The sequence below is a fragment of the Pyrus communis genome, chromosome 15 (assembly GCF_963583255.1).
Source record: "Pyrus communis chromosome 15, drPyrComm1.1, whole genome shotgun sequence".
Taxonomy (NCBI): domain Eukaryota; kingdom Viridiplantae; phylum Streptophyta; class Magnoliopsida; order Rosales; family Rosaceae; genus Pyrus; species Pyrus communis.
The window spans coordinates 8,898,772-8,967,464 of record NC_084817.1 but is presented as its reverse complement, the minus strand read 5'-3'; the positions used below and the strand labels follow the sequence as shown (position 1 = coordinate 8,967,464).

Sequence of the window (68,693 nt, the reverse complement as noted above, 5' to 3'; positions counted from 1 at the left end):
GTCCTGCCATGTGATTCAACAACGCACATAGTTCCATAATCACACAATCGCAGAGGTAGTACGGCGAAGATCTGCTACTCCATCGAATTTTCCGCTCATTTGCCTACCTTTGAAACTGCCATATCTAACAGGCTTTGGCTGAAATAGAGACATGAGCATTTTCTCCAAGGTCTGCACAGAATACTTTGCATACTTGCTTGAACTTGCATCTTGCTCGACCAAGGGCCCATAATTCTGCATATAACTTCTGTAAACAGGCACAACAGCCTGCACAATGAGGTGGCACGTCTTCTCCCGTAGATCTTTATCTGCCACTACCCAACTCGATTGCTTCTTATACATGTCATCAAACGCTTCATTGAAGGTTTTTAGCCTCTTCTTGACAAGATCACGGGCAGTGGCACGACCACCTGAGAACAGAATCAGACCTTCTCGACTTAGATGACCCGGAAGTTTCCCCCAGCTCTCTCTCAAGAAAACTGTGGAATAATAATCCTTGTACTGTTCATGTTCTCGTAGCCAAGCATCCCCCAGCAGAAACCCCAGCTTAGTTCCCTTCAGGTGCTTGTACAAATGCCAATGGTTGTTCATTGCAAAAAGGTTGGCCAAGCTGGTATCCTCATAAGCCTTTATCCACGCCTCCAAATTTAGCTCAATGGCTTTGACAATTTCCAAAACCTCATTAATAAGGAGCCCTTCTTGAAACTTCTCATGCTTCCAACTTCGATAAATGATGAGAACCTGAGTTAAGATTGGCTTATAATCATCCCCGAGCAGTTTATTACAATAATCCGTAATAAAACTGACTAATTTCGGAACACTCCCATCTTGAGGAGGCGGGTTCTGCTTTTGCAATTGCACCTGAAGAAGAAGCTCCCAGAAAATTTCAGCTGCTCCATCAATAACACTCTTAATGAGATCCCTTGTCAAGTTTTGGATTTCAATACAGGCTGGTCCACCAAAAAGCCGGTTGAAGTCCAGTCTCAATTTGTTTAAAGAAGCAAATATATCCAACAACTTCAAAAGCTTTATCGGATCTTTTTTGCTCTCTGTAACAGTCTTCCCAAATTGTAGGAATGCAAGAATACCAGCCTGAGCAGCTATCTTTGCAAAGCAACCCATCCACACATCCAATCCAATCCTCTCAAAAACATCATTACACAACTTATACTCTGCCTCAAACAAGTGTTTCACTGCAAACTCCAAATGCTTTCCCCACTTCGATATGTATCCCTCTATGCTCTGCACATCATTAAACTCTGCAATTGATATCTCAAGGTAATCCAAATTGAGAGCTTGTAAACTTGCCCTTACATTCGAACTTCGAACTTCAACATAAATAGATTTACATCTCTCTAGTCTATTATTAGCAATCAGTCTTACAATTATAGCTTGCAGCTTCTGAATTACCAGAACAGGTAATGGTGATGGCGCAATGCAAGCTTGTTCTCCTAGAGAAGATGGTGACGACATTGGAAGTGGGACGCTATTTTCTGTGAGGAGCCTCCTGAACTCATTTTCTAATTTTTCCAACGCAGCCTCCAAAAGCCCTCCATCAAGGTTGGCCTTTTCCTTCTCACTCTGCAATTCTCGGAGACTTTTCAATGATTTCTTCAGGTTTGAAAGGTACCGCTCATCAGCAACTGCATTATCCTCCAAGTACTCTACTATATCCTCCAACCACTGAATTGCCAATCCACAATTGTCACCCAGAAATCTCAGAGCCTCTTGCAGACGTTTCAATACTGATAAGTAACCGGGCAGATCACTACGCGGATCTGACAGTAGACTCTTCTCGAGTCCATGAACAGCATCAAAAACTTTAAGCACAGCTGCAGCAGGGCCAACAGCGCGGTTAATATGACCACCAACGGCAGCAAGGGCTTCCTTGTCTGCACGAATGGGTCGAACTGCAGCCTCAAGAGAGGGTAATCTGTGGTTAATCTCTTCAAATCGGTTTCCAGCTTTCTCCAGAGCCGACCCTAGGCCCTGTGATTTCTGTAAGCTTAGCCTCAATGCCTTGCTTGCAGATATCAAACTCTCAATGCTATTATCATTCACGGAATGCGCCATTCAAATCCTAATATCAAACAACAAAAAAAACCCCAAAAATCAAAAGCTGCAAAACTACACGTCTCACACAAACTGGGAGCCAAAGGAATATAACAACTTTAAGCAGCTAAATGCAAAAATTCAAAATTCAAAAAAAAAAAAAAAGCAAAAATTGGGCTTTTCTTATATTCCTTTGATAAAGTGAAATTTTCTCTAGAAATTATCGAAAAATCTCATCTGGGTCCTCACCAATCGGAACCCAGAAGCTAAGAAAGAACAGAGAAATCTCACTGAACCCACAAAAGCAAAAGCAAAGCAAACCCAGATTTTCTTGAGGGTTAAGAAATACAAGGAACGAATAAGAAGGTTTACTCACTTGAAGTCGGCGAGAGATCCAGTTCACACGGACGAGTCGAATCGGATTCTGAACCCGGGTCTCAGAGAAACCCTAATCAGGAATGTAGTGACAGAGAGGGAGAGACCACTTTTTGCAGAGTTCTGTAAATCGCAATGTCCGACGAGAGTGGTGACAAAGTGCATGACAGTAAGGCGAAACGGGAAACCCTTCTCTCTCTCCTCTGCAAAAACTCCAATTTTTGTTTTTTGTTTTTGTTTAGTTTTTTGGTTTGCCTAAAGTCCTTAACTTTCAGGCTCCTCCTATTTTCTTCCACTCCACTCTATGAACGTTGAAAACTCACCTTGCGCTCGCAAATTGAATCCAACTGCGTCAACTCTTCCAAAAGCTAAAAATCAATATGATCTAAGAAATCATTCAATTTTGATTTATTAGGAAGTTGGCGGGTTGGGTAGGGCATGAAGAAATTATGAAATATGATGCCATGGAAAATACTCGATTAAGATAAATTGCAGTATAACACGTGTTTGAAAAAAAAAAATTTGTAATCTTAATAAGTTAGTTGTAGATAATACCGTTTGTTCAAAAAAATATTAATAAGTTCGTCTTTTATTTTGTATTTTTGAATTTTTACTTTGGTTTATGTGTGAGACAATTTTTTTTTTTTTTTTTTTTTTGTCAAAGAGTAGATTTTATTAGATTATAATTGAAATGTCTATACATCCGCAGCTAGAATATTAAACATAAATTTTGAACCAATACAATATCATTCCAAACAACCACCATGTTCCCGAAAAAAAAAGATGCAACGGCATCAGCAACACGATTTCCATCTCTAAGCACAAACAAGAATTTCATTGATTCGAGGCATTGAGCAAAACACCATACGTCATGTATAATTCCTTCCACCACAGCGTGTGAGACTAAAATTTAATGTAAAGGAAAATAATTTCTTACATGTATGTGACCAAGCAGTGTCTGATAGTATTTTTATAAAATTAAAAAAAAATAAATGTAATAATAAAAATGAATAAATTAGTTTGATATGGGTGGGTAAGAGAAGTTGAAAATTGGGAAATTTGTCCAAACTTTCCCTAAATATGACTAGTATTCTTTTGTATTGTTTTCTTCTTTTATTTTTCTTTTTCTTTTGGTGCAAGTTATGTGTTGTTTTTTCATGGAGTCACAATCTTTGAAACTTTTTTTTTGGGAAAGCCACTCTTTGAAACTTTCAAATGACCATTTTTTAATAAGTTTTAACGTTGGATGGTTACTTTTAACCCAACCTCCACACCACATAAATGGTAAATATAAATTAATAAATGAGAGAACCTAAGAAAAGTGCACCACGGTGAAAAGACATGAAGAATATTCTACTTTTTATCAACTTTTTTTAATTTCTTAGTACATGAAAATTTGTTCACTACGTTTGTTAGAATATGTCTACTTAATCACAAATTCATGCAAGATTTATTTGTGTAATGATTCTCGTTTGATTGTTTTTTCTTAACAAGACGTGATTAATTAATATAATGCATGTGAATTGCATTGCTCACCTATAAATATTGCTATCTTCTCATCTGAAAACGTATAGTAACTTTAACACTCTTTTAGTAAGTGCAAAAAATAACAGAATATAAAGAAATTGTACCCTCCATTTTATGCTTGCCAAGTTGCTAATGAAATTTCAGATGTGTTAGCTGGCCAACTCACTAAACCATATAATTGCACCGTCTCATTTTTATGCTTTTTCTTGCTTGTGCAACAAAAGTCAAAACCAGCTAAGACTATATTATTTCTCAGTTAATAAGATTTGCTGCAATTTAAAGTATTAAAATTACTAAGCTCAAGCTCATATGAAAATACACCCTACATATGCACAACCAGGTAGACCCCATATGAATAGCTAGCTGGCAACAGAGTTCTGACCCCACTTTCTTCCACATTCTGTAGTCACGTTAAAATGAGAAACGCTTTCTTATACTCTGAATGACACCGTGACGTTTCAAATTAATAATATAATATTAAAACACATGATTTTGCATCATGAATTAAAACGATACAGTAACATTTCAAAATACAAGTAGAGTGATTTCCAATGGATATTAAGTATTAACTTCGACACCTAATTGATCTAAACACCCTTAAGAGAGAGAAATTCTTCTATCCGAAACCCGGACTACGAAAAAAAGAGAGGAGGGTAGAATCACATAGTGGGTTTCTTTTTTGGGGGGAGGGTGAAAATCAGAGATGGAGCATGTGTGATTTTTTGTGTCTAGGCTATATGGTTGAAGCGGTCCAGACAGCGGACATAAGAATTTCTCCTGATTGAAATGTACGTTATGAATTCTTCTATTGACACCCAACTACAAACCTTTACAAAGATACCAAAATGTAACTCCTGCTATATCAGAAACGGTTGTGATCTTTGTGGGATTGTGGATCTCCTGCAAAAGTCGACAACTCAACGAGGCATCGAGTTCTAATGCTTGATTTTGATGCATATTTGTTAGAAATTTTTATCAGATTGCAATTTGCTGCAAATCATGGTTTGATGCAGCACATCTGTTCAAAAACCAACAGACCAACATCACATTGGTGATTACTTTTTACTTACAAATTTCCTCACTTTGTATAGTAGCAACAAGAACATGCAGAACGTATATAGAAAGCTTTTTATGCAGGAAGGTTGTCCCTAATGGAGTGCAATTCAGATGCAACACCACTGATATCCTTTCGGTCAGTGGGAGATTCCGCAGAACAAGCAATCCCAATTCCGAATATCAAACTCGAACACTCGTAGAGTTTCTGATCTCTTGCGCTACATTGATCGTTGGAAGTGTCGTTGGCACCTCCTTGAAGAAGTCACTACCAAGAAAGTGGCAATTTAGTCACATCGTGAAAGTTTATTGTAACTAAATGTATATTAGTCACAACTCGTTACTGAATGTTTGTTAGTTTCAACAATGTGTTTGTGACTATAACTTAAACAATTTTCTTGTATAATTTCTCCTTTGTAGTATTTTGCTGCCGGGATCACAGCGAGGAATTGGAAATTGGGCCAACTAAAATATGGCGGTTGAATCCAAGATATTGACAACTAATTGCGGTCCTTGTTTGCTGCAAAAATCTGAGAAAGCTCAGCATCTTAAAGCCTTTCGTTGGTTGTTATATAATGTTTTTTCGGAAATAGTGCAAATTCGAGGGGAGAGGCTGCAGGCCTGGCAGTGAGAAGAAGCCCAAAGAAAAATTGGACTTGGGCTCAGTGAGCTTGGTAAGACCAAAAACTGGAGCTCCAGATCAGACACCAAACGGTGTCTTAAGGCAGGAGCCATAACTGCAGGCTCGGCTCGGCTCAATGAGCGGCTTCATGCCGTAGCTGAGCCACGTTTTTTACTTTTATTTTGATTTTTTTCGGTTAGGGTTTTCAAAAAGGAAAACGAATAAAAAGGGCTTGAAAACTTTGAGTTTTAATGATAAGGACAAAATAAAGGGTAAAATGAATAGTACCACGATTGATTTTTTAGTGTAAAAATATGGTTTTTCGTTAAAGTGAACAGTACCGTGGGCTTTTCGTTAGAACTCTCTTTTCAAAACCCTAGTTGTTGCTTCTATTTTCTTGTTTTTCTTTGACTCACACAATTCAACATAGCAATGTAGCAAAATATAACACAATTTGCATATTCAAAATATGAACATATTAATTGCTTGTGCATGGACAAGCTATATATTTTGAATAGGGTTTTTATCACAAATTGTCATTGAAATTAACCATCACCATTAAAATGGTCCCTGGAATTAAAAATTAATCAAAGTCCCTGAAAATAGATGTAGCAAATTAATGTCGTCATTCTGTCACAATTCTATTAAAAATTTTGTTAAGTGCTAATGTGGCATATAAATGGGCCCCACAAGATTTATGGGTTTTTATCACAAATGATCCCTGCAATTGATCCACATCATCAAAATGGTCTCTGAAATTGACCCACACCATCAATATGGTACCTGAAATTAAAAATCAATCAATGTACTCTTTGAAAATAAGTGTCGCAAATTAATATAATCATTCCACCACAATTTTGTAAAAGAATTTGTTATGTACTAATGTGGGTTAAATAATTAATTAAAAAAATTGTCTAAATACGTTTTTGCACAGTGAAATTTTTTTTTCTTATAGTAGGGCCTACTCCGAAGAGAGATCTCTTCCATAAATTCTCAAAGGCACAAGGCTTAACCAAGGCCTAAGAAGGGGTGTTGAAATAGTTTTCAACCAACAATGCTCACACCTCGGTTATAACCTCTCGAGGCAGACTTCATCATTCTTTGCATCACCAAACCACCAGGGAAACGCCGAACAAGCTCTCCAAGATTAAGGTTGTGAGGATGTTAATCGCCTAAATGGTAACGATGATGTCTCAAAAGTCATTGCCAATGGGCCAAGTCATCACCAAAGGTGTTCTTAATCCAGGTTCAATTCAGTGAAGTGTGTCAAAATGTGTAAAGATGGGTGTATTGAGATTTTGTTTCGAGAATAAATAGTCAATAAGGCATAGAAATGTGGACTGAGATCGGAGGTGATTGCAGGACTGGGTTTTTGGGCTGACAATTTTTTTTATTAACAATTAGTATTAAATTAATTTAAGCCTAATTGTAATTTTTTGTTATAATTTAATTAGACTTGTGAGACCAATTTATGTGTCATATCAACACATAATAGAATTTTTGACAGAATTGTGACGGAATGACTACATTGATTTGAGACACTTACTTGCGAGACTACATTGATCAATTTTCAATTTCAAGGACCATTTTGATGCTGTGATTCAATTTCAAGGACCATTTTGATGTCATAGGTCAATTTCAAGGACCATTTGTGAGAAAAAATGACTTATGGGACCCATTTATGTGCCACATCAGCACTTAACAGATTTTTTAACAGAATTGTGATGGAATGACCTCATTGATTTGCGACACCTATTTCAAGGACTACATTGATTGATTTTCAATTTCAGGGATCATCTAGACGGTGAGGGTCAATTCAGGGACCATTTGTGATAAAATATAAATAATTTGGAGGTTCATGCATCATAGTGAATGTTTTCATACTATCAGGGGCTTATAAAATATCAATTCCATGTTTTAGAAAAACTTGATTTGATGGAAACAAAAGAAAGCCTTTGAGTGCTAGTTGTAAACGAACCTCCTCCACAAACCTTCAGTTCGTTAGCGACAGTAAGAGCGTGTTGATAACATGTTCTAGGCCTATTTAACTGAAGAATTATAAAAGGAGAGAGAGGGTAGGGTGGCAAGACAAAGAAGAGAGAATTTATGAATTTTGGGGTGTATGTTATCTCACTCCATTGTGCCTTTAGTTATAGTAGTAAAGAAAGAAGAATTCTTGCTCTTCAAGTAATACATTACAAATAAGACACAATTTAAAAGACAGTGTAGAATCTCATAGGGATTCATACAACCACATTCCTAACTAAATTAGGACGATTGCACCAATAATGAGTTTTTTTTTAAGAGAATAAGGACATGTAGTCCTTTTAACTCTCATCGTAAAATACCGGACTTCAATCCATTGAATCCTTATTTCTAAACTCAATGATGGGTGGGTGGCATGCAGTTGATAGAGCTTGTAACTAATTGCATCTATAACTTAAATAGGAATATGAATATGTTGGACATGGTGGATCAACCTACCTTGAGGTTTTTTTTTCCCGACAATGATAAAAACTATGTTGTCTCGTGATTAGGAGTGAAATTGCACATTTGAAATGAAAAATAATAAAATCAGAACCAAAAGTTTCTTATTGAATCAGAACATGGAGTTCTTTTATTCTGAATATTTGGGGGCCTGAAGTCTCTCGATTTCTGCATAAAAACCAAACTAATTTTTGGCGGCTTAATTTATTTATATGCATGGCATTGAGTATACGGTTATTACAAAATCGTCTGGACATATTTTGAGGCCTTAACATAGTGCATGTACATGTCCTTGCAAGGATTACTCACACGAAAAATTAGTCCTCATACCATCTAAGTCAAAATTGACCTTGGATCCCCGTACTTCTCTTGAGAATTTAACAACATATTAGTGAGTTTTATCAACATCTAGTCGTGGATTGTTTGACCAATGACTAGATGTATTACAAGATGGTCGTTATATTATTCACTTGTTATTACAAGCAAAATTCCCATATTTTGAGATTATTTCATGTCACTTGAGATTAGTTTTGAGCACACACTCTCATGGCTTACCAAAATTTTTAGTAATTTTATTCATTGCTGATTTCTGCTTGAGACCTGTATCTTGATCACATGCATCATCATGATCATTTTGGTTGAGGTTAATTTTACAACCAACAAGAAATTATGTTACAAAGATGGTTCATCCCTCACAATTGGGATTCAAATCGGTTTGTTTTTAGTTGGGTTCATATCTGCCGCAATGTTGCAGACTATCACTTTGATGAGACAATTTTACCATTAGAAGAGAAATGACAGTTTTCTATAACTTTGTGAATTAGTGTTGATACATCCTCTCTTGTTTCATAATTGATGTAAATAATTTGTTGCATGCCAGAAGCATGATAGACATATAGATAGGTTCTAAATTTTGAACTTCCCCGAAGTGGAGATTTATATAGTTCAAGCGCAATTTAAGTAACTCTCCATAAAAGGTTATGATACAATTCTCTAAGTAATTAATCTCGAGATGTTTGTCCTATAAGTGACAATGGAAGCTCAAAGAGGCACTGATATCCAAGCAATCAAGATACTTATAAATTAAGCATGCACATACAAACAAGAAATGTTGGATCATGAATTGATGATGGATTTAATTTTATAGTAGCTATTCATATCATCAAGGACTATTAGGCCATGTTTTCCAATTAAGTCGACAAATTATAAAAGCACCAAATTGGAAAAAGGCAAATTCCGTTTTTGAGAGGCAATGAAAAATATGAAATAAGTAAACCTATAGTTTAAACCCCAAAAGTATCCTTGGGTGTATTTAATGAAGTGAATTAAAATCACTGAATGGCACTGTATGGCATAAGGTTTTTTTTTTTTTTTTTTTTTTTCGGTTGTAGAAACATAGTCTCCTATTGTAGTGGCAATTGCATTTCTGTAAGTATAGTGTTATGTTAAACATGAGACTTGTGGCATGTGAAGACTGCATACTACTTGAGATTTTAAGTTTGTATATCTCTCAAAGTAATTTCTTAATGAATTAAGAATGCCATGAAACTCTTCTTCAAAGATTTTCATTTAAGAGCATAAAGCTCAAAGTAGGTACTCGATACCAATACATTGTATTCTAGATAAATTTAGTATAAATTGCCTCAATGAGTACTCTTGTTACCTTCGAACCAAAGTTATATTGTTAACATACTTCTGAAAAAGTTTACAGAACCATAGTACTGTTGGAAGCCCCTATGCAGCTATTTTGTATACATGGTTATATTCGCATGAAATATAGTAAAGTACTCTTTTTCAGCTTGTACATTTAAATACAAAAAGCTATTGTCAACTCTCAGTAAACTTCCGCACTTTCTAGGATCAAGTTTTACTCAAGTTAAATTTCTTGAAGATTGAAGTCACATTACTTCGTAACTTAACAATGATGACTAGTCAAATCAAGACTTACTATAATTAGGGTGAGTCACTAATCTAGCATAGTTATGCATAAGAGGGAGTTTTTGACAATGTGCTACAAGCCTACAACGGACAAAAGCACAATGTGCTCTTTTTCCTTTGACTAGGTTTTTATCCCACTAAGTTTTTCCTAGCAACATCATATCAATGTTTCATTATTGTGGTGCCAGATTTTTTTTTTTTCCTCCTTTGGTTAGGTTTTGTCCCACTGGGTTTTCCACGCAAAGCTTTATCGAGACAAGTATCATTGATTGGTGACATCCAAGGGAAAGTGTTGTAAATAGTATTTATTATCTAGATGCTCACTTCAGGGATATATATAATGAGAAGAATAAATAGTTAAATACTCTGATTTCTTTTCCACTTTATCTCATCTCTCTCTGTTTCATATTTTATTTTTCAACATTTCGCACTAATTTTTAAGTTTTTTTTTATTTTCACTACAAGTGTTATTATTATTATTATCTAATCTATACCACATAGAGGGAGGTAATGTTTAAATATGAGACATAGTGGGTCGACCAGTCGAAGATGAATGCCTATTTGTCATGGGCAACCCACCACTTGCAATTTTCAAAGTTATTCGCACCTTTTAACCTTCCTTACAAACTTTCCTTATGCACTATTGTGAGAAGATACATTTGATGTTAATTTAGATTAAGTCCATACGCCCAAGATATTTCTTAATCTTCATCCATTTGGTATAGCACTGTGGTCCAGCTCATTTTCCAGCATGAGTATAGCCCAGCTTCATTAACAAGTTTCAACTTTTGCTGAACCATCATCAACGAAAATAGACAGGGTAGACAAATATTGAATAAAACGCCAAAAAAAAAAAAAAAAAATCAACCAATCACAACAATTAAATGGTTTAGGTTGATATTTCCCAAAGAGAAATTAATGAAATCGAACCAAACCAAACCACTTTACCACGTTTCACAAAGAAAAGTCATTGCCTCCTCGCTGAGTTTAATGACTTTTCCAAGTATGACTTGAAATGCTAAAATTTTGTGTTCAACTCTAAATAACTAACATAAAATCGCTCAAATCAAATTGACCAGACAAGTCGTCAGAGGCGCAAAAACCGATCCATTATACTTACACTAATAACACTATGCAACAGTGTAGTCGTCAATGTATCCTAACTCAATTAAAGAAAAGAAAACGATGATTTCAAACGGTGGAACATCAAGGAATAAATCATACTTCAATATGATCCGAAGGTTTAGTGCCTTCGTGCCTAACACCCACACAATTATATAATTTCATTGGACGGTAGGGGAGCTTTTGACTTCTAACACAATTTTAATACACATAGCTTTAGTCTTAATATTCCACCAACTGTCCTCCATTCGATTAAGTCATCATGATTCCCTCCCTGATCACGGATCTATTTTTTTGACTTTCATTACCCGTAAACTAATCATAAATTAAGATAAAATAAATAATATTCCCACCAAATGCAATAAAATAAAAATAACTAAATAATTTGGAAATAAGTATAATTAATTAAATTAAACACCGCTAGGACAGATTGATTCCGCCCTCAATATTTTCCCATTATCCATTTGATTAAACTACACGATTTATATATATATATATATATATATAAATAAAAAGTAGTTACATCCATTCCAGTTCCACCACCTTCCTCTCAACTGCTGTGACAAATCCCCTCTTTCTACCCACTTTCCTTCTCTTTCTACCCACTTTCACTCACGTTGACTCAAACACCAACCCCACGCTCTCCGGCGCGTGACGGTGCTCCCCTTCGTACGTTACGATCAGCATCGCCGGATCATCCGGAGCCCGCTCCACGTGTTTCCTCGCCGGGCACCCCCTCACCGTACTGCACTTGTAATATCCCCTGACAAACAAAACCCATCTAACATCAGGTTCAATTCTCACCGTCCGATCATATCATACACCCACACTTTTCATTTCATGACAAATCAACGGCTGATGTTTAAATTCAGTACCTTGGGTAAGGCGAGCCCTTGATCGGCTTCTGACCGTACTTTCTCCAGGAGTACTCGTCCGGTGGAATATCGGCGATTTTTGAACTAATCGCCGGCACGCGAATCGTTTTCTTCACCCGATTTTTCCTGAATTACAAGAAAATAAAAACAATAATTAGTTATTTATTTTAGTTTTAGTCGTTGGTCAAAATTAAATAATAAAAAAAGTCTTTCCCCACGCGCGGAGAAAAACGAAACTTATTACTGTTCCAAGGTTGAATTTCTAATATACGCCAGGCGCATCTTATCGTGTCAGCGTCAAAGGGTGCTACATCCATTAATGGCCCAGCAACCTAACCCGTTGACCCGACAACGATCGGGTCCATCAAGTAAAACCGAGTTGAATCGCCCGAGTCAACTCGTTTCCTCGGATACGAGGTGCGTATTTTAGCTGGGGAGAGGAAGTTTAAACTAAAATGCGCGGATAATGAATAACGCTTACCTTCTCTTGGAGCAATGGCACTTGCCGGAACCGGAAGCAGATCCTGAGGCGGAAACCTTGCACGACGTGTCGTCGGAGTGGTCGTGCTCGTGACACCTCTTCTTAAACGGCGCCGTTGAGAGAGGAGGCTTCGCGCCGGACACGGCCGGAGCGGGAGCCAAGAAGATCGACGATCCCAGCTTCCCGTTCGAAACGCTGCCATCTCCGGTGATTGCCGACGACATGAACGACGAGCCTGACGAGACGCTGAAGTTATCCTTTGCGAATTCAATCTCCGCGCTCTTTGGGTTCGAGGCGAAGGCATTAGGCCTCGTGAAGTCGAGCGTCATGCTGTGCGGCTGCGATTGGCCGAAACTCGACTCGATCAAAGCCTGCTGAACAACCCCAGGAGCAGTTACCGGAACCGGCGCCGGAGTCGGAGTAAGATTTAGAGTCGGAGAAAGATTTAGAGCCGGAGCTAAGCTCAGTGTTTGTGAAGGTGGGGGGTGAGAAGAAGAGAAGTGGACGGGCTGAACCGGTTGAGCCGGACCGCGTCGGAACCGGGCATGGCCGGTCCGATTGAGGAGGGAGATGACCTTTTTGAACTTGGAGACGGTGTGATCGGTGATGTCCGTACAGTCCAGGCGGGCCGATTGGTTGTTTGGGTGTTGCTGCTGGTGGGAGAGGAACCGGATCAGGTGCTCCATGCTCTGCAATCCTTGCGATGCGGCTTCCTGGATGGCCTTCTGATCCTCCATCTTCGGGAAGTTCATCAGCTCCACCGTCATTGTAAGGGTTTCGAGAATCTCCGGCCGGCGAGGTTGGGGAGGTCTCTCAAGAGGACATTCCCGTATTTGAGATTTTGGGTGGAGGTTGGGTGGTGATGGGGGAGTGGGGAAAATATAAGGGCGAGGGAGGGAGAGTCAAAGTGCGATTTCGATCGGACGGCTGAGATGGGTTTGAAGATATGTATTGAGGGGTGGGGAGTGGTGGGTCCCGGAGTGGGGGAGGGAGGAAATGTGAGTGTGGGACAACTAGAAACTGACTTCATTATACTTTCTCGTGATGGGAATAAAAAACAAAGGAGAAGGTTGACCAGACCAGAAGAAGGGGAACGGGTGAAAGAAGGAGGAGGGGGACCTTGGAGTTTAATAAAGTTTCTACTGTTTGGTTATGTGTTTTTGTATGACTTGTGAGCTGTGACTTTTGTTTACGTAAATCAAACTTTATATTTACAAATTACATAATGTGTCATTAATATAAAATAATTAAATAATTAATAATTAAGTTATAATTTATTTATTAATAACTACGTCATATAGTTTACGAAAAATAATTTAAATAAATGGTCTCTTTAGCATCACTCTTTATTTGGTTATGAGTAGGAGAAGAATTTATATAACGTGTTTATTGCTATTGTGGCGTTAATATTCAATAAAATAATAATATATGTAAGCTTTTTCTTTTTCAATACATGTCATTGTTTTAGTAGATTGAGAAGTACATAATGATAAATTTGATCTATGTAATTTTAAACTCTTCGCGATTTTGTTTTTTTCTTTTGTTTTTGTGGGGGGGGGGGGGGGGGGGGGGGGGGGGGGTTTCAAAAGGTAGAGAAAATTTATAAATTAAAATCCAAACAGACGTATTGCATTACAGAAAAAAGATGTCACTTATGCAAACATTATGAGTAAAGGTTCTTCCCAGTAGCAAATTATAAAATAGTACATAAAGGTAATAAACATGAAACGGTTTCAACCCAAGAACAAATCCTCCACAAGGGTTCAAACAGTAAAGGCCCAAAGGTGGTTAATAAAGAAAACCTTAAGGGGGCGTTTATTGCACCGGACTATCTCGGACTGGACTGGTTTAGACTAGACTAAGCAGGACTAACTTAGTGAAGCGTTTGGTGCAGTGTCGGACTAAGAAGTAGGATAATAAAAATAATAAAATAAATTCTTTTTTTCTTTTTCTATTTCTTTTTCCAGTTATACAACACTCCTGAAACCTCTCTTCCCTCTCCTTTTTTCCGTCCAAACTCCATAGATATCAATCACAGCTTTTCCTCCATTTCAATTGATAAAGCTTTCCGTCCAAATTCCACTACTTGCAACCACATCTTTCTCCTCCATTTGAATCGATAAAGCTCCCAAAACACAAACAATCAAAAATTCAATTTCAATCAAAATCGAAATCGCAGCTGCATTCCTTGTATACCCAACAACGACACTTTGATTCGAGCAGGATGAGGAGAGAGCGGGAGAGGACGTGATCTGGGTTAGGTCATGCAAATCGGCTCGACATCGAGCAGGACGAGGAGAGAAAGGGAGAGGACGTGATCTGGGTTCGGGGTGAGAACAGAGGGAAATGACGCAAGCATTAGTGAGAGAACGAAAGCAGTGGAGAGAGCGCGCAAGAGCAGAGAAAGAGGGAAAGGGAGAGACAGAAAAAGAGAGAGGAACGATGAAGGAGACAGCGTTGTGAGTAAGGCATTCTTAGCAATCCCATGGTTCAACGTCGGACTAATTTGGACGATCTAACGAGGCCCGGAGTCCACACGAGTCTGGGCTAGTCTCATTTAAGTTAGTCCCCAAGCATACCAAACATGGGATAATAATCCTAGCTAGTCCAGTCCCACTTAAGAAGGTGAAACAAATGCCCCCTAAAAGCCTTGGTGAGGAATCACTCGCCGCACTGCAGTTGCTCAAAAACCAGAAACATCCGACAATATACAACATCAGATTTGCACCACAAAACTGAAAATTATCACCAATAAACCTGCAAACCGAAAGGATAAGCCAAACCTCACTACGAGTTGAGCATAATAATTTTTAAATGTGAACTATTTCGTAATTGATCAAACTGAATTCAGCATGTACTTTTTCACAGTCTGAACTTCGATAACCAAACACAAATCGAAGTTGATGCAAACTCAAGTTGTTTAGACTAATTTTTTACAGTCTTGGTTAAGACTTTATGTAAAGAGTTAGCAATACGCATGTTTTAAAGATGAAATGTTGCTCCACATTTTTTAATGCTTCAAGTCTTCCTAAAACAAAAAAAAGTCAATACTTTGAATTTGTGGGAGTTTTTAATAATTGTATAGCTATTGATATGTTTCTAAAAGTAATTTACAATGCTTAAGACTTTTGTAAAGGTTGACATGGAAGCAGAAATTGATTTAGAAATAGATAAGTGATTTCCACATATTATTTTTTGTTTACGAGCATATCTTAAATCAAATAACGCGAGCAAATAGTACCAATCTATATTTGGTTCTTTCAGATCTGTATTCCACACAGTACATTCATATTCGATTCTTAATATTAGTGAAATACAAGGTGGTGATTAGAGAAGGTTGAAATACCTTTGTGAACCTATTCAGCCTTAAAAAGTAGAGTACCGTGACAAAACTACTAGTTGGTCATAGGGATGGGCAAACAGGTATAGAAATAGCGGGTTGGGGCGGGTAATTCAAGTTCAGGGAGGGTACAGGGCGGGTCCAAAATTTCTATACACAAAACGGGGCAAGGCGATTTGGGTATACGAAATTAGCGGGGTAGGGCGGATATTAAAATATGAGGGAATGAGCCCCTGGCCCGGCCCCGTTTCTAGCATGGAATAATATACCTCGATCTCTTCTTATTTGCTTGTTGGTTTTGTCAAAGCTAGTCTTATTCTCTCCTCCAGAGTCCTCTCAGTTCTCTCATCCCAACTCCTCGATCTCTCTTCCTAACTCGCTCCTACCGTCTCATCTCAGCTCCGTACGCTGCCACCATCATCATGAAACCTCGATCTCTCTTCCTAATTCTCTCATGTCTTCCTTGCTCCGTCCGTTGCCATCATCATTAGACCTTGATCTCTCCTCCTGACTCACTCTCTGGAAATTAGTCTCTCTCTCTCTCTCTGACGAACTCAAAGGGACAACCGACGAAGTCGAACAATTCGAAACGACGAATTAGTCATCTCCTATGTCTGACTTAAACCCATATTTACAGTGCACGACTCTGCTCATAGTCCTATTCAGTTTTAAGGTATTACATTTTAGGGATTTAGAATTGAAAATTAAATTAGGGTTTTCTAGATTTAGGGATTTTGTTGGATTCTTGAACCTTGACATCTGTTATGTTCCAATTTCAAATATTTTACTGAATTGAATTTGAATCAACTGAGTTTGAAACTTATGTTGAATTAAATTCCCTCTGATTCGAGCACGACAAAACAGAGCAAAACAGGGCAACAAAAACGACAACAAAGACAATGAATTTGTGTTGTCGTATACTGATACACTGCTGGACCTCGAGCTTCCTGACGGCAACGAAAAGCGGAAGCTTTCGGAGGGAGAAATGGTCAGCCTCTGCTCAGAATTTCTGAACGCCGACACCTACATAACTTCCACTACACTGCAGTGGATCATAGCCAATGTAGTCAAGTACCCACAAGTTCAAGAGAAGCTGTTTGCGGAGATTAAAGGGGTGATGGGAGAAACGGAATAGAAGGTGCGAGAGGAGGTCCTACACAAGTTCAAGAGAAGCTGTTTGGAGGGGTTGAGGCGCCACTCACCGGGGGCGTAGTGAAATAGCTCATGTGCTGCTGCAGTGCTACCGTGCTAAAAAAAATAAAAAATAAAGTTGGACCAGTGGACCTGCCCCAAATCGGCCCGTTTGAAATGGGTTAGGTTGGGTTGAAAAACTCAAAATCCCTCTACCCGGTCTGGCTTGACTCGTGCCTAACCCTAGTTGGTCCTTTTTAAAATATGTTTATAATTACTAACTAGAACCTAGAGCATATGGATGTTCAAGTCAAACCAATCAAATCTTAGATGTCCTACTCTTGGAAAATGCCTAACATGTTTCTATTGAATTGAAATGGTAAAACTTGAATAGTAATCATTTTACTAAAAATAGTATTTGTTGACCTACATCAACATATTTTAATTTTGAAAACAATTGATATTATATTTAGGAAAACAGAAAAATTATTGATGCCTAAAATACAATTTAAAAAGATAATGGTTTTCTAATACATACCATATAATCTACATTGATGAGTTAATAAATGGGCTAAACTGCACAAAAAACTAGCAACAATTATTTAATTCAAATTGTATTCAGTGAAAATCAAACTTAATAATTTTTCTAGACAAATTGCAAAAGACTTTCGTAAGAAAACCAAACATGACCTGAAAAAGACAGGAATTTGAATGTGCGACCAATTGCAGTCCTAGTATTTGTTTCAAGTAAATAGATATCCCATAAAAGTTAATTTAAAATCATTGACTAACCTTTTTCTTTTCTTAAAAAATGTTACCCGTCCAATTTATTCTTTGAACCGTCTAACGGTTGAATCATGTGATAAGAGTTGACTGATACTTTGGTTTTATTTATTTGGGTTGAAAACACTTTGAGTTTTATGGCTTGTTTGGTATCCAATTCAGATCCAACTTTTAAGGCTCAAAAACAGATTTTGAGTCCAAAATGAAATTGCACAGAACTGTTTGGTATCCAACACAAAAGTGCTCATTTGCTCTCACCTTCTCTACAAAACTCTCTTTAAAGTATGATAAAAAAAAAAATTCTTTGAGAAACTTTTTCATACTACGGTTTATAAGTTTAGTGTTCAACCTTGTAGATGACAATTTGATACTAAATTATGTAACTTAACTTAGATTCACTGCTCTTCAATGTCAAATATCGTTAAGACAAAAAAAAGTTTAACTAACTACATTTTTGAAGAAGAGTATGATATTTCATTAATTGAAAGAAAAAAAAAGGTATTACAATACATATCATGAATAACTCAATCCCTAAATGGTCCATCTAAAAATATTACAATATAGCATCACTAATCGCAAAGCAATGAGTAGCGTTTGAACTCATCATGAACCACAAGATTACATAGGTTAAGAGAATCGTTGAACCTTGTGTTACATGAAATTCATGTGTGTACAAAATTTCAAACCATACATTGGGATAAGGAGTACGACGGACATGGGTCGATCACATCACCTAATCACCGCCAAGATCTAGAACACCAAGTGAAGAAGATCTTGTAAATCAAACAGCTCCACTTTTTACACATAGATCCAAAAGAGGTAGCACACCAAAACAAAAATTAGAATCAAGCAACTCTCAATCAAACTAGCAAACTCTCCTAAAGAGAAAAATCAAAATCAAACTCCAAGACAATTCATGGAAATTATTAAATAAAATCATGTCACCGCTCCATATCCTTCAGATATCCAAGAGCTGTATCATTGCACCAGCTAAACCCATAATGTTGTTTTGGCCAATTCCAATCTCAGCACAATCTGACATCTTCCATGGCTTCTAGCTTCAACTCTATATCGAGATTGGTAACTAGACCCAAATCTTGTGTAAACTAGGTGCATGGGCCAAAAGACGACGACTATCATGACAATTACAACATTTCACAGGGATAATTCTACACCAAACAAAGTAAACAAAAAGAGAGAAAGAAGAAACTAAGAATGATTTTCAAGAAGATTGCCGCCAACCTCAAAGCCAAAGCAGCAGCCTCGACAGAGAATTTTTCTCTGGTTTTTGTCTATACGGCTAGGGTTTTAACTAACTACTTGTACATGTATAGTTCCATGCTCATGCGGATTTTAGTAATAGTGTATTGAAATCTTGATCACATCTATTGATTAATTTGTAAGTTTGTGTAAATTTTTTATATTCATATGAGTAAAAGAAGTACTATGATCCAAAACCCAATATTTTCTTTTGGTGAATAAAATTGGAGAATGTTTTTTTAACAATCATGTGACACTCCACATCTTAGATAATTGATATACATAAGAATAACTCCAGCCCCACCCAATTGATATACTTTGGTAAATTACACAAAACTACCTCAATTATGGGTTAAATCACAATCTCATACCTCATGTTGTAAACATTGCAATGTCATACCTCAACTTATGAATTCGTTGCAATGTCATACCTCCATTAAATTTTCTGTTAATTTGGCTATTAAATGATGACATGGCAGGAGCTTGGCCCACTCATTTGCCAACTGGAATAAACAATTAATTAATCAATAATTATTTATTTATTATTTTATTTAACAATTAAAGTTAAATAAAAACAAATAATTTTGTGGGCCCCCTCTTCTCTCATTCTATGTTATCCCTTTCGTTCACCCCTAAGCCGCATCCCTACCATCAGCCCACAACATTTCCTCTCCAGACTCCATCGAGTTCTTCCTCCCTTCTAAAACAATGCCTTCCACTACTCCAAAATCCCTACCACCCTCGATTCCACCAACAACGACAACCATATTAATAACGACGACCACATTAGCAATGTCTTCCACTACTCCAAAGTCCCTACCGCAATCGTACTCGCATTCTCAATCGCAATGCCATTGCCAAATCACTCATCTCTTCATCAAATTCAAGGTCCTCTTCTTATTCATGTTTTACCGATTTTGGTATTAGATTGTTGGCGCAATTGGCGGGTCAACGCCTAAACAACATCCCCATTCAATCGTCTCCCCCTTCCTTCATTCACCACCAAAACCATAACCTAACCACACTCCTCACCACCCCCACCTGCCAATCACCTCAAATCCGCCTATCCCTCATGTCCAAGGTTGGGCTCAACACCCCTCCTTAAGTGGGAAATGTTCGACCACAATTTCACAACGGCGCAATCCCAACAAAAACTCAAGGACGAAATCGACCCAGCTCGACCGGCTCGCCAGCCTCCGAGTCATCTCCCTCACCAACAACTGCTTCAGCTACAGCTGCATCGGCTCAATCATTTCTCATCCCCAATCATCTCGCATGACCCTTTACCCAACCGCATCATTTTCGCCTCCAATCCCCTACCTCAGATCTGCCGTGAGCCTTGTCGAGGTCTGGTTTCTAGATCGAGTCCAACCAAAATCCTAGAACTAATCAGAATCATTTCCCTGGCGGCGAAGCAACTCGATCACTCGGAACCACCCACCACGCTCTCGCCTTTGCCAAACGACGATGACGGCAAGGCTGTTGTCGTAAAATGTCTTAATGTCCATGGAGGCTTCGATGGTTGGTGTTGTGGTTGCGGGGATCAGAGGAATTCGGAGAGAGTTGTTTGGTGGGAGAAAGAGAGATTTTTTAATTAAAATTTTGTTCAGATTAGAAAAAATCTTGAATCTATTAATTTTTAATTTAATTAGGCAAGGAAGTGGCCCCAATGTCTACCTAGTCATCAGTTAACAGAATAATTAACGATTTTTTTTTAGCGGAGATTTGACATTGCAACGAATTCATAAGTTGAGGTGTGACATTGCAATGTTTACAACATGACGTATGAGATTGTGATTCAACCCATAATTGAGGTAGTTTTGTGTAATTTATCCATATACTTTAGATAATCGATATTGATTCCCCCAAAACCCAAAAAGCCATCTCCAACTCACTCCAGAAAGTCAGGCAGTATGTGGGCCCAAGCTTTATAGACCAAGGCATCTGGCAATCCATGCTAGTGTGTGCACCCGAGTGCTATTTGACTTTAGCCACGCTTTAAATTTTTTTTTTTTTTTGTTTTTTGTGTCAGCACAACACGTGCATGTGGGTGGCACGTTGGTATAAAAAAAAAGGTCGGTGTGGCCCAACTTGCAATGCACTAAGGGTGGGGCGATGTGGCCCGTTTCTTTTTGTTGGATCCACCGATAAAAAATTTGGACCGTTGGACTTCAAATGTTGACAAAAATAAATGTCTAATCCAATAGTTCATATTAATCCAGGCATGACAGGGATAAAAAAAAATTAAAAAAGGAAAAATTATGGGTCCAGGCACAACATGGGTTGTAAGATTACAGAAAAATTGTATCTAACGGTCCACATTAATTTGGTAAATTACTATTAAAAATTAAAGAAAATATAGAAAAATGGAAATCTTTTTTTTATTATTAAAATTTTTCTTATAAGTACCCAACCAACGTGTCACATCCCGGCCCGGGCGGGACCACTTCCCGGGCCCGACTCCACTACCGTAGCACGATATTGTCCGCTTTAGGCTTACCATTCCCTCACGGTTTTGTTTTTGGGAACTCACGAGCAACTTCCCAGTGGGTCACCCATCATGGGATTGCTCAAGCCCCCTACTCGCTTAACTTCGGAGTTCCTACGGAACCCGAAGCCAGTGAGCTCCCAAAAGGGCTCGTGTTAGGTAGGGATGAGAATATACATTTAAGGATCACTCCCCTGGGCGATGTGGGATGTCACAATCCACCCCCCTTAGGGGCCCGACGTCCTCGTCGGCACATACGCGGCCAGGGTTAGGCTCTGATACCAAATTGTCACATCTCGGCCCGGGCAGGACCACTTCCCGGGCCCGACTCCACTACCGTAGCACGATATTGTCCGCTTTGGGCTTACCATTCCCTCACGGTTTTGTTTTTGGGAACTCACGAGCAATTTCCCAGTGGGTCACCCATCATGGGATTGCTCTAGCCCCCTACTCGCTTAACTTCGGAGTTCCTACGGAACCCGAAGCCAGTGAGCTCCCAAAAGGGCTCGTGTTAGGTAGGGATGGGAATATACATTTAAGGATCACTCCCCTGGGCGATGTGGGATGTCACAATCCACCCCCCTTAGGGGCCCGATGTCCTCGTCGGCACACACGGGGCCAGGGTTAGGCTCTGATACCAAATTGTCACATCTCGGCCCGGGCGGGACCACTTCCCGGGCCCGACTCCACTACCGTAGCACGATATTGTCCGCTTTGGGCTTACCATTCCCTCACGGTTTTGTTTTTGGGAACTCACGAGCAACTTCCCAGTGGGTCACCCATCATGGGATTGCACTAACCCCCTACTCGCTTAACTTCGGAGTTCATACGGAACTCGAAGCGAGTGAGCTCCCAAAAGGCCTCGTGTTAGGTAGGGATGAGAATATACATTTAAGGATCACTCCCCTAGGCGATGTGGGATGTCACAAACGGACTTCAAATGTTGAACAAAATAAATGTCAAATCCAACAGTTCATATTAATCCAGGCATGACAGGGATAAAAAAAAATTAAAAAAGGAAAAATTCTGGGTCCAGGCACAACATGGGTTGTAAGATTACAGAAAAATTGTATCTAACGATCCACATTAATTTGGTAAATTACTGTTAAAAATTAAAGAAAATATAGAAAAATGGAAATCTTTTTTTTTTTATTTAAATTTTTCTTATAAGTACCCAACCATACTCTTGCACAAAATTTAGAAACCATACTCTTGCACAAAATTCAGAAACCATACTCTTCCCCAAAATTTAGAATTTTAGATAATGACACGTAGCATAACGTGATTGATTAAAAATCCTATCCGAATTTAACATTATATATCTTTTTATTAGTTTATAAAAGAAATAATTTCAATGCTAGTTGCTGAATAATTCATTTATACTCAAATTTTATTATTCACTAAAACAATAATTACCTATTGCTAAAGAGTGGAGTTGCTATAAATAATTTATGGAAAGTGTGTTCAACTACATCAAGGGTTCATGCCAGAAAGAAACGATGTGATGGGTATAGATTTTTTTAATTCATCACGAGTGATATGGTCTCCTATATGTAGGGTCCTCTAAGGTATTGATCTTATCATACTATTACTAATCTTAATAACCATCCTTCTTGAATTATGATCCACTGCAACGTATGTTGGTGGAAAATAAATAAAAATAAATGTAGATGTACTATATTTTTATAATATTTATTGTGAACGTATCCAATAACATTTGAATGACTACTTAAAACTACAGTTTAATAATATTTTCTATACATATAAGTGAGATACCATAGTTTGAATTTTATTGATGGCAAGTACAATATCAATTTCTTAGGACTGGTTATTTTGTGGTTTAACACATTCTCACCCCTTAAGGCAAATATATATCATTCAATTCAGCTGCAGCATTTATTAAAAAAATTGGAGTTTTTTAGAGATGAGATTGTATTAAAAAAATTGGAGGTTTTTTGAGATGGGATCGTATTGGTCCCGAGTTCCTTTTTAACATCTTGGCTGAAGATGTAAACATTTCAATTAGAAATTTAATAAAGTCTATCTTTTGGGGGGGAAAAATAACATTCAAAGGAAATTTTTGTTGAGTAACTGTCTAAGAGTTTGTTTAAAAGTGTTTTTGAAATGACTGAAACCATTTTTTTAGAGAAAATATTTTTAAGTTCCAAAAACACTTAAACAGATTCCTACAAGAAACATATGATTTGTGCTTTTTGCAGGAAACACATGATTGATGTTTCTTGCATGAAACATTTTAAGTGTTTTTTTAAGATTCACTTGCATTTTTATTAAAGATTGGTTCCAAATCATTTTCACCAAAAACACTTTTAGCCATTTTAAAAACACTTCCAAATGAGTCATAAAGCTTTACTAATTTTTTTTTTTTTAGTAAGAAAACATTCCTCATCAGTTGGTAAGTCCTAGCTTTTTTTCTAGGCTTAAATGTTAAAATGGTCTCTGTGTTTTAGTCATTAGGTCAATTTAGTCTCTGTGTTTTTAATTTGGCCAATTTCGTCCTTGTGTTTATCTTTGTTAGCCAATTAAAGACATTGCCTTCTAATTTATGTAAAATAATTTAAAATTTATTATAAACTTATTTATTTGATTTAAAATATTTAAAAATGAAATAAAATAAAAAATTAAAAGAAAAATTATTTTCCTCCCAACTCCCCGACCTCCTCCCCAATGTTACCCCCTCTCTTTTCTATGTTGTAATCTTAATTTTTCAGATTAGAAGTTTTACCTCTTATATGTGTTAATTTTTATTGATTTGCATTTTTCTATAAAGAGAAAAGGTAATTATATCTCTTATAATCTTTCTTCTGAATTTTTTAACAGATGTTGAATGAAATATCTTTAATTGGCTAACAAAGATAAACACGATGACTAAATTAGTCAAATCCAAAACACGGAGACTGAATTAGTCATATGACTATAACATAGGGACCATTTTGACATTTAAGCCTTTTTTCTATGTAGGTTGAGTAGTTTTTTCTTTTGTCAAATTGGAAAGAGAAGTATGACTAGTTAATTTTTGCTACAAATCAACCTACTGTAGGAACCTCTGAGTCAATCCCTCTTTTAACTCCAAAAATCTCTTTACTTAAAAATGAGAGGTTTTAATTTCGAATCTCGTGGATAGCGAATTCAACATCAAATTAAGTTGTTCATTATGTGACTTAGCCGAACTCTCCTTCATCCTAGTGTAAAAATATCGATGTATTAATAAATAAAAAAACTCCAAAAATCTCTTCAATCTCAATACGAATCCATTATATCATATTTGACTTTGCATACAAAAATATTAAATCTATAAATTTAAGACGACCAAAATAAAAAAGAATTATTTCCTTGTCGACATGCTTGATACGCACATGATTTGATTCTTTGCTAGAAACATTTTGTATGGACATAAATAAACCCAATTTCGTATCTTTTCAATATTTGATGCTCCTCACGCTTGAAGATAAGCACACCTAATGGTGCCATATTTTTATTCGCCATACCAAATTTTTAAAAATCTAGAAAAAGTCAAATAACGTGGGTTGTCTTTGATAATAATATTATAACAAGGGTTTTTTGGAGTACTTAAAAGCGTCATACAACCAGCAATGTGACTTGTTTATATATAATTTAACTATAGGTCAATACATCCTTAGTTGCTTGTTTTCATTATTTTTTATATGGCTTTTAGTTCACACAACATTGGACATTAAATTACATAAAGTTTGATTTTCGTGCAAATTATACAATAATATATGATTCTTAGCATCTTGGTAGGCGTTGAATTTTCTGGATCAGAAGAGATTTTTCAGTGAGTCGGAAACACTACATGATATCTCTACTAATTAATAAAATACTCATTGTTAACCAAAATCCTATAAAATTACCAGTTTAACCCTCTAATTAGAAACTTGAATAAAAAAAAATTTCACAAATTGTATTATAACACTTGATGTATTGGGTCGTGTTTCCAGCATACTTGAAAATTTTCTCCTAGCATCATATTATAATTTTTGTGAAAGTAGGTCATAAGTGGAATAAGCACTCCATAATCCATATGCTTTATTTTAGGCCTTCCGACCAAAAGACAACGCTTTATTGATAGGCCTCTTGGTCTTCTAACATTTTATAGTTATGAAGACTATTGGGCTTGTTTCATTGGACTTGCATCGGCCGTCTACGGATCCAGCCATTTTAATCCAAAAGAAGCATTAGAGACTTATTACTCGTTTACTAGTCAATAATTCAAATAAAAACACTAAAATATTTGACTGTAGACAAACTCAGAGATCAATTTCATCGATTTTGAATCTTAAGGGTCAAAGTGAGGAGTTATTTCAATCTCATGAACATTTTAGTGGAAAAGCCTTACTAAAATGCTCTTAATTAAATAAATGATCTTATATACTAAAGTATAATAGGAAAAAAAAATGTTAAAGGCCTCTATTCGCCAAATATTAAACACACTAAAATTTTAGAGGGTTAAACTGGTAATTTCATAGAGTTTTGGTTGATAATGAGTGTTTTATTAATTAGTAGAGATTATTATTATTATTAAACTGGCAACGGTTGATGGTGTGGGGTTAATGTAAAGGGAAATCTTGAAATTTTACAAATAATTGAGGGTATAATGAGAAGGAAAAATCCATTTTGGATTCCCCAGCAATCCGAAATCCAAATACTGGTTAAATGTAGGGAATCCAATTTCTCCAAATTTTGGAGTTAGATTTGCGTGGGTCTCACCAACTTTTTGATTCCCCAACATTCGGTAAACACTGGAGCGTGATGTAGTAAGAGTTCAATTTTGTTTTCTGATCATGATTACCTTTATATAAACTTGTCATTAGAGTGGGTCTTGTGAGCCTGGTCACAACCTGAATTTGGTTTGTTAAGAGGATCAAAATGGATATTTTTTTAGTTACAATGGGCCATATCAATCATGTTTTCTACTTATATTATAGGGTAAATCTCACTTTATTACTCTCAAGTTTCGCGGTTTTCAACATTTAGTATATGAAGTTTTTTTCGTCCTAGAGTCATACATAAAGTGTTAATTTTGGGACAGTCTCATACATCTGTTAAGTTTTTTGTTAGAATTTCTGTTAACTGATGACGTGGCGTCACATGAACAATACTGGGCGCCATGTGCCAATATGGGCCCAAAATTAAAAAAAAAAAATACAAAAACACAAAACACCCACCTTTTACCTCCCCCAACCCCGTCCCTGACTTCTTTCCTCTGCAACCCCCACCCTCTCTTCTCTCCTTTGAAACCCCCGCCCTCCCTCATCTGCTCTGCAACCCGCACCACCCACCCTCCCTCATCTCCTCTACTGTGACAACACGTTCCAAATTTTACGTTTTTATTTTATTTTAAAAGCGTGAATTTACGAAATTGCCCTAGAGGTAAGGACTTTGACTTCCGTTGACCATCGACTTGAGAGATGTGGGACTTATTCTTTTAGCATATCCTCGTAGTACTCGTTGGTACGAACGTATAGGCGAAAGCCGTTTGCGAGTCCGGATTATAACAGTATAGTTACAGAAGTTCGAAATTGGTTATTCAAGGTTTAGTGTTAATTAAATTAAGGGGCTTTTGGATTTAGGTCCAAAAATATAGGTTGTTTTTGGGATTGAGTCCAGTTATCCAATTACATATTTTGATATCAATTTTGCCCCTTCAGATAAAAATATTTAAATTCTTTAATTTTTTATCATTTATTCAGTTTTTAAATTTTGAATATTTAAATACTCAAACTAAAATATTATCTAGTAACTACCTACTATTTATGAAGAAAACAAAACCGATATAATTTAGTAATTACCTACCTATTGTATAGGAAGAAAAATGCTTTATACCTACAAAGTAGATATAATTTACCTACAAAACAAAAATAAACTACCTATTGTATTGGAAGAAAAATGCTGGGAACCTATAGAAATATAAATATGATATAATATACCTTCATTAAATGAACGAATTTGGAGGGAATAACACAAAAATATCACCCATGAAAGGAAGAGACTAAAAAGAGGAGGATTGCTAGAGGGAATTGTTTGGAAGAAGGAAAAAAGGAGGGATGAAACGGATTGGGGGTTGAGGTGATTATATGGCTATAACTAATCCTACAATTAAGGGATTAGTTAAACGACAAATAATCCTATAATTAAGAAATTTTGTGTATTTACAACAATTCGTAAGCCTAAGGGGTAAATATGGTACAAACCACAAATAAACATACGTAGAATCTCAATTATTGGACCTATATTAATTTATCCCTTAAATTAAATCCCCACTTTGTGGGGTGAAGCCCAATCAGAAATGGAGGAAAGAAAAGAAAACAAAAAAAAAAAAAAAAAAAAAAGAAAAAGAAAAAGGAAGTGGCTTTCCCGTTCACCCGCACCCACCACGAGTTCCCATTTTCCAAGGCCGATTCCGGCCAACTCCGGTGGAGTTTTTCGATGCCACCACCACCATCTTGAAGCTCTCATTCCCCTCTACAAAACCCACCCAAGAACACCTTGATTAACCATGGTATGTGGCGGTTTGAGGCCACGAAAGTTGACGAAAATCAATAGTGCTCCGGCTACCCTTTTCGATTTTCCGGCAAATCGGAAAAGCGATGGCCGATGCCACCACTTGGGCTTTGTAGCCCATCATCCCAGGAGCAAAACCCAACCAACCTTGACCCTGTTGGACCACCGTAGACGACGAATTGACGTCGGGAAGTTTTAGGCACCCGTCGACTTTGTGGGCAAAATTGACCATCTTCCGTCCACTTTTGGACTTCGTGGCAGGTATGAAAGTTGCTCCACTCACTGAGATCTTCATTTTTATGAAGTTTGAGAATTTTTGGAAATAGTTGGATTTTTCGGCGAGTCGGGGTGGCCAACCGCCATCCGCGGCGGCGCGTGGCCAGTAGGCCGCCAATGCTATTTTTAGGTTATGTCGAATGTCTTGAATTCAGTTTTGTCATTTGAATGACGTAGGTTGATCGTTGGAACCTAAATTCGTTACGATACGTTACTTGATAAAAATGTGAATCGATGATCCGACCGTTAGATCGTCACCAAAATTGGATACATTATAATACGTAATATTTAAAGATCATAGGAATTTATGGATCGGGAATCCGACTTACGGATCTTCCTGAATTGGATTTGTAAGTTAGTAAAATAAATGTTCACGGCCACTTGTTTTAGGCAATTGGCGGAGATCTGACCGTTGGATCGTAATGAAATTTTAATATGTTATTCTAGAAACATATTGTGGATCGTTGGGAGTTATGGATTGGAAATCTGGTATGCGGATCTTCTGGGTCAAGTTATACAGGGTTGTAAACCCTACCGTCGATCTTTGATCGACTGTTGACTTGTGGTCAATGGGTCTCAAACTATTTTAGAATGTCGTTGAGGTTGTGTTTTATGTGAATTACGTATTCTACGGATAAGAGTTCTGAGATGTGATTTGATAATTGGTCACATGGACCAATCATTCAGGACGCCTCGATGCGTGCGCTAGAGAATCATAACGTGGACTCCAGGTGAGTGGATCTTTTCCTTTTTATCGTACATATTATTGAGAGTTTTATCGACACTTTTAAATTGATTAGGTATATTACCTTCATATAATTATTGTGAATGCTTGAAGTACCTATATGAACTACGAATGGCTTGATCCCTGTTTAGGGTACGTAGGCAGTCTAACGAGACATTAGATGCAGCCATAAAATATTTGAGACAAAAGCCTTACTTGGGAAATTGAGTAATGCGAAGGAAATTGGTAAAGGCAAGTTTTAGTTTTGTGAATTAGTTAGTTAAATTAGTGTTAATTGGGTTGTCATGGATAATTATCCCTGAAAATAAGTAGTTCGGGAGTAAGGCGTTATTATTGTACACTTCACACCGTATTGTTTATAATTGAAAATGCTACGACATGGTTGAGTATTAGATTGCATCATGGTATATCCATATGTATATTACTTGCATATAATTATTGGGAATGCTTTCAAGTGCAAAGGTGAACGCAGGACACCCAGGAAAGTTCAGGTGAGTTTATGGTATTAGTTGAATCGATTGCGTTATAGCATGACTACAGTTATGTGTTAGGCAACTTCGATACTGTCGTACTGGTTGCCATGAGTTGCACATGTTATATTGAGATGCATTGAGAGCTCATAAACTTGCACCCCGGTGTTAGTGCTCCCGTCCGTGGCCAGAGCACAGTCCTTCACACGTGATGTTCACCTCCTGCACCTTACGCTCACCTTGGATCCAAGGTAGGTGCACAATCCTATCGTACAGACCACTTTAGGTGGTTCCGACTTGTAGGTGACCCGCGATTATTTGCACAGTCTTCACGTGATCGTAGCACTTGAGCGTATTTATTTACACCCAGTCTTGTCGTACAGACCACTTTAGGTGGTTTCGACTCGTGTGCAGGTATACTTATTGAGCTATTGGCTAGCCATGATTGATGAGATATGGATAAGTCGTACAGGTCACTATAGGTGACTCCGACTTATATGCTAGCCATGATTGATGAGATATGGATAAGTCGTACAGGTCACTATAGGTGACTCCGACTTATATGCTAGCCATAATTGATGAGATATGGATAAGTTGTACATGTCATATTAGATGACTCTGACTGATATATCATTTTGTATTGATTAAGTTCATTTGACCTACTTATTATTGCATGGTGGAGTTGATGGCAAACCGTGGTTCTGGCCATTTCTGAGTATGGTTTGGATTATGTATATATGTTGTATTGTCTTATGGAAAAGGATACAGGTTTTACATTTAGGGGCATTACTTTTAGAGACGTAATAACTTTGGGAAGCTTGGTTTTATTGCTTACTCACACTCTCTGTTTGGTGCCCTCCAGGTTTTAGCTGCTGAGTTTGTATCGACAAGAATCTGTGGCGAATCTTTGTATTGATGGATATTTCTGAGGGTATGATTCTTACCCACACTCCTGTACCTTACTTATGCTCTGACATCGTGCGTGAAATGGATTCGCTCCCGCTCGCAACGCACTCTGGTATTAATAATTTTTAGGTTCAAATTATTCACATTTTTCTACACTCTATCACATTTTATGGCTTTGTCACCTTCCAGGTGTCGGCCAGCACAACTTGATTCAGGGTCCAAGTGGACTTTCTGGGTCGGGGTGTGTCATCTACAACCCGCACCGCCCACCTCGCACTAAGATTTTGATTGGGGAATTGGTGGAAAGAATGAGATACACAGACCAAGATTTTGGTTGATTTTGATTTAGACGGAGAGCTCGAGGATGCTTCTAATTTGATCGACAGGGATAGCGAGGAGGGTGAGGATAATTTTGTTCGGACCCAAATTTAGCAAAACAAAATTAAAAAAGAAAAAATCGAATTCATCAATGTGCAAACCACAATCCAAAACCCTACCACCTAAAGAGCAATTCGCATAAGTGCTTAATCAACTACTTCAAACAATCGAAATAAAAAATCAAGTAGCAGATGAACCTCACCTACACCACAGTCTGTACAAGAAGCCTTCCTTCAAGTCCGAACAAAACACCTCGCAATTACCAAAAACAACATTGAATCGAAGAATCCCAATTAGCAGCAATCGAAAGTTTCGATGAGCTCGGAGCAAACAATGGTAGCAATGGCGAAAAGAATGCGCGAACGTGCGTGGCAATGGCAGAAGCAGAAACCCTAGAACGGAGAGGGAGAGAGAATCCCACTTTTCTCTTTGGTGTTTTTTTTTTTTTTTTAGACTGAGATTTGAAACTGGAAAACTTTTTTTTGGGGTGGGGGGGGGTTAGGACTAGGGTTTTGTCGATGCTATGATTTTGATTTGGTAGGTGGGTGGTACCATTGGTGTGAGGTGTGTGGTGCGGGTTGCAGAGGAGACGAGGGAGGGTGGGTGGTGCAAGTTGTAAAGGAGAGAAGGGAGGGAGGGAGGGTGCTTGGGGGTTGTAGGGAGAGAAGAGAGGGTGGGGGTTGCAAAGGAGAGAAGGAAGGGACGTGGTTGGGGGAGGTAGAAGATGGATGTTTTTTTTTTTTTGTATTTTTGTATTTTTTTAATATTGAAGTGGGCTCATATTGACACGTGGCGCTCAGTAATTGTTCATATGTGCACTATATCATCAGTTAATAGAAGTTCTAACAGAAAACTTAACATATATATGAGACTATCCCAAAAATTAAAACTTTATATGTTGAAAATCACGAAATTTGAGGGTAGTAATTGAGATTTACCTTATATTATAACACAGCGACGTTTCACTTGTCTTCCCAAATCGACGTTTCACCTGCGCAGGCAAATCACATGGCGTAACACAGACACAGAACGAAAACGAAGGTTGCGTTAGATCCAAGGGACAAGGGGGGACCGACCCGTATACACACAGTGACGCCGATAGAGAAAAACCGAGAGGGCACCATTGAAAAGCAAACCTTCATTCGAAACCACCGAAGCAATCGTATCAACCGCGACGGCCTGCCGATCCAGCTGCCGCGACATCCAGGTACCATATCTTCCCATCAGTTTTCCAATCTATTCGTTTTATATTGTATGATTCATACTGTTTTCGTCGTTTTGATTTGCTTGTTTTAAGATTTGTTTGATTAGAGTGTGAATGAATTAGGTTCTGGATCTTTTCGAATCCGATTTCATATGATATTGTTTCCTGTTTGGCTGCCGAGAAAAGGAGATTGAATAAGAATGTCGTTGTCATCGAAATTGAACATAGTTAGTGTTTGCGTGGTCCTCATTTGCCGGAAATCAGCACTAAACTTCGAGTTTTGAAATTTGAAATTTTCTGTTATTTTCTAGCATTTGTAGTTCCATTCAGCACGAGTATTTGTAGTTCTATCGAATGTAATGGAGTGGTTGTGTTTAATGGTTTATAGGAAGGATTATATGGTGAGTAAGACGATGCTGTGGTGATTGGCGTGGAGTCACAGTGGGGAGCAAGAACGGAGTGGATCGGAATCGGATGGACAAGAACAAGAGCCGTACCGATCTGCTCTCAGCCGGACGAAAAAAGGTACACTGACCTCTTGGATCATGTATCTTGTGACCTAATTTTTGGTTCCCGATAAAATGTAACTTGTCTGAGCTGTATCCTTTTACTTGGAAAACTTTTTTGTATGGTACGTGCCTATAGGTTTGCTACTCTATTCTCTGCTCTGTTCCTCAATGTCTTAGTAATCAACTGGAGAGTGCAAATGAGCTGTGGGAACTTAATATATAATCTTGTATTTCTGCCGGCAGCTTCAACAGTTTCGCCAGAAAAAAGATGGTAAAGGCAGTGGAAGTGGAAAATCCACAAAGAAGTCTAGTAAATCAGAGAAGCATGAAGCTGATGCTGATGCAGTCTCTAGTGCAACTAAACCTACAGCGTTGACACAGGCCCCTGAAGGAGAAACTGAGTCTCGTGTAGATGCTAATCTGGAAAACATCAACTCGTCAGGGTCACATTCTGGGGAGATTTCTACAGCTTCTGACATTGATGTTGCTTCTGCTGCTCCCTCGGCAGTTCCCATTACACATGAGGGAAATGCAGTTGAAACTTTGATTGACAAAAATGCTGAGTTAGCATCACAGGAGGTGGGATTCAGTCAGCATGATGTTAAGTTTTCCGCCACGAACAAGGGGGAGTGTACTGCGGGCACTGATGCTGAGGAGGCAAGAGTTAGTTCATTGGACACTTCACATGTCATGGATTCCGGAGGGCTAGCCAAAGATGCCAATATGTCTATGCTGGTTGATGTGTCCGCTCAACCTACTTTAGTTGATAATACTGATCAAACAAAGGGTAGAGATGAGGAGCCTTTGCCTTCGCCAGAGAGTATTAATACATCCTTGGTGCAGGAGAGGGAAGATCAGGTAACAGATGTAGTTTGTGCCCTTTTCCTTTTGTTATTAAACTTTCTATTACTTTGGGATTCTTTGGGAGATTAATTGAGCAGGTTAGGAAAACTGATGGGTTTGACGTATAATTAGAATCTCATTTGTTGCTGGGTAGGGGCAATGCAGGAAGCTGATGGTTTGGATGCAAAAAATTGTGATCGTAGTCAAGAAGCAGAAATGGGGCTTAAAGGAGATGACAAGATTTCTTCATCTGAGTTTGATAGAAGTGTTGAAAGTTTCTCTAGCCAAGCACCTTCCATAGATGAGCAAACTGATAAAGTGGATGAAGCATCTGATCAAGAAGTGGAACTTGCAGGAGATAGAAGTGTAGCTCTATCTGAGATTGATAGAACTGCTGAAACTTTCCCTGATCTCGAGTCCTCCATGGGTGAACAGATCGGCAAGGCAGATGAATCATCTCTGTCAACTGGTGCAACCATGTCTGATGGACTCTCAGTATCTGCTTTAGCTCTACCTGAGGCAGATGGATCTTTGGTTGTTAGTGCTGCTATGGATGACCGGCAGGAAACAGAAGATGTTCCAGGCTCTTATTTTGAAGCAAAGTCCGAGGTGCAATTTGGATCTGGTTTTGGGCAAGGCAGGGAAGAACATAGGGCTCTTCTGGTGGATCATCATCAGAAACATCCATTGGGTGGGCTTGAAAGTCCTCCAGGAACCAATATGGCGCTTCCCGATAAAGGATGGACTGCGTCTCCTGTTGCGGATGCCAGCTCAATCAGTCTCTCACAGCTCACAGAAGTAGTTAGGAGGCTTAGTGAAGAAGAGTTCAGGGTTCTTATTAAGTCAGTTGAATCAGTTTCTAGTGCATCTCAGGGGACTACCAATTTGATTGTGTCAGAACATGGATTTCTGGAATTGTTTGAGCAACTTAAAGAAGAATTGGTTCTCACACATTTGACAAAAGATATCAGTGACTTGCAGCTTGTGCAGCAGTCTGAGATGCAAGTGGAGTTTGATTGCCAACGTGATCAGTTACTTGATGAAACATCTCTTCTTCGTGCTTCACTAAATGAAGTCCGTGAGAAGAACCAATGCCTTGCTGAAGAGCTTGCAGGGTGCAGATGTGAACTCCAGGCTGTTGCTAGTGGGAAGGAGGAGCTCCAAGACCAACTTCAAACTGCGAGGGCAGAGGTAGAAGAATTTTCTGCTAGAGCAACTGAGTCGAATAGCAGCCTGGAAAGGTCAAAGCAGGATTTGTTGATCCTGTCAGCTGAGTTAGCTGACTGCAAGTCTTTGGTGGCAGCTTTACAGGCGGAAAATGAGAAATTAAATGGGAGTATTGCTTTGTGGGATGAAGATAGAAAGAAACTTGTTGAGCAAAATGATCGTTATCTTCACGAGAAGGAGAAGCTTTCAGCAGAGTTAGTTGATGGAAAAAGTTTTGTGGAAGCTCTACAGGATCAAATATCCAGCTTAAGTGGGAGTCTGAGTTCTGTAACAGAAGAGAGAAAGAAGTATGAGGAGGAGAAGGAGCATCTTTCCTCTGAGAATGACAAACTTGCTATAGAAGTGGCTGACAGTAAGAACACAGTATTGGCTTTGCAGGTAGAAAATGGCAACTTGAATGGAATCCTTTCTATGGTTACAGAGGAGAGTAAGAAGCTCGAGGAAGAGAAGAATCATCTTTTCTATGAGAATGAGAAACTTGCAATAGAATTGGCTGCCAGTAAGAATTTAGTATTGGATTTGCAGTTAAAAAATGAAAAATTGAATGGAAACCTTGTTTTGGTTACAGAGGAGAGAAAGAAGCTCAAGGAGGAGAAGGATTATTCTGCCCACGAGATTGAGAGATTGTCTTCCGAAATTCTTGTTGTTCAAGAGCGGTTATCTGCCGAACATGAAGAACATATGAGGTTTGTGGTTGACCAAAAAGAAACAACAACACGCCTTGAACAACTCTCCGAAGAAAATATCTTTCTTACTAGCAGTCTGGACACACTTAAAGCTAAGATGAAAGAGGTTGATACCAGTGGAATCAAAATTGCATCCCAGGCTGGGGAAGGTGGGGATCAAGTTGAACTTTCAGAAGTGCGGAGCAGGAGGCATGAAATTGAAAATGAAAAATATCACCAAGTTCCTGGGATGGAAGATAGTGAAGGCTCCTTTATTATGGTGGAAAAACCTTCATCTGATGGCGGTGGAGGTTCACCAGTTCTGAATCTTGGGAGGGAAGTTTTTGATGATTCCGTTGGGTTTGTAGCACTAAAGGGACGCGTGGAAGAGGCAGAGAAAATGATGAACAAACTTGTCCAGGAAATTGAAGGCATCTGCTCTCGTTCAGAATTGTTGAATAGGTCAGGTGATAAAGTCTCCACTCCTCCAGTCTCAAAACTGATTCAAGCCTTCGAGTCAAAGGTGCACCTTGATGAACATGATGTGGAGGAACGAGGTCTAACTGACAATCAATCACCAGCAGATTCAATTGCGTCAGTAAGAGAGCAAACTGGAAACTTGAGAGCATTATTTGAGCAGTTGCTTCTGGATGCTGCAAATGCCAGTGAACTGCTCAAGGAGGAACGAGATGGTAGGAAAACTGCTAATGCTACATTCGGAGAGATGAAGGATCAGTATGAAGACTTGGAGGAACATAGCAAGAAATTGGAAGCTACCAATATTGAACTTTGTGTCCTATATGAAGCTTTAGAACAACATAGGGGCAGCATTGAAACAAGGAACAGTGAGCTTTTGGTTCTCTGTGAGTCCTTAAGACTACAAGTTACTAATCTCAAAGCTGAAAACTTGGAAGTTGGAAGAAAGCTACATAGATATGAATCAAGAATTAATCAATTGCAGAGTCGATTGCATGATTTACATCTGAGTTCAAATTACATGGTGTCTCAGATCTCTGATCAGTTAGAAAATTTTCACAAGGAAGCGGCAGAGAGGATTTTGATACTTGAGCAGCATTGGAATTCCACTCTCGTTCCGGTTGTTGAAGCGATTGGAAAGCTTGGTGAGTCTATTGGGGGTTTCAGCACAACTACACCAATGTCTCATGAATGTTTGGACACAAGTCATTTCGTTGTTTCTGTTTATGATACCATCACTGTTATTGAAGATTTGAAGGAGAAACTTAAAAGCTCTCAAACAGACCATGAGGCTATATGTATTCTACATAAAGAAGTGAATGAGAAATGTGACGATCTCCATGTAAAGAATGAATTGGCCAGTGATATGCTGCACAAGTTGTACGGCAACCTTAGCAAACTTCTTAGAGTTTTGCATGGGTCTATAGATGAAGGTGAGATGAACCTGAAAAATGAAAAGCTTCCTCATCCTCTGGATTATAGTATTTATGAAACCATCATAGAACAGCTGGAGAATTTTCTGAGCGAGGGACTGCAACTCCAATCTGTTAACAAGAAGCTAAATTCAGAGTTGATGGTTAGAGCAGAAGAATTTGAGGAATTGAAACAAAGATGCCTGGATTCAAGTGCTATTCAGAAGTTAATAGAAGATATTGAAGGTGTGCTAGAAGTGGAAAATGCTGAGTTTCAAGCAGATAAAATGCTTGCTTCACGCTTGGAATCATTGGTATCGTGTCTTGTTCAGAAGTACAAGGATGCTGATGCTCAGGTAGGCTTATCTAAAGAAGGTTTTCAATCCAAGGTGATGGAATCTACTTCAATGCAGGAAGAAATACAGCAGTTAAATGCCTCGTGTTTTCAGCTTGAAAGTGAAACCATTGTTCTCAGGGAAAGTTTAAGTCAGGTTGAGGAAGCCCTTCTTGTTATTCGTTCTGAGTTACAAGAGAAACTATATGAACTTGAACAATCGGAGCAGCGGGTGTCTTCCCTGAGAGAGAAGCTTAGCATTGCTGTCTCCAAGGGGAAAGGCTTGATTGTTCAGCGAGATGGTCTCAAGCATTCCCTTGCAGAGAAATCTAGTGAACTGGAAAGATTCTTACAGGAGCTGCAATTGAAAGATTCCAGGCTTCTTGAGGTTGAAACAAAGCTCAAGGCATATTCAGAAGCTGGTGAGCGTGTGGAAGCTCTGGAATCTGAGCTTTCATACATTCGCAATTCTGCTACTGCATTAAGAGAATCATTCCTTCTCAAAGACTCTGTCCTTCAGAGAATAGAAGAGATATTAGAAGACCTTGATCTGCCAGAGCATTTTCATTCGAGAGATATTATTGAAAAGATCGATTGGCTGGCCAGGTCAGCTACTGGTAATACTTTTCCTCAGACAGATTCAGATCAGAAGAGTTCTGCTGGAGGAGGTTCATCTGATGCTGGTTTTGTTGTTATGGATTCCTGGAAAGATGATGTACAGCCGAGTTCAGATTCCAGTGATGATTTCAAAAGAAAATATGATGAACTTCAAAGTAAGTTCTATGGGTTGGCTGAACAGAATGAAATGTTAGAGCAATCTTTAATGGAAAGGAACAACTTAGTCCAGAGATGGGAGGAACTTTTAGACAGGATTGATATGCCATCGCATCTGCGGTCCTTGGAGCCAGAGGATAGGATTGAGTGGTTAAGAAAAGAACTTTCGGAGGTGCAGGGTGATAATATGTCTCTCCAGCCGAAGGTTGTTAACCTTAAGAGCCATTGTGTAACGCTAACTGCTGATTTGGAAGACTCAAGAAGGAGAACATCTGACCTTGAGGAAGACCTTCAAACATTTATTGATGAGAGAAATAATCTTTCTCAAAGATTGGAGCTTCTGATCAATGATCATGATAAACTTTCAGCCAAGGCAGCTGGGTTTGAGCTTGAGAATGAAAAACTGCAGGAGGAAGTTTCTGATTTGCAGGAGAACGTAGCCAAGCTGTGTGGGATTGAGAAGCAAATTCTCAGCTTAGAAGATGACATAAGAAGATTGCAGGGTCTGGTTACTGATGCATTACAGGATCCTGGAACAAATTCAGAGTATTCTGGTGAAAGCAGCATTGAGTGCTTCGAAGGGTTACTGAATAAGCTTTTAGAGAATTATGCAGCTCTTTCCTCAGAAAAACCAGCGTTTGGGGTTGCAGCCGATGGTATTCATACTGAAAATTCTGAAGCAATGGTTGTTGAAGCGAGAAGTGCAAATACACCTGATACTGCTGAATCAGATACAGTTGCTTTGATGAAAGAGTTGGAGGAGGTTCAACGTGAAATTTTGGATGTGAAGGAGGAGAGAGATGGATATGTGGAGAAGCAACGGTCTTTGGCTTGTGAGTTAGAAGTGCTAGATAAAAAAGTGAATGAGTTGCAAGGGCTTCTTAATCAGGAGGAGCAGAAGTCAGCTTCTGTTAGAGAGAAGTTAAACGTTGCAGTTAGAAAAGGAAAGCAATTGGTGCAACAGCGTGACAGTCTGAAACAAAATATTGATGAGATCAATTCTGAGGTGGAACGCTTGAGATCTGAGACCAAGATAGGCGAAGGTAAACTTGCAGAATATGAACGAAAGTTCAGGGATTTGTCTTCTTATCCAGGGAGAGTAGAAGCCCTAGAGTCTGAGAGTTTATTCTTGCGGAATTGTTTGAAAGAAGCTGAGAACAATTTGCAGGAGAAAGGAAATACTTTGAGCTTAATCATAAATATTCTAGGAAACATTGATGTTGCAGAGGATGATAATTCTGGTGATCCAGTTGTTAAGTTAGAACAAATCGGGAAAATGTGCTGTGATTTGCGTGCGAATATGTCTTCTTCAGAACAAGAAGCTAGGAAATCAAAAAGAGCATCAGAGCTACTCCTTGCAGAACTGAATGAGGTTCAAGAGAGAAATGATGGTCTCCAGGAAGAACTAGCAAAATCTGCGAGTGAACTTGCTATACTCTCCAAGGAAAGGGATCTTGCAGAGGCCGCCAAGCTCGAAGCTCTTTCATGTCTTGAAATGGTTTCTACTGCTCACTCTGAGGAAAGAAAACACAAATTTTCTGAATTTTCAGGACTAAAGTCTGGTGTAGATCAACTTAGGAAGGGGTTTCATGATGTTAGTAGTTTATTGGCTGGTATTTTTCACCAGGACTTGGTATTTTTGCACAACCTGGAGTCTGGTATTGATTCCTGCCTCAAATCAAGCAGTGCTACTGATGTGGTTGATGTGCCCCTTTTCACTACAAGCAGTGGATTCATCACGAGCAAATCAGACAAGGTACCTTTTTTATGTGCACACGCATGATTATTTGTTCCAGTTTTATATGCCCGTATTTAAATATTCGTATTATTCCATATGGCTTGTCAAAGGTCATTTTCTACCAATTATAGGTCCTTTGTTTTGTATGCCTTTGTTTGAATTCTGTTGTACCTTCCCTATGCCCGAAAATTCAAATAACCTGCATTTTAAAGTCAGACGAGTGCAGTGGTTTTGTTTGGAAAATGCATGCTTTGTTGACTCTAGTAAGCTGGTTAAACTAGAAATGAAACCTCTTAAGTGAGAAATGATTATTGAAGAATTGTTTCATGTATATGTACTTCTCTCTCGTCTATTTATAGGTCTGCTTTATTTATAAATTCCAACTTTTTGGATAGCAAGTGATGCGACAGATGGAATGCCATTATCTTCGCTAAAAGTAATTGGGACTCATATGACAGTATGTGGGATTAAGAATGAAGATAAATAGGGTCATGTCACTTGCTATCCAAATTTTGGATTATAGTTAGTCTTATCATTACCATTACTATAATTATCATCATCATCACTAATGACTATTATTCTTATATTTTTACTGTTATATGTTGAATGACAATCATAGTCCTTAAATTTGATGTGAAGCATTCTTCTCTCTTATTATCTTTATTTTTTTATCAAGTTCGTGCATTTTTTTCTCATCTTCTAATTTTGGCTTCCCTGTTCAGGAGAACTTTGTTTCGACAAATTCTTGGTCAGACTCCAACATGCATGGCCAATTTGATGACAGTTTTATAATTGAAATCTTTACTTATGTAAGGCATTATCTGCAAGAACTGGTGATGGAGATTGGTGTGCTTAAAGAAAAATTAGATGAACACTCAATTTCATTACATGAAAAAGCTAGCAGTGTATCTAAATCAATGGCAATTGTTCGTGGAGAATTAACTTCCAAAAATGAGTCATTTGAAGCCTTGAAGAGAGACTTGTTGCATGTGGAAAGGGTTGAAAAGGAAAAGGACAATGAGCTTCTTTTCTTGCGCCGAAATATTGCCTTGCTTTTTGAAGCATGCACTAGTTCAGTTATGGAAATGGGCAGAAGAAAAGCTGAATTGGTTGGAAATGGTTGGTCTGCTGGAGAACAAGGGATGAGATTGACATTAGCAAATTATTCTGAGGATGGACTTTCATTTAGTGGAGAAGACCAGTTTCGCTCTGAGGAATGTGTCAGGAGTGTGACAGACAGGCTATTGTCAACTGTGAGTGATTTTGGTTCTCTTACAACGGAAATTGTGGAAGGTAGCCAAAAGGAGTTGAAGATTACCATTTCAAAGTTGCAGAAAGAGCTTCAGGAGAAGGACATTCAAAAGGAAAGGATTTGCATGGAGCTTGTAAGTCAAATCAAGCAAGCTGAAGCAGCTGCAACAAGTTACTCAACAGATCTTGAATCTTCAAAATCTTTGGTGCATGATTTGGAGAAACGGATAGAAGTGATGAAGGGTGAACGTAACTTATTGGAGCAGAGAGTGAATGAATTAGAAGATGGCCGTGCTACTTCTACCGAGTTACAAGAGAGGGTCAGATCACTGACTGATGTGATTGCTGCTAAAGATCAAGGTCAGTTATTGAGTCTACTACAGTTTTTATATTTGATTGAAATTTGAAATGGTTATATTAAATAATCACCAATTATCAAAATTGTTTGTGATTGCAGAAATTGAGGACCTAATGCAAGCACTTGATGAGGAGGAGGTGCAGATGCAAGGTCGCACTTCCAGGATTAAGGAAATGGAAAAGGTTGTGGAACAAAAGAACCTAGATTTGGAGAACCTTGAAACTTCCCGCGGGAAGGTTATGAAAAGGCTTTCCATCACTGTGAGTAAGTTTGATGAACTACATCATCTGTCTGCAAGCCTCCTTGGTGAGGTGGAAAAGCTCCAATCACAGTTGCAAGAACGGGATGATGAGATATCCTTCTTAAGGCAAGAGGTCACTAGGTGCACGAATGATGTTCTTGTTGCATCACAAACCAGCAACAAGAGAAGTTCAGAAGAGATCCATGAGTTATTAACATGGTTTGACATGAATATTGCTCGGGTTGGGCTGCACAATGGGGATCAGAACAGTGATCAAGTTTCTGACTACAAGGAAATATTCAAGAAAAAGATTGATTCAGTTATTTCAGAATTGGGGGATCTACGAACTGTGGCTCAAAGCAAGGATACACTGTTGCAAGCAGAAAGGAGTAAGGTAGAAGAATTAACACGCAAAGGAGAAACTCTTGAGAAGTCTTTACATGAGAAGGAATCACGGCTAAATTTGCTTGACAGTGTGGAAGATTCTGGTCGGGGAACTAGCAGCACCTCTGAAATTGTTGAGGTCGAGCCTGCGGTGAGATGTTTATATATTTGTTTATTTATTTATTTACCACCTTGCTTTCTCTCGCCCTTTGTCAGAGTATTGTAATGTCATTAAAAGCTTTATTTTGTGGATTTTTTTAATAGAAAAACAACTGGGTGAAAGCTGGGACCTCCATTGCACCTCAAGTCCGTAGTTTGCGCAAGGGCAATAATGACCAAGTTGCAATTGCCATAGATATGGATTCTGGGAGCAGTAGTAGGTTGGAAGATGAAGAGGACGATAAAGGTAATCCTATGCTGATACAATTGCTGCCATCTTATACTGGTCTTTGCCCTTCAATACCAAGTCAGATGGTCACTGAAGGCATTTCTTACTGGTTTAACATTTGTTTTCTTCGGCTGTAGTTCATGGTTTCAAGTCACTCACGACTTCAAGAATTGTTCCAAGATTTACTAGACCCGTGGCTAACATGGTTGATGGCCTTTGGTAAGCATATCCAGTCCTTGTTTTCTTTTCTTGGTAATATTTCAATCTAAAACTTACCTAGATTTTGTGAGAACTAAATCGTCTTGTACACAACCTTTCAGGGTATCTTGTGATCGGACTCTAATGCGGAAACCTGTTTTACGGCTTGGCATTATATTATATTGGGCTGTACTGCATGCGCTTCTTGCAACTTTTGCAATTTGAAAAGCCAGAAGCGGTTAGAAGGATTCTCTTGAAAAGCCAGAAGTGGTTAGAAAGATTCTTCATTAGTTGCTTATTTCTGTCCTTCGTTATTCTACGCCCCTGCACTCTCCCTATAAACTAATATTTGGATTAAATAAACCAAAGGAGAATCAAGAGACTTAAAGGAAGGGTGCAGAAGGAGAAAACGATAGTGTGAAAAGCACTGCTCATTTTTATGTTATAGTTTTGTGTTTGCGAAGCTCTGGTTCGAAAAATCTTGTGAAGTTCGGAACTTACGCGTTGCATTTCCTTGTGATGCAGGTTCACATTTTGAAGGGCTTGGAGTCCTTGTGTCCCGACGATGGTAATGCTTTATTCTTCGTAGATGCGATTAGATCCATTTATTATTTTCCAAAACCGAGCGATTCCGATTCGCAGTTTTTATACGAATGAATCTGAGAAGCTTGGTTGCATCGTAATAAGAAAAGAAAGTTCGATGATAGGGAAACAAACATAGTTCATTTGTTTTCTTAATACCCAACCACAAAAGGTTGTACATCGTAGCTGCTACTACAATAGGGTTCTCTCTATATAATTGGAGAGAATTTAGCTGTGTAACAAAAAGCTCCAACCTAGTACTTTGTCATGACGATATTGTCGTGTAATGTAAATTTTCAGGCATATATTAATGCTTTTGTTCTTTAATTTTTCAGAATTTCGACTATTTCATATTTCATATTCGAGACTTTGACCTAATTAAAGCTTTGGTTCATGAATTTTTTATAGAGAGTTTTAACGAAAAATCTACAGTACTTTTCACTTTAACTAAAAATTACATTTTTACACTAAAAAGTCAGTTTTGGTACTATTCATTTTACTCTTTATTTTGTCATTATTGTTAAAACTCAAAGTTTTTAAGTTATTTTCATTATTATTATTATTTTTTTTTATAATGTGGAGCGATGATTTTTTCTTTGCATAAACAACATTAGAACTTTTAACCAGACGGAAGTTTTTAATTTGTCACCTAAAAGGATCTTTGTTTTATGTTGTGAAAAGAGGACCGGTACTCACATGTTTTTGCTTGAGGAGAAATTTTGTAGTGTATTGAAAAAATTGGTTCGTACACCATATATCATAATACAAGTAAAGGGGTGATTGGAAAAAAAAACATTTCTCCACTTATATACTATGACATGTGCTGTACCGGCTTATATTCCGAGCACATAGAGAAATCTCAGTTAGTTTATAGACCACACCTCTAATCGGGTCAAAACGCTCCAATTTTTGCAAGTCGTCTTTTATCACAGTAGTAGAAAGGTGTTGAGCCCTTATATGACGGCGTGGATTCAAATCCCGTCGGTAGCTAATCTAACATTTAATCTAACATAATCTATTGTTTGACAAATCAACTAGAAAAGCTATCAAAATGAAAACTAGGAAAAAAAAAAAAAAAAAAAACTCCAATTTCTCTCTTCCTAAAATTGGTTTTTATTTTTTTATTTTTTTACATTTAAAGCCACTTAGTAGTTAGTACTACGGTGAATGGTATTCATTTTCATTTTAAGTGAAATATTTTAAGTTTGATTCTCGTCAAAGGAAATTTGAACCACATTATTGCTAGTCAATTTACACATCCCTTTGATGTAAATAATATAATTTTTGTAAAAAATAAAAAAAATTTACATTTAAAGAAAAACTGAAATATTTCTCTTCAAAATGCAAAACACACATTCAGATCTGTCACATTAGTAAAAGTAATGCAATGATGCAAGAATGAAGAGGTAGGATTTTCTCCCCTCTTATTACCGTCACCTCCTCTCACATTCATGGACGGAGCCAATGAAGGTTTAGTGGGGGCAGATACCCCTCACTCAAGTAATTCGTTTGCTTAGTTACAGACTACAATTATATAATATAAACGGATCATTTTTGAAGAAAATATATATATATATATCTAATATCCAATATATATTCATTCTACTTATACTTCATATCAAATATCATATGAGTAATAGTGCTCTTGTTTTGTCGTTCAAACCAAAAAAACCCTCTCCCACCTTTCATGTATTTATATTTTTCTCATCATTTTGCCACTTTCCATTACTATATTGAAATTTTTGTAACATTAAAATTGTGATACATCATCATTTGAAATCATCCTTAATATCATATTGCGTATAACCATACTATAATAAAGTTTTCTTAGTTATTTTCGGTTGCCCCCGCTAGAAGAAATTTCTGAGTTCGTCCCGCTCACACTCTTCTTTTGTCTTATTTTCTGTACAAAAATTTTGCAGAGGTTTGTTACAAGCATTTACAGAAAGTCTTTGGCATTGCCTTTGGGATTCTCTTGAAACCTTGCCATCCTAAAGTGCTTCAGCTCCACTCCTTCAGCCTCCCCAGTAAGCGCAAGGTCAGCCAAAATCCTCCCCACCACCGGCGACATCTTGAACCCGTGACCCGAAAACCCACCGCCCACCACCACATCCTTCCCAAACTCCCCACCCAAGAAATCGATCACAAAATCCTCATCCGGGGTCATTGAGTACATGCACAACTGTGTAGCCACCGGCCCGCCGGAGTCAACCACGCCGGAGAACATCCCCTCTATCCACTCCTTCAACGGAGCCAGCGGGTTCCCTGGACCCCATGGCCTCTTATCGGGGTCACACGGGTACCCGCCATGCACGGCGACCTTGATCAAACCGGGATACTCCAAAGAGGGCGTCCCATAAATGTAGGGGTTCCCATAGCTAGCAAAGGTGGGGAAGTCTCCTCCGATAGCAAAAGCACCCTCGTGCCCCTCCTTAATCCGCCAGTAGCACACGGTGGTTTCCAACGGCTTTATCGGCAGTTCGATCCCGCCAACCGTTTTAACTAACTTTGTCGTCCAAGCCCCAACCGTCACCACACATTTCTTCCCCCAAAACCTCTCCCCTTTTGCTGTGGATACCCAAACCCCTCCTCTCACCCCATCTCTCTCCACACCCTTCACCTCCATATTATCCCTCAAAACGGCACCGTTCTGCAAAGCGAGGGTTTGAAACATTGACACCGCCTTGGTGGGTTTAATAACCCCGCCGTGCTCCGTCACAACACCCACCCAATCCTCCGGAATCATAACCCGACCCGAGAACTCCTGGTGCAGCTGGTCCCGGTTCATGACCGAAAACGCGACCGAGTTTTTCCGACAACTCTCGACAATGGCGAGGAGAAACTTGTCGTTCGCCAGAGCCATGTCCAATTGGTTGGCTTTGAAGTAGACATTGTAGCCGATTTCGGACTCCGCCTGCTGCCAGAGCTTGTAGGACTCGAGGACGAGGGGCGTGTAGTAATCTTCCGGGTACGTGGCGCGAATCGTCCGGGACTCGCCGTGGGAGGAGCCGCGGTGGTGGAGGAAGTCGAATTGCTCGAGGAGGAGGGTCTTCTGGCCGCGCTTGGCGGTCTGGTAGGCGGTGGAGCTTCCCATAACGCCGGCTCCGACTACGATGACGTCGAACTCATCGCCGGAATATTCCATCTCTGGAAGGTGTCAGGCGATTGCCGGAGGAGGAGGACGAGGAAGAGGACGAAGGCGGTCGTGGGAGTTTTGGAATTTGGTGGGCTACTCTCTTTGGATCAGTCACTTGTGAGAAGTGATTACGGGAGCGAGTGCGAGCTCATTTTTAACGTGAGAATTTGGTGAAACCCGCCAACTTTTTGCTCTGAATTTCGAGATTGCCACTGTTTAATTTTGGTAAGAGAGTAAACTATAAACATTTACTTTTGGAATTTAACCAACAAAAATTAGAAACCAACATTTTTATTACATAATTTTTTTTTAGGTAAATTACATTTTAACATCTCAACTTTAGATCGCATAACAATCTCATACTTTATATTTTAAACATTTTAATGTCATACTCATACATCAACTTACAAATTTATTACAGTGTTAGACATCTGTTAAATTTTCTATTAAGCTTGCTTTTAAATGCTGACATAGAACATGTGGGGTCCACTCCTCGCCTACCTAAACTCCTAAATTCCTCCACTTGGAATAAAAAAAATTTTAACAAAATAAAAAAACTTGAAAAAATTAAAATTTTAAAAAATAAAATCGTGAACTGCGTGCGCCCCCCCAGCCAAAAAGCCACCACCCTCTCGAGAACCCTAATCCCCAATTTCCAGCAAAAAGCCTCCCCTGCCGCTCCAAATCTCGATCCTCACTTCCCTCAAACACCATCTCGGGCTCCACCTCCTGCCTCCCACGGATCTCACTGATCTCAGTCCATCTCTCTGGATCTCTTTTCTTCATCCTCTCCATCTCAGACCTCTCGCTTCTTCATTTATCTCAATTTGACGGCGGCTCCCTCGTTTCTCTCGATTTGACGGTGGGGACCATACCGTCCCCTTCAAACACATCACACCCACCACCCTCTTCTCCTAGAAACTCAACCCTCCAGTCCTACCCCAACCCATTACTCTGCAACCACATGAACCGCTCTGATTGGCCTGGGAATTGAAACCTTTCGACCACAACTCTGTGCACAGAATCATGCAACTGGAAAAAATCCAAATGCCCAGAGACTGCTCTAAGCCTCCAATGGCTTCAAACGGTTGAACTTCTTCAAAGCTTCGAAGAACGGCATGGATTCTTGGTCGGTCTAGGATGGGTCCTTAGACATTGGAGCTCGAAATCGGATTATGGGATGTGGGTTTTGCTCTGATCAAGTTTTTTAGAGAGAGAGTAGATAGGTGTTCATACCAAGGAATATTGGGAGATTAACGAAAAAAAAAATTCCCCTTTTTTTGTTGTTTGTGGCTGATCAAGATGAAGAACAAAGATGGGAGGAGATAGACGAATGAGGTGCAGGCTGTGCACGGTAGGAAGGTGGGGAGGACAGAGAGTGACCCTTTCAATATTTTTATGTTAGTTTTTTGGTCTACGTGGCTTAAACTTGACATCTGTCAACAAAAATATGGGTCCACATTTACCACGTTAATATTTAACAGAAAAATTAACAAAAAAATTAACAGAGTTCTAACATTGTAACAAATTCGTAAGATAAGGTATGACATTGTAATTTGAAAAACATGAGGTATGAGATTGTGGTTCAACCTATAGCTGAAGTAGTTTTGTGTAATTTATTTTAATTTTTTTTATTTGAATCATATTCTAGTTTAATCTGAACTATGAATAGAGAAATTCAAACTTAAGTGCAGAAGAAAACGCACATTCCTCATCTAATTTAATATGAGATTGAAATAAGTTCATAAAAATTAAAGTAGAAGCATGCTCATCTAATTGATCATTGATGTGACTTGTAAGGCAAGTAACATATGGGCACAAAAAAATTGGACAATGATCATGCGTATTTTGCCACTTTTAACGTATTGAATATAATAATAGAGTGATGTTATTTACATCCTAATGTCTTATCTTCCCACTTGTCTTTTAATGAATTTTTTAATTACAAATTTGTCCATTTGCAAAATGATTGATAAAGACATTAATTATCTTATTTTGTTTAATTTAAAAAAAAAAAAAGTTGGACATGGGAGACGATTTGCCTACCTTAAACCCTAACTCATATTTTCATCTCTCTTCATTTAGAGAAAGTAAAAAAAATATCAATGGACTTAGAAGATTACTTTTTCATTGAATGGGTGGAAGATGACGTTTCTACGGAAGAAGTAGAAGATTATGTTTCCATTGAAAAGGTAGAAGAATAATTTGTGTGTAGGTCATTTGAATTTGTCCATTGTATTTTTGAATTTATCGTTGTCGAATTCTTTTGAATTTGGATACCTCTGCCATTTCTATTTGAATTTGCAGACCGCAGTGGTTTTCATTTACATATTATTTGTTTTTTTTTTAAGAGACAATTTTATAATTTCATATGTATGTATATATTAACCTAAAGGTTATTTTGGAAATAATAGTGGGTGAGGAAATAACATTTTAATTTTTTAACTTTTTAAGGTGGGTGGGAAAATAAGATAATGGGGTGGGTCTAGTAGCTGCCTAAAATTATGAATAATGTTAGGGAGACTAAATTTATTTATAGACAAAATTTGTAAACTAAATGATGTGTCACCAATAAGAAATAAGCATATTTATGAGATTGTAGTTCAATCCATAGTTGAGGTTGTTTTGTGTAATTTATCTTAATTTTTTTTATTTGAATCATATTCTAGTTTAATCTAAACTACGAATAGAGAAATTCAAACTTAAGTGCAGAAGAAAACTCACATTCCTCGTCTAATTTAATATGAGATTGAAATAAGTTCATAAAAATTAAAGTAGAAGCATGCTCATCTAATTGATCATTGATGTGACTTGTAAGGCAAGTAACATATGGGCACAAAAAAATTGGACAATGATCATGCGAATTGTGCCACTTTTAACGTATTGAATATAAAATTATGAGTAATGTTAGGAAGAATATATTTATTTATAGATAAAATTTGCAAACTAAATGATGTGTTACCAATAAGAAATAAGCATATTTATGAACGCTTATAATCCAATCGTCAACTTCCATGTCATTTAGTTTACAAGATTTTTTATACAAATTCAGTCTTCCTAACATTACCCTAAAATTATTATGTTTTTTAATACATTGATATTATGTGTGCCAAGGGGTGGGAAGTGGGCTAAACTTCATAATAGGGTTAGCCATAGTAATTTAATTCGAATTCGCATTTGTTAAGAATTGAATATAAGACATGTCAGCTCTGTAGAGAGATCCAGTTAATGCACAAAATATTTGTCCTAGAATCACAGGCACCGAGATACATAAAAAAAGAGTTTATTTTTCACCACCCTTTCTTTATCTTTGGTAGAAAACGCCAAGTTCAAATTTAGACCTCTCATTTATAAGTGAAAAAAAAATATCACTAGACCATAGTACTAAGTGACAAATCATTATATTCAAGTCTCAAGAAAATTTATAGAGAAAAAAATTTAGTATATTTCCTTCCTATCTCATTCTTAATTGATATGAATCCAAACCAAAAACTTTAATCAATGAGATCATTTATTAGTTAAGCATGGGCAAGGCCTAGTTGACCTCTACTAGTGATGTTTAGGAAAGGAGAATGGAATTTAAGACTTCGAATGCAAAAATAAATGATTCTAACTATTTAAGGTACAAGTTACAAGCTTCTCAGATTAAATGTAAGTTTTATCTCAGAAAGCCTTGCCACATTATAAAGAAAGTTACAAGTTTGACATACTCATTTGTTCATGGAAGGCCACTTCTCCCACATAGAAAAAAATAAATAGATAAAATCATGGGTAAAGTACAAAAAATTACCTCAACTATTGGGGTCATGACAGTTTCATACCTCATCTTTTAAAATTGACAATATCATACCGCATCTTACGAATTTGTGACAATGTCATACCTCTGTCAATTTTTCTGTTTAATGCTGACGTGGCAAGAGATGGGAACCACTTTCTATTAAAAAATTAATAAAATATTATTAAAAACTAAAAAAAATATTTAATATTTTTTAAATATTAAAATAATAAATAAAAGTAAAATTAAAAAAAAAGGGTAAAGTACAAAAAACTACCTCAACTATTAGGGTCACGACAATTTTATACCTCATCTTTTAAAATTGACAATGTCATACTGCATCTTACGAATTTGTGACAATGTCATACCTCCATCAATTTTTCTGTTATTTTTTCTGTTAAGTGCTGACGTGGTTTGATTCGGAACCTACTTTCTATTAGAAAATTATTAAAAACTAAAAAACAATTATTTAATATTTTTTAAATATTAAAATAATAATAAAAAGCAGAAAAGAAAAAAAACCCCTCATTTCGTCCCTCCCCTCCCCACTCCTCCCTCCTCTCTCCTCTCCCCATCTTCATCTTCTTCCCTCACCTGCAAATCCCAAAAAAAAAAAAAAAAAAAAATCCAATTTGTCTTCCCCCCACACCTACACTCAATTTCCCCACACCCACACCCACTCTTCTCCCTCCTGCAACCCAGAAAAAAAAAAAAAAAAAAACCCCAGATCCCGTCGGCGGGAAGATGGGTGAGCAGAGAAGGTGGATGATGGGTGCGGAAGAGGATGTAGAGAATGGATGAAAGTGGTGGATTTGGGGTTTGATGGGTTTTCAAAAATAATTTTGTTTTTTCCTCTTCTTCTTCTTCTTCTTCTTCCGCAGGGGAGTTGATGGTTTTAAAAATAAAAAAAAATTTCCTTCCTCCTTTTTTTCCTCTTCTTCTTCTTCTTCCTCCTTCTCCTTCTCCTTCTCCTTCTTCCGCAGGGGGTGTTGATGGGTTTTCAAATTTATTTTTATTTTTTCTTCCTCTCCTCTTTTTCTTCCTCTTCTTCTTCTTCCTCCTTCTCCTTCTCCCTTCTTCTTCTTCCGCGCCGGCAGGGGGGAATTTTTTTTTTTTTCCTCTTCTTCTTCTTCCTCCTCCTCCTCCTCCTTCTCCTTCTTGTTCTTCTGCAGGGGGTTGTTGGGTTTTCAATTTTTTTTTATTTTTTTGGGTTTGCAGGTGGGGGGAAGAAAATGAAGATGGGGAGAAGAGAGAGGAGGGGGAGGGGGAGGGGGAGGGGAGGGACGAACTATGTTTTTTTTTCTCTGCTTTTTATTATTATTTTAATATTTAAAAAATATTAAATAATTGTTTTTTAGTTTTTAATAATTTTTTAATAGAAAGTATGTCCCGAATCAAGCCACGTCAGTACTTAACAGAAAAACTAACAGAAAAATTGATGGGGGTATGACATTGTCACAAATTCGTAAGATGCGGTATGACATTATCAATTTCAAAAGATGAGGTATGAAACTGTCGTGATCCCAATAGTTAAGGTAGTTTTTTGTACTTTATCCTTTTTTTTTTAATTTTACTTTTATTTATTATTTTAATATTTAAAAAATATTAAATTTTTTTTTTAGTTTTTAATAATTTTTTAATAGAAAGTGGTCCCCGTCTCTTGCCACGTCAGCATTTAACAGAAAAACTAACAGAAAAATTGACGGAGGTATGGCATTGTCACAAATTCGTAATATGCAGTACGACATTGTCAATTTTAAAAGATGAGGTATGAAACTTTCGTGACCTCAATAGTTGAGGTAGTTTTTTGTACTTTACCCTAAAATCATGTATGCACCAAAGCTTTGAGCCCTAGTATCATAATGATCAAAATGAGATTTAATACAGGAATCCTTATTAGCAGTATCAGATATTCATCTTACGCTCTCCGAATGCCCGATGAGCATATATAATTCAATAAGTATACAGGCTCACTTAATAATATCCCAATGAAGATTGAAATGATGCCATGGAGAGTGAACACAAACCCTTCATTTTTCTGATATCATGGGCGGCGACTTGTGCTTGAAAAGGGACTTAAGCCATTCACAACCTCTAAACAAGTCAGCTTTGTCAGGTAACACGTTATTATTGCATGGTTGGTATTTGCCTTGGTTGTGGAATTTTTTGTTCTCTTGTCTTCTCTCACAATTAGGGACGAATCTATTAAGGGACCAAGGTGGTTCTAGGACCACCTGAAAGTCCGAATAGTTGACTGTGAAGACCACTGAGGACCATCTAAATCTGGGCATTTGGTGGTAGTGCCCGCGGGGAAAGAAAACCAAAAAGGGCAGCCTGAGGAGGAGGAAGAAGAAAAACAGCTTTTTTCAACTTTTTACGCTCGACAATACGAGAAATTTTTAGTTGTGACAGGAATACGGATGGTACATCACGTGTTTTTATGTAAGTGATGAAAAATTTTAAAACATTTTAACACATATATCTCACCATTTATATAGAAACATGTGTTGTACCGCCTCGTGTGACGGTCACATTAAAAAGTTTCTCCGACAATACGGCATCGTTTCATCCTGTCATTTAATAAGTGTTTGCTTTATGGCCATTTGTTTTTGGGCCAAGGCGTTTTCTAGCTTTTAGAAAATTAAGCCACGTCACTTTATTTTACGTCTTTGCTTTTCTTTTGTTTTTTTGGTTGAAATTATATCCTTTCGTTCTCTACCGCTCCCTTATTCTTCCTTTCTTTTTTTGATCTATTTTTAATTGCTATCAATTTCATCTTGTTTGCGTGTATGTTCTTCTCTTTGTTTTATTCATTTTTTATTATTTTCATTTGTTTGCATCGTTTTCTAATTACATAAGACAATTTCTATGCTTATCTTACAATAAAAAAAGAAAGAATGTTTGAATCCGGGACGCCGTGATTGAATAGGAAAATTCTAACCATCAGAACAATGCATCACTTCCAGTGTTTACTTCGTTTTAAACCAGTCATAAAAACTGAACATAAAAACATTTAGGTATAAAATGCTGAAACTGAAACCTTGTGGTTTATTTTGGAAATGATCCCAAGCTGTAGTATGTAATGTGTAAACGAAAAGTCAGTAGTTCATCATTTAATTTTTCAAGGTTTTTCGTCTAATTTTTTTCAAAGCTTCTAAATTGGGATCACCCGATGTTAAAATCCTGGATCCGCCACTGGTCGCAATCCATGATCTCATGCTACAACTTTTCTTCTTTTGGGTAATGGCCTTCACAATGTGCAATAGAAAGCTAATATTCATGATAAACTACATAAAATACATGCCACATGTACGATTTGACAGACCATGGAAAACTTCACAGTGTTCTCTTGTCTGATTTGATGTCATGTTTCATGGCTTCACATGATTTGAATAGATATAGTTCATGCATTTGGGGATGATTAGACTCTTCATATGATTGAAAGAGATATTTGTAATGTGTACACATGCAATGTTATGTGTCAAACACTCACATTTGAAAGAAAGATTTGTGATGTACACGTACAATGCACGACGTCGGACGCATAAAACTCAATATTTTGTGACGAGTTATGTATCTTTTGATTAGGAAGAAAATGATGACTAATGTATTTTTTTTGTTTTGTTTTTTTTTTTTAGGATTATTAGTCTCCTCGTAAGATTTAAGAACAGTTTGCTCAAGCAACGTATTGCATCAGACACGATATTACAAAATTTGATTACTTTTTGTGACAGGAAATTCTTTTATCTTGTTTTTGAGACAAGAAAAATAATATCAAATGAGTGTATACACTCATGAGAAATAAGTTATTTTTTCACGAGAGTTTAACCCAGTGCTTTGAAATTAGACAAGGTTTGAAATGGGCCAATGCTATGATCATTTTCAATTGAAATGGACAAATAGAATGTTCTATAGAAAGTAGAGCTAAATTCCAAAAAGCACAAGTACAAAAGAAAGAAAACAAAGAAAGAAAGGGAAGAAAGGGGTGGAGCAGCCGCAAAAGATGCAACGCATATCAAATTGGCTTGTTCTTCCTCAGTGAAAGTGATTAAAAAGTAGTTTAATGAATAAAATAAAATTAGTTTTAACTATGTATAGTGCTTGCACTAAGGATTGAAGAGCTTAAGCATGAAATGCTAAGGAAGAAAGAAATTTTGTATCACTTCTTTTATATTATGATTGAAATTCCATTGATGTGTCAGAAGAGAAGAATGATAGTTATACTGATTCGATATACTCTAAAGACACCCTCAGTACCACTATTGAAGATCCCACTTCAATTCAATCTTAGTGAATTTCCGTTTACTGATCCTATATTTCGCAAGGGATAATGCTATTCACACACCTATTTTTGTCTCTTACACATATTTGTTAATTTTTGGTCATTGATCTTAATCTATTCATTCAATCCGACGACCAAAAAATTGAATGGGTGTGTGAGAAGTAAAAGTGAGTGTGTGAATGGCAAAGAGTTAGTTTGTTCTACACTCCAAACTCCAAAGTAACAAGTTTATAAAAGTACTTTGAACTAAATGAACAAAGCCACTTAGTACTACGGTCTAGTGATATTTCTCTACACTTGTAAGTGAGAACCTTAAGTTCGATTCTCGCCAAAAAGTGAATTTGAATCATATTATTGCTAGCCTATTATGAGGCAAAGCTCATCCCCTCCCCTTAGAGTAGAAAAATATCCTTTATTCAAAACAAAACAAAAAAAGATGAAAAAGAAAATAAATATAAGAAATCTACACGCCGTCTCAAATTTTAACACAAACGAAAGTTGTTCGTCTTCTTGTTGGAATCAAAGACATTTTATGATTGAATCTTTGATGGAAAGCAATTGGGGGAACTCTTTTTTTCGGCTAGCTTTGAAGCATCCAATTCAAAAGAGCTTAATTATTATATGACCCAAGGCTCCACAAATCACTAGAGATGATTCAGATGAACATGATTATACAGCAAAGTAAAAGCTTGGAGATTTGGTGAATTTGGAATGGATTTGCATTTATCAGTCCCTCTAGTAGTGTTTTTGAAAGCAAAAAAATTAAATAAAAAAGAATACCAAACAAGACCTAAGAGACTTGGTGAATGAAGATCCTACAGTTATGGTATTAATTACGAGAGATTTTCTAAGGTGCCGGAAACACGACTCGGTACACTAAATGTCATAATAAAAGTGGTTGGATAATTGAATTTTTTTTTCCCAACCACTTGTATTATGACACTTGATGTACCAGACTGTATTCCTTGCACACTAAAAACTTTCTTCTCAATTACAAGGTCCTTGATCATGAGATTTGCCTTTGTAATTACCATTTTACTCTTCTCTCCCTATTTCCCGTTCCTCGCCCTAGGACCTAGGGTTTGTTTCTTCTTTCTTTTTTCTCATCTGATGTCTATAGTTCTAGGGTTTCCGATGGAAATAAATTATGAGCTGCGGTACAGAGCTTTGGGTTTTGAGCAATGTAGATACAAGTGCATGTTATTTGAACCTGGGCTAATAAGTTGACACTGCTCTTCGCCGTGTGTTGGGCTGGGCCTTCTTTGCAAAATGTTTATCTAGGCTTTTGCAAACACCGCTCTAATTTCTTTGGGCTCCTAAGGCACACCATTACCATAAAAAATTAACAGCAAAAAATGGAGTGATTATTTTTTAGGATTTTTATCATAAATGATCCTTATAATTGATCATCACCATCAAGATGATCCTTAAAATTGAAAATCAATCAATATAATCCCTGAAAATGGGTGTTGCAAATCAATGTGATCATTCCGTCACAATTCTATTAAAAAAATCTGTTAAGTGCTAATGTGACACATAAATGGGCTCCATAAGTCATTTTTTTTTCCTCACAAATAGTCCTTGAAATTGCCCATGACATCAAAATGGTTCCTGAAATTGAAAATTGATCAATATAGGGCTGGTTTGGTATTGCTGTGCTTTGAAAAAAAAGCTGATTCTGCTGTGATGTGAGAATAAGCGGCTGTGAAATAAAGCAGCAGAGTGTTTGGTAAACTTTTTTGTAAAAGTGCTTTTGAAAAAAAAAACAGTATTATAGTGTTTGGTAAACTTTTATGTAAAACAAATGTGAAAAAAGCCGATTTTTCAAAGCTGGGTTTTGCAGCTTCTTGTTTTTGGTTTTTTTTCACCCAAAACTGTGAAAAAAAACTGAAGCTGAATGTTTACCAAACACAAAAACAACTCCCAGCTTTTTTTGATACCAGCTTTTTTCAGAATCACCTCAATACCAAACCAGGTCATAGTCCCTCAAGTAAGTGTCTCAAATCAATGTAATCATTCTGTCACAATTCTATCAAAAACTCTATTATGTGTTGATGTGACACATAAATGGGTCACACAAGTCTAATTAAATAAAAAAAAATTACAAATAGGTTTAATAATTTAATAGTTAATAAATAATTTCATAATTTAATAGTTGATTTATATGGATGACTAAATGGTCTCCAAATCAAATCAGTGTTTTAGAGATGATCTTTGAACGATGATAAAGAAATGAAATCATATTCATTGTCTTCCAAATTAAGCATTTCAATTGCATGTTATCATAAGTCAACTTTAGACCCACTAATACAAGTATTTGGAAGAATACAACCACATGAAGCAAGAGCATCAATAATAAAATTTGGTTCACGATAAACATGTCGAATATCTCAAATGAGAACTTATTGAAGCGAAAAATGAACATCTTTCATTAGAGTCAAAATCCGCAAGAAATTTTGAGTACATCCTTAAGCATATCAGCTATGGGTATGTCAAAAATGGAACAGAAAGGTACAAAGTGATACCGCATATCTACGCATTATACTTCAAAAAATGATGTGTCATGCGATTACATGGAATACTAAGAGAGAAAGAGAAAAAAAAAAAAATCTGAGGGGATATGCGGATTGAAAAAAAAAAACTTTGAGGGGCCAATCTGAGATTTTAAACTTTAGAGGGGTCGTTGACCAATTAGCCTCCTATAAAATCCAAAACCTGAGTGACCGACCCCCAAAAAGGAACTGCTGCTAGGGTTTCTCTCCGTCTATTACGGCAACGCTCAAGGTTCAGATCTCTCTCCTACTCTTTCCCCTTTCATGCTTTCTATTCAGTTCGATTCTTAATCCCCCAAATCCCTAAATTTCACTACTAATCGTTGTTAATTTCTGATTAAATTTGAAAAATGTGTTCTTTGCTTTTGCTTTTTAGTTTGTGATTTTACAGCTTGATTCGAAGAATGTCTCGTGTGTACGTCGGAAACTTGAGTCCTCGAGTGTCCGAGGGAGAGCTCGAAGACGAGTTTCGTGTTTTTGGAAATATTAGAAGGTAATTTGCTGTTAAATTTTTGACCTTTCTGTCTGATTTGTTATAATATTTGTAGTAATTTACGCACGGATTCGTAAAGTGGTGTTATTTTTATGGAGGATGGTTATTGATCTTTTGTGTTGTTAATTTCGCAGCGTGTGGGTTGCTCGGAGACCACCGGGTTATGCTTTTGTTGACTTCGATGACAGTAGAGATGCAGAGGATGCAATCCGTGAAATAGATGGTATGTTTAGTACTTGGCTGTTGATTTTTAATATGGAGTTTTCTTAGTTTATATCATTTGAATCCGCCATAAGGGAGAAGCATAAGTTCATCGGAACGTTTTGTTTGTGAAGCAGCATAATTCAGCTGAACAATGAATGATGGTATCTGTTTTGAGATGCGTATTTCAAAATCTTCCTTATGGAACCTGTGATTTTTCACGAATTATGCGTGTTCAACTAGGTCTAGGTTTCTTCTCTATATACTGTGGTCATCACCTTCATTGAAATTTCTGAACTTTTTGAGATGTGAGATATCTCAATCAAAATAATGCTCATCATATAACATGTAATTTAGTCGAACAATATTGATACTGTTGCTTGAGTTGTGAGCATTCTGTTTTCCTCTTCTAGAATTGTGACTTGCGGTCTTGCTTTTTATGATACACCGTTTCTTTTTTGATGTTAATCCTTTACTTATGCATTGATGGGTCTTTGGTTTGGTTTTTGTTGAACTTTTAATTAGCCCAGGCCAGCTGTCCCTTCCTAAGGGATGGAGGTCTCTTGCCCTCCTTGGAATTATATTTTCAACTTGTTTGTCAACGATTCATACATTGGCTTTATTTTATTTCAATTTAAGCCTTCTCATCGGGTAGTTTATATGGTATTACTGGCTGTAAAAACTTTCTCTTTGTTTTCCGGTGTTCTAAATTTTTTTGAGCTTTAAAATGTTTTTGAGTTTTTATTTTTATTTTGGAACAGGTAAGAATAACTGGAGAGTTGAGCTTTCACACAACTCTAGAGGTGGTGGTGGTGGTGGTCGTGGTGGAGGTGGTCGTGGCCGCTCTGGCGGTTCTGATTTGAAGTGCTATGAGTGTGGTGAGCCTGGCCATTTTGCTCGTGAATGTCGTCTACGTGGTGGTGGTGGTGGTGGAGGTGGTGGTGGAAGGCGTCGTAGCCGCACTCCCCCTCGCTATCGCAGAAGTCCTAGTTATGGTCGCAGGTGATGTCATTTTGCCGTATATTCTTTACTTAATTCCCATTTTATTTTTCTCACGGTAGTCAGTTATCAAACAATATTGTGTTCTGGTGTATTTGGTATTGAAAGCTGGCTTGCTGGATGCAAGTTCACAAACATATCTCATAGCAGCTGTTATATCTAGATTGGAGATGATTTCTCTTATCTAATACCTTTTTTGACATCTCTCTACTGTTAAGCAGGAGCTACAGTCCTCGTGGGAGATCCCCTAGGCGTCGCAGTTTGACACCACGAGGGAATAGCCGCAGCAGGTCCCCACCATACCGTGGGCGGGAGGAGTTGCCATATGCCAATGGGTAAGGCTCCTTGCACTACATTTTAGCAAATCCTGATGCAAGATTATGAAACCCTTGTTCTACAGCATGAAACTAGTTGTGTTGGAAGGATGATTTTCCATTTGATTCATGTCATGATGGTATATATGTCTTATGCATGCGGACATTATTTACTGTTCCAATATTGGATGGTAGAGTATGGCAGTAGCTGTGTAACAGTTGCCATTGCTTATTTGTTCTCTGAAATATGGTGCTGAATACTTGCAGCAATGGTCTAAAGGATCGCCGCCGAAGCAGGAGTTAAGGAGTGCATGGATGGCTAGGCGGTGTTGTTTAAGAAGATATACTGGGATTAAGTGTTGTTTAGTGTGCTTGGACATCAGGACAACTATGTTTAAATTGGGGGACGCCCTCAGCCTCTACTGTCTCTCTGATTTGGTTAAGTTCCTTCCTTTCTTAACTCTAGCTCGTTTTATTTACCTTTGCAAAATAGGCGTAGGGATAAGGATCTTAAAGGTAAAGTCTTAAAACATTATAACTTTGTTTAAGAGTGTTTCTGAGAATGCTGCTAAAACTCTATGCTTTTTCTGTGCTTTTTGTGTTGAGGTGTCGTCTGGTTCTTCTGCTTCATTGGTTTTGTTCTTCTGCACTCCCTGGCCCCTGGGATTTTTGTGCTTCACTACTGCCCTGCTCTGGGATCTTCAATTTTGCACGGTTGTTGGTCCCAGCCGGCTAGAGCTTCAATTTTGTGTTTCTGCACTCTCCCGGGGATTTCTTCACTGCCCTGCTAGTGGGATCTTCAATTTTTGAATGGTTGTGGGTCCCGGCCTGCTATCTGCAGAGCTTCTATTTTCCTTGAACTTCGCCGGTAGCTATGCGCCTCTCTCAAACTACTATAATGCATTTGTTTAAACTTTTACTTAAAAGGATCGAGCAGCGGGGTACGCGCCGAATGTTTGTGCAGGTACTCACATCTGTTCTTCAGAACTTTGGGTTGTTCATAAACGATAGAGTTGTTTATGCAGGTACTCTAATATATAAACGACTTCGTTGCGTGTGCTACATGATTCTACTTTTTAGAGATTTGGCAGTGACAATAGTTTCTTAGTCCCAAAGCTCCTATATTCTTGGATTTGATCTTCAATTTGATCTAAAAATACGGAAAAACAAATTTGGTTCCAAGTTAAATTACGACTACACCGAAAGTAACATTTTTCTTTCTTTGCGTTGGATTATTTTATAGCCAAGTATATAGACATTACAAGCTTCTTGTTATTTTCTACTTTTTGTTTCGATATATTTGGTTATGATTTTGGTGACGCTTTGCATTAGCAATTCAAGATGATTTCAGAAAATGATGCTTTCAATTATTTTCTTTATGCGAGTATGGTTTTTGTTGGTATCTCCTCATCCATGTATTTGCAAAAATGCTTTTATATATTTTAAAGCCAAATCCTGTAAAGCGTGACTGTTGAATTGGCCGCGGTATGACAAGTTAAACGTGACGGTCTATCCGTTATTTGCAATAATCGACTATTATAGTGTTATGCAAGAGGCTTGTAGCTTAATCGGTTAAGAGCGACATGTTAGGTCATGAGTTTGGGCCTCTTTTCTCCGATTTTGTCTGTGTTGGGTTTTGGATGCTAATTGTCATAAGCACTTAAAGAAAGTCACCTAGAAGTGCCAATGACTAGGTATTTAGTTCTCCATGATATAATCAATTATGGTCTCCAATGCAAAGCTTACAATACAGCCCTTGTTGAGCGTTTAGGTTTAGTGTATGAGTAGAATATATAATCCACTATATTTTTGTAATAAAAAAAAATTATAATACAACAAATCGGGCCTAAATTAAGAAACGATGGTGCTATTCATATATCTGTGTTTTCCTCTTACACTTTCGTTAAATTTTTATCTCTATGTGGATTTAAAAAACATATTGGTTAGAAAAAGAGAAAATCTGACATTGTCACGTCAGTCATCAAATTAACAATTAATGTTTATCTGTTGACATCTTCATTGGAGGTGCTCACTTGTAATTCAAGTGATTAAAAATTTATTCTTACATTTGAAATTTTACGTTCGGTTTTCTTCTTCTGCACTATTATTTCAATAAAAACAAATAATTTAAACTACAAAAATGTAAATTCAAACCTACGTAGATAAGAGGGAGCACATATGACAAGTTAGATCACCAAATTAAGAAATAGAATTGAATTCTCACCGCTTTTTGTTTAATATAATTATATAAGCATTCACGTTCTTCACGTTCTGTCGCTTCCTGAGATTTCTGCACATCTTTTCATCCCAAAGTTTCAGCCTTGGATCAATCTCTCTCTCTCTCTCTCTCTCTCTCTCTCTCTCTCAACTCTTCACTTTAATTTTCGTTTCAATTTGCAGACGCTTAGCCATGCTCGCTAGGGTAATGTGCTCATCTTTGAACTCAAGTTCGAATCCTTCGTTTGCAGGCTAGAAGAATATAGCGTAGAATATCTTGTGTCTGTCATTGAACTCTTACTTTTCTCTCTTGTTAAACTTCATATCACATTTTGGATTCTTTAGTTGCATGTGAGCAGAAGCTTCATGCAATGCATTAACTTACAATCGTTCAACCACATTTACACATCATTGACAAGAAAACACATTAATATAATAAAGGATTAGACGTTTAAATACTCAAAAGGTATATATAATTAACACAATTTCAAAAGCTCAAGGTATAATGTGAAAATTTTAAAATATTATAGCCCGGTTTGAAAACTACCTCAAATCTAAAACTTGAAGAGTGTAAAATGTAATTGAGGCAGACTTAAACAGGTGGCTTGTCAAATCAAAGAATTTCTGTTCTCTTCTGTAAAAATTTAGAAAGAGTGGTGATAGTATCTGTCTGATTAGACCTCCCAACCAAGGGCACTATCCTACAACTACAACATGGACCCAGAATCACGTACATGCCCACCAAAGATCTCTGGCCCCCAAAAACTATGTGGCCCGAAAACGGACACTTCGAAAGCTTGAAAGTTAAGAACCAAAATCCTCAGCCGCCACAAAATACCATAAAAATGCAAACTTTGTTTCACTTGCAGTTTGCCTGCCGACACTTGAATTTTATCTCAACACGCGTGTGCATGGACACACACACACTCCATTATTTCCAGATAGTGGAAAAGCGGAAAATCTCATTACAGACAAATCATAGTTTGATATATGTATAAAAATTCTTATGCTGGAAGATTACTTCGGTATATGTTTCCAACTGTGATTTAAAAATAAGGCAAATGCTTGCTCAGACGATGAGGCAAAGGAATTATTATAAATTAATTACTAGATAAATTAATTACAAAAGGTGCTTGCTTTGCCTTTGCAAGCCTCAGGGAAACCTTCTTAAGGTGAACAAGAACAATCCAATACCCGTGGAACATTAAAACTGATCAATGCCCTATCTGGAAAACTTTAAAAAAAAAAAAGAAAAAAAAAAAGAGGAATAACATTCGAAAATGTGAAGTTCCTATCTATTTCTTCGTTCACACTGTGGACTGCAAGTAATTTGGGTTACTGAACCGAAGGGTAACTCTGCTGCCCATTCCCGCGGCGAAAGGGGTTGAACTTCCCTCAATGTGTGTATGTGTTTGATTTTTTCTCCATTTTTCTCTTGTAGCCATGAAATATCAGCTCATTTGCTCACCAATGAGATCAAGACCAACGAGGAGGAAGGTCACGCCTTGGAAGAGCAGGAAGTAGAAGTGTACACCTTGAGCAGATAACAGACTCCTGACAGAGGCGGTGAGCAAAAGGAATGCTAGAGCAAGCTCTTTCCGATATATTTTGTTAGCTTTCTTAATAGGCTTGGGAGCTACTTCTTTCTCTTCCATAATTTGGTTCAACTCAGAAAGCTCACTCTCGGAAGCTCCTCTGTGGACTGGTAATTGGTTTACCATCTTTGTTCCCCTTTCAGCAGCAGCGAGTAAGTCCGATTCTGATGACCTGCCAGTCTTCTTCGTGATAACCCACTCATAAGAGCTTCCCAGCTGGAACAACCCGGAGACCATTGCATTGAATTTGGTAACGGACATTGTGTTCTCGAAAAGAAGGTAAGGAACAATAAAAGGGAAGGATTTAGGGGATGGAAGAATGTTGAGGAACGACATGAAAACAGGAATGTAACAGATGACCCATGCGGGAAGCTCTGCCTCCGGGACAAACATGGTTAGCGGAAGAATTATGCAGAACAAGGTGAAGGAATAGAAAGGAAGGATAAGTTTCCTCAACAGAAAGAATAGAAGTATCAAGTTCGCTTTCTTCCATGCGGATATCTGCAGAATTCAAGAAAGCAAGAAATTATCGTACATGTTATAAACAACGGGAGACAGGGAATAACAGAATTTTGATATTCAAGGCACCTTGGAAGTTATAATTGCTGGAAGGCATAATCTGAATAGCTGCATAGGACCAGAATGCCAACGATGCTGCTGCTTTCTGTAAGCTTCATAGGACTCAGGCACTTCGCATAGTACCTGAAAGTTGCATGGCTATAAGGCTTGAAACATCTTCTTTTCCTTCCCTTAAATTCATTTGGATTTTGCCTAAACTTACATATCGCATGCATAATGCGAATGTTGATGGTATTTACTTAAATGTAATTGAAGTAGCATTTCATACAGATAAAATGCAAATGTGTGTGGTCCTGTATTAGCGGATACGGAAAAACTATAATCCAAGATTACCTTCACATCGTTAAGGTAGATGAATTTCCAACCGTTGAGATGGGCCCGGACAGCTATGTCCATGTCCTCTACAGTAGTCCTTTCTAGCCATCCTCCAGACTCCTCAAGGGCTTTAATTCTCCAAACACCAGCAGTTCCATTGAAACCAAAGAAATTAAGAAACACCCCGTTAACCTGCTGTTCCACCTCAAAGTGGAAACACAAATTAACATTTTGGAGACGAGTCAACAAGTTCTCTTCCTTGTTCACAAAGGCCCATCTAGCCTGAACTAAACCTAGTTCGGGGTTGTCCTGCAACAGAACGTAAAATATGTTAAATTCGAAGAGTTCAGACCAAAAATCACACTGAAAAAATATTATGTTGCTATTATTCACCTTGAAATGTGGCACCGTTTGCTTAAGAAAATCTGGATTGGGTTGGAAGTCTGCATCAAAGATTGCAACAAATTCATAGTCTCTCACATAATCACAGCTCATCGCAGACTTGAGATTTCCGGCTTTGTAACCAGTTCTAACAACACGATGCCGATAGATAATGTTGATACCCTTTTGGCTCCAATTAGCAACCTCTGTCTTTATTAACCACTGGATGCTCCCATCATCAGAATCATCAAGAACTTGAATCAGAACACGATCCTTTGGCCAATCAATCTGGCAGACTGCAGAGATAGACTGCTCGTACACCTGCAAAAGGCCAGGCCAGAAAACCTTATAACATCACAAAAAATCTTACAAGACTTTTTGCAGTTGCCAATTAGTTTCATATGCTTCAGTTTTTCAGAGTCACCATCACATACTACCGAAAGTACCATTCGCTAACTATTAAGTTTCAATAACATGTCCAAACAATGTCGCAATCCTATACATTTTTGTTCCAAAATTTGACTAGTGTGACTCTAATTCACAATCTTCAGTAAAAGGATGTATTACTTTATAATAATGATGATTCTTGATGATTTCTAAATAGTGACTGTCAAGTCTTTGACTGTTTCGGAGTTTTATACGATTCTGTTTGAATCTAAGAAGACAAAGGCACTTTTTTCCCCATTTTATTAAATAGAGACAGTCCACACATTGTCAAAGTTTTGCAAGTTTGTTGGAACAACTAGATTATTAAGCATAAATATATATCCAGAACTAGTAACTAATGCAAAGTGAATCAAACAGCCACCAGCTAAAAGCAACATAACAAAATAATGGAATAAATTAAAGAACAAAACAGACAGCAAAGAGAGAGAGTTCAATTCATTACCTCCTTCTCATTGCACATTGGAATTTGAATGAGAACCATGGGGTACTCATATTTCGATTTCTCAACGTCCTCCGACTTCAAAGACTCCCGATCAATCCTAGGCTTAATCTTCTTGAGCTTTATCCACAAGCAACCTAAACTAAGTATCATTCGATCCACGGATTGGATAAGGAAAAGAACAATACAAAATTTAGAGAGTGCTTGAATGGGAGGTGCAACGTAATCTGCCCGAAACGATAACCAACCAACATAAACCAAGTGGAGCAAGCTCTGTATATCAGAAGTTCCAGGAATGTGCAAACTGGGATTCCTAAAATAATGCCAGCCTTTGAAGTAAGCAACAACTTCAAATGCCAGGATTCCAAGGGAAGTAAATAAGAAGACTCTAATGACAGTAAAAAGTAACTTCTGGTTTCCCAGCTTCCCATTCTCCATGGATACACCTTGCCTGAAGATTAACCGCTTCTTAATGGTGCTGAGAAGTGTCCAGAAGAGGGTGGCAACCCACCCAATGCAGCTGACTGCGCGGTGAGCTTTGAGAAGCAAAACCCATGTCACTTGCTTTGCATTCTTCCCCCTGCTCTTATCAACTGGCCTGAATGCTGCATCTGGACCGTCGATTTCCACCACAGAGAAGTTGGGGTTCTCCATTGTCACCACTACTGGTGTCCCCTTCCTGCTTTCCTTTGCCCAGAAACCGGAAAAATCCAACCTTGGAGCCATTTTCTCACACTAAATAGCAGAAAAAGTTCAAAACTTTGAAGAGTTTGAGGACCCAATTTCCAAAATTTGACAAAAACCAAGAAAAATCACTAAAACCCAGATCTGAAAACAAAGAAATGAACAAAACCCATTTGAGAACCAGCCATAAAAAACTAAACTTTACGAAAGAAAACTCAAAAAACTCAAAAGGGTGAAGAACCCATATGAAAGCTCATAATTTTACGCAAAATGCAGGCAATAAAAGGTAAAAAAGGGAAAAGTGGGATGTTCTGGTTCTTTGTATTCCCTCAAAGGCACCCTAGAAAAACAGAGAGAGAGCAAGGGAAGGCCACATTATGAGGGAAGGTATAATCTGCCTGTTTGCTGCAGCTGTAAATAGGCCAAACACCATGTGGTGGGGTACTTGTCAAGTAAACCCATCAAAGCTCAACCCTTCAATTTATACTCCACAAATTCTACCGAATATTTTACCATTTGGTGAAATATTCTGGACTAGGAATCTGCTCAAAAAATATTCTTTCTTCCTAAGAAATAATGAGAAATATGCGTTTTATTGTAATTGAATATTCAATAGAGAAATCAGGAGCTAAACATGGTCAGTCATTAATCACGATTAAGAGAGTTAAGACAATTAGTGGCCTTGTTAAAAAAAAAAAAAAAAGAGAATTTCAGTCAAGGGAACAGTTGGGAGGAAACCCAGATCACCAACTGTCAAAAACAGGCCATAATCCATACCAGCTAACTCTCACTTTCAATGTAAGAAAGTTTTAGTAAAATAATAACTGTATTATTATTATTATTATTCTTTGGCAATGAAATTAAAGCTTATATTTAAGAATATTCTTTTGTTCTTTAATTTAAATATGAAGTGGCCACTACAAAAAGCCAATAGACCATTACCCACCCATGTGGTTGTAAAAAGATTTTATTTTATTTAGGTTGTGAAAATGTGAACTTATTCACATTTCATTTCTTTTAAAGGAAGAAAATTATTTTTTTTTTTTAAATTTTTGCATATTATACTTTCTTTCTCCTTTTAATTAGTTAACTAGTTTGGATAATTTTTTTTTCCTATTTTAGTCAATTAGTCAAATTACTTAATACAATAAAGCAATTGTTAATGAAAATTTTTAATTGATTTAAGATTGCAAAAAATGCAAAATTTTATTATATGAAATTTTTTTTTTCTTTTGACAACAATAACGTTAATAGGTTAAACTGTTAATTGTTAGGAGGAGAGCAATCGGTAGGGATTAAACTTGTATATTTGGATGTATAAATATGATTGTTTTTCGCCACTACAATAAAACATAACTTACTTATGATATGATTTTATCATCAAGAACAAATGGTCATCTCATTAATATAATGTAGGCAAATTGTTAATGATAATTTGTAATTGATTTAAGTTGACTCCTTGATTAATTAAAACATAATATACCTTAAATAACTTGATTACTTTCATATACCTTAATTAACTTGATTACTTTCATATTTGAATGAGATTTCTTTCCCTCCAAACTTGATTACTTTCATATTTAAATGAGATTTCTTTCACTCCAAACTTGCAATAGCTGTTTTTGACACACACAACACACACAAAAAAAAAAAAACAAAAAAAAACAAAAAAAAAAAACAAAAACAAAAACAAAAAAAACTTGTAATATATGTTAACGTGAAGATGTTTAAAGTTTGATTTTTTTTTCTTTCGCTGAAAGAACAAAAAATTCAAGACATATTTTCTTTTACAGCATATGTAAAGTTGAATTTTATTCAGTTATATTGAAAGGAATCAAACTTTATTGTACGCTAATCCATTGACACATTAACATTAGATTGGCTTATCAAGATTCACTGAGAATTAAAATCCACAAAAATTATTTTAAAGTGGTGTTATCCATATACTCTTTTTTATCTCTTATACATCTCATGTTAATTTATGTTATTTAATTTTCTTTAATTTATTCGATTCGAAGACTAAAAATCAAATAAATTGTGTAAAAAATAAAAAAGGATTGTGTGATAGCACCGCCCTTATTTTATTTGTCTTCTGAATCTGATGAGTACGTACCATCTTAATAAAATATACTAGTCTCACATTCTACTACTAGTTAAGTAGTAGACTCGTAGTTTTGTTGTTTTCATGCAGAAAAACTGTGGAGATGATGATCTCAATTATTAGTAGATCTCTGTGCCTCCATGCATGTGATCTCAACAGTCTCAGAGATGTGATCACAATACTGTGAGCTGGAGATTACAACTCGTACCCTTTTCCCCAGATCTCCTTCCATCCATATTTCTTGTCCATCTTTGTATTCACTAAAACCCTAGCTATTTTTATCATATTTTCAGTTTTTTATTCCAAATTTTTTATTAATTATGTGATCCATGTAAATCTTTAGCTACTTTGAATTCACATGTCTAATTAGAGAACAAAAAAGAAACAATAGTAAATTAGATCAAACGCTTTTTATATTACATGAGACATCATATTATCGTGAATATGTCCACAAATATCATATATAGTTGGTTGAGAAGTGAGCTTTATCATATATAGTTGGTTGAGAAGTGAGCTTTCTAAGCGGTCGGATTAGTATGCAAAATGGTAGCGTGAAGTTGTTTATCAAAACTGTTTTCTAGTCTGAAATTAGTCATAGCACAATCCAGCCAGGCCTGATTCTGTCTCTAGTATGATGCTAAAGTTTTTATACTTATGTGAACTTATGTTATACTGTTAATTAGTAGACACGGTTCTTTATGATTTTAATTCATAATTTGATTGTGTCATAATACTTTTGTAACAAATATGCAAGATATGAGAAAATGTGTGATGAATGTGGGAGGTACCAGGCTTGATGTTCCGAGCTGATAAGTCTGCTTGATTGTGACCACAGGTAGGGTGAAATTTCTCATAGTCTTTTGAGACTCGGAAAGAGTGGATAACCGTGGTTGCCCATCTTTTTAAATATTATAGTTGGATATAGTTAGATAACATGTCCCATGAAACATATGAGTGTGATCATATCATGCAAAGCTTAGGTCTACATGAGATTTTCTATTTACGAAAGACTCAGATCCTGGCCCCGTGAGCCAACCCACCAAATTTATTTTGTGTTTTGATTTTTTTCGATAGAATTTGGTTATGTGATCACGAATCTTCAACCTTATAATCTTGCAACATCAGTTCATGACAAACTTGGATGTATTTAGTGTGATGGCTAATTATGTATATATGACTCTTTGGCACGGTATGTTATTCCGTGAAGAAAAAAAAATGTACTCGATATATATAATGTGACGATATAGTTA

The 68,693-nt window shown here is 37.4% G+C and overlaps 6 protein-coding genes across 9 annotated transcripts in view; 2 read left to right on the top strand and 4 right to left on the bottom strand.

Annotated features, from left to right (window-relative positions):
* Positions 1-2,783, bottom strand: part of LOC137717913 (exocyst complex component EXO70A1-like) — a 3,274-nt gene extending 491 nt beyond the window's left edge. The window contains exons 1-2 of the mRNA XM_068457418.1: positions 2,429-2,783; positions 1-2,080 (exon numbers count right to left, since the gene is read on the bottom strand). The exon at positions 1-2,080 is cut by the window's left edge and continues 491 nt beyond it. Coding sequence (XP_068313519.1) covers positions 40-2,073 — 2,034 coding nt within the window. The 5' untranslated portion in view covers positions 2,074-2,080; positions 2,429-2,783 and the 3' untranslated portion in view covers positions 1-39. The remainder of the gene's footprint in view (positions 2,081-2,428) is intronic.
* An 8,755-nt stretch (positions 2,784-11,538) lies between these two features.
* LOC137717930 (probable WRKY transcription factor 17) lies at positions 11,539-13,407 on the bottom strand. Its single transcript, XM_068457438.1, has 3 exons — positions 12,533-13,407; positions 12,052-12,177; positions 11,539-11,939 (listed from the first exon to the last, which is right to left on the bottom strand). The coding sequence occupies exons 1-3, from the start codon at positions 13,297-13,299 to the stop codon at positions 11,789-11,791; spliced, it is 1,044 nt and encodes a 347-aa protein (XP_068313539.1). The 5' UTR covers positions 13,300-13,407; the 3' UTR covers positions 11,539-11,788.
* An 18,428-nt stretch (positions 13,408-31,835) lies between these two features.
* LOC137717349 (trans-Golgi network-localized SYP41-interacting protein 1-like) lies at positions 31,836-43,254 on the top strand. 3 transcript variants are annotated; one of them, XM_068456677.1, is made up of 10 exons: positions 31,836-32,056; positions 32,442-32,578; positions 32,806-33,420; positions 33,571-39,549; positions 40,254-41,142; positions 41,240-41,916; positions 42,030-42,171; positions 42,291-42,372; positions 42,474-42,621; positions 42,877-43,254. In XM_068456677.1, exons 2-9 carry the CDS (start codon positions 32,528-32,530, stop codon positions 42,574-42,576), a joined length of 8,538 nt encoding a protein of 2,845 aa, XP_068312778.1. In that variant the 5' UTR covers positions 31,836-32,056; positions 32,442-32,527; the 3' UTR covers positions 42,577-42,621; positions 42,877-43,254. The 3 variants fall into 3 exon arrangements, with proteins under 3 accessions (XP_068312778.1, XP_068312780.1, XP_068312779.1); XM_068456679.1 differs by having other exon boundaries at positions 32,806-33,429; positions 33,538-39,549; XM_068456678.1 differs by lacking the exons at positions 31,836-32,056; positions 32,442-32,578 and having other exon boundaries at positions 33,283-33,420; positions 33,560-39,549.
* Positions 43,255-44,664: 1,410 nt separating this feature from the next.
* LOC137717821 (probable sarcosine oxidase) lies at positions 44,665-46,273 on the bottom strand. The gene has a single exon (XM_068457308.1). It carries the CDS (start codon positions 46,076-46,078, stop codon positions 44,873-44,875), a length of 1,206 nt encoding a protein of 401 aa, XP_068313409.1. The 5' UTR covers positions 46,079-46,273; the 3' UTR covers positions 44,665-44,872.
* Positions 46,274-56,811: 10,538 nt separating this feature from the next.
* LOC137717513 (serine/arginine-rich splicing factor RSZ22A-like) lies at positions 56,812-59,800 on the top strand. 2 transcript variants are annotated; one of them, XR_011065781.1, is made up of 7 exons: positions 56,812-56,910; positions 57,055-57,171; positions 57,306-57,394; positions 58,134-58,374; positions 58,593-58,706; positions 58,953-59,553; positions 59,711-59,800. XR_011065781.1 is itself a non-coding variant. In XM_068456902.1 (6 exons), exons 2-6 carry the CDS (start codon positions 57,083-57,085, stop codon positions 58,987-58,989), a joined length of 570 nt encoding a protein of 189 aa, XP_068313003.1. In that variant the 5' UTR covers positions 56,812-56,910; positions 57,055-57,082; the 3' UTR covers positions 58,990-59,800. The 2 variants fall into 2 exon arrangements, 1 of the variants encoding a protein (XP_068313003.1); XM_068456902.1 differs by having other exon boundaries at positions 58,953-59,800.
* A 2,091-nt stretch (positions 59,801-61,891) lies between these two features.
* Positions 61,892-65,776, bottom strand: LOC137717789 (probable xyloglucan glycosyltransferase 5). The gene is made up of 5 exons (XM_068457277.1): positions 64,662-65,776; positions 63,785-64,093; positions 63,410-63,700; positions 63,086-63,199; positions 61,892-62,998 (listed from the first exon to the last, which is right to left on the bottom strand). Exons 1-5 carry the CDS (start codon positions 65,382-65,384, stop codon positions 62,354-62,356), a joined length of 2,082 nt encoding a protein of 693 aa, XP_068313378.1. The 5' UTR covers positions 65,385-65,776; the 3' UTR covers positions 61,892-62,353.
* Between the last annotated feature and the right edge of the window lie 2,917 nt (positions 65,777-68,693).

What these genes read in the sequence shown, in the direction of transcription:
- LOC137717930 (XM_068457438.1), bottom strand. Translation starts at nt 13,299, where the DNA reads ATGACGGTGGAGCTGATGAACTTCCCGAAGATGGAGGATCAGAAGGCC. An exon ending in TGCCATTGCTCCAAGAGAAG is followed by an intron (nt 12,178 to 12,532) that starts GTAAGCGTTATT and finishes CTTGTAATTCAG; the next exon opens with GAAAAATCGGGTGAAGAAAA. An exon ending in AAGGGCTCGCCTTACCCAAG is followed by an intron (nt 11,940 to 12,051) that starts GTACTGAATTTA and finishes TTTGTTTGTCAG; the next exon opens with GGGATATTACAAGTGCAGTA.
- LOC137717349 (XM_068456679.1), top strand. Translation starts at nt 32,528, where the DNA reads ATGGACAAGAACAAGAGCCGTACCGATCTGCTCTCAGCCGGACGAAAA. An exon ending in TCTCAGCCGGACGAAAAAAG is followed by an intron (nt 32,579 to 32,805) that starts GTACACTGACCT and finishes TTCTGCCGGCAG; the next exon opens with CTTCAACAGTTTCGCCAGAA. An exon ending in AGATGAAGAGGACGATAAAG is followed by an intron (nt 42,172 to 42,290) that starts GTAATCCTATGC and finishes CTTCGGCTGTAG; the next exon opens with TTCATGGTTTCAAGTCACTC.
- LOC137717821 (XM_068457308.1), bottom strand. Translation starts at nt 46,078, where the DNA reads ATGGAATATTCCGGCGATGAGTTCGACGTCATCGTAGTCGGAGCCGGC.
- LOC137717513 (XM_068456902.1), top strand. Translation starts at nt 57,083, where the DNA reads ATGTCTCGTGTGTACGTCGGAAACTTGAGTCCTCGAGTGTCCGAGGGA. An exon ending in GTTTTTGGAAATATTAGAAG is followed by an intron (nt 57,172 to 57,305) that starts GTAATTTGCTGT and finishes TTAATTTCGCAG; the next exon opens with CGTGTGGGTTGCTCGGAGAC. An exon ending in TGCAATCCGTGAAATAGATG is followed by an intron (nt 57,395 to 58,133) that starts GTATGTTTAGTA and finishes ATTTTGGAACAG; the next exon opens with GTAAGAATAACTGGAGAGTT.
- LOC137717789 (XM_068457277.1), bottom strand. Translation starts at nt 65,384, where the DNA reads ATGGCTCCAAGGTTGGATTTTTCCGGTTTCTGGGCAAAGGAAAGCAGG. An exon ending in CAATGTGCAATGAGAAGGAG is followed by an intron (nt 64,094 to 64,661) that starts GTAATGAATTGA and finishes GGCCTTTTGCAG; the next exon opens with GTGTACGAGCAGTCTATCTC. An exon ending in CAGCAATTATAACTTCCAAG is followed by an intron (nt 62,999 to 63,085) that starts GTGCCTTGAATA and finishes TGAATTCTGCAG; the next exon opens with ATATCCGCATGGAAGAAAGC.